The following is a 71,807-nucleotide window of genomic DNA, read 5'->3' as shown; positions in this document are numbered from 1 at the left end:
GCAAATTTTTGCAAATCTGGAATCATTTCAAAATCAAGCATTAAATTAAGAAAGAAATTTAAAGAAACAAATCTTTTTAAATTATAGTGTATCTCATACAGTAGAATTTTATGCAAATATTAAACTTAGGGTTCTCTTAAAGTAATAGGGTGCCAACGAGGAAATACTCGCACTATTTTAAATGGAGATATATATGAAAATTTTCTGTTTCGTATGATCCCAATTTTTGTATAATTATCCATACCTATATGCATAACAGAGCAGAAAAATAAAGGAAATAAGTCATCACATTCTCCTTCTACTTCAGAATGCAAGAGATGAACTCTAAGAACTATGCGGATAATTCAGTTAGGTGGTTATAAAGTGAACATACAGGATTTATGGTATTCTGTATGCCAGCAATAACAAGTTGGAAAATACATCGTTAAAAGAAAATCCCATTCACAATAAAACCTTTAGAATACTGGGAAGAAGCTTCCACTTTAGTAAAAAGGATGTGAAATCCAAATGAGTAAGGAGAGCTGGTAGAATTAGTTAAATAGGAGGCGAAAAAAGAGTGAATCAGTATATTGCACTACATGTTATTGGGGGTAGCAGAGAATGCCACCCCCAAATACGCCACTTTGGCCTAAGGGTTCTTTTGAGCTAATTATTTTAAGAAACTACAGACCCAGGAGGGACTCTGAAAATAGAGAAGTCACCCTTTTGTAAAGGAAATTTACATTAGAAAGGTGGCCTGTACCTAGAAGAGAGCTTTTCCCAGAGATCCCTTTTTCACCTGAGAGACTTATTTGCAAGACAGGGCAAATTTTGTTTACTAAGCATTTTCCCTTCTCACCTTCCTGTGAGTTGCCTCTACCCCACCCCTTTGAAGCTGCAGACCCCTATCCTCTTCTACAGCTCAGGATGGTATATTAATCTCAATAGTCTGGCCACCTTTTGGGTCTCATATCTTTGTGGGGTTCCCATACATGCATGTAATTAAAATTATTTATTTCCTTCTATGAATCTGTCTTTTAGTATAAGGGGTTCTCAGCCAAGCAATTAGAAGGATAGAGGGAAAATTGTTTTTCTTCCTCTACACCATTATAAATACTTTATAGCTGTGACTTAAACAGTTAAAAGTGAAATGTTTAACCATTGGGGTAAAATAAGCTGGGCATCATTAAGGTGAATACTTAATCTCAGGGGAAGGAATAATTCTTTAAGCATAAGTAGGTAGAAGCTGTAAAGAAAAAGACTCTGAGTTTTGACTACACAAATGTTTTAAATGTATTTATTTCAACATGACCATAAATAAGAATAAAAGAGAAATGACAAATTTGAGGGGCAAATGTAATATATGTGACAGACAAGGGTCAATACCCTTAATATGTAAAGAACTCTTACAAATAAGCGGTAAAAAAGACCCCAACAGAGGAAAAAAAATTGGCAAGAGACATGGACAGAAAAATTACAAATGGCAAAAGAAAGAGAGGGAGAGAGAGAGAGGAGAAGAGAGAGAGGGAGAGGGAGGGAGGGGGGAGAGAGAGAAAGGGAAGGAAGAATGGAGAGAAAGAATGTATGACTTCACTAGTAAACAAGGAAATGCAAACAAAATATATTTTCATCTATGAAATTGGCAAAAAGTAAAAAGAATTATGTGAGGTTGATGAGGATGCAGAGATAAGTACACTCCCATAATGTATTGTGAATGATGATACAAACTAGTACAGCTTTTCCGAAGTGCACTTGGGCAATATAACAGGGGCCTTAAATTCATTCACTTTGATCTAGAACATCCAATTATTCAGTGGATATATCAGAACTGTTCCCAAGAAAGCATGCATAATACACAGTGGTATTTATAGGAGCAAAATATTGAAAACAGTATAAATAGGCAACACTAAGGACATGGTAAAGAAATCTCGGTCCACTTACCTATAAGAAAATACCATGCAGCCATCAAAAATTATCGGACAAAAATGTGAGAATGATAAGAAAAATCCTCATGAAATACGATATATTGTTAAGTAAAATACAATATAGGGTAAAGTGAGAAAAAGCATGCTACAAAATAGTACTAAAATGTAATCTCAATTTAAATATATATATGTTTAAAATATATAAACACCTCCACCATTTGGCTTATTTCAAATGTAACAAGAAAGTCTGTTTTGAATATATTGGGAAACTTCTAAAAGCAAAAAATTCTAAAACACAGTTGGAATTGAAATGCTGTGATATTTTAATAGAAGAAAATTCAATTATATGATTTGAAGTCATATATGCGTGTATATATATATAATTCATTTATTCAATACATATTTATCAGGCACCGATTATGTGGCGAGCACTCTAGGGGACACAACTGTGAACAAGAACACAAACCTGTGCTCCTGGCATTTACGTTCTGGTGCAGCAATTGTATTCAACATCTAAATATACAAATAAATATATAACTATGGATTGCAATAAGCGCCTTGAAGAAATATTACAAGTTACTGCTACCACACGTGAAGGAGGGTGAGCCTGGTGTGCAGAGCATACCAAAAGAACTACAAGTCGTTTTCTGTAATGCTGAAGTGATTCTTATTTAAATGGGATCATTAGCAATTACTCATGACTTTTTCCTTCTTACCACTTTTGCTATATTTTCCTAAATTTCAGTGATGGACATGTATTACTTTTATCATAAAAAAATAGTAAAATACTTCGCAATACACTTAACCAAGGAGGTGAAAGTCCTGTACACTAAAAACTATAAGACACTGATGACAAAAATTAAAACAGACACAAAGAGATGGAAAGATATTCCCTGTTCATTGATTAGAAGAATTAATATTGTTATAATGGCCATGCAACCCAAAGCAATCTACAGATTCAGTGTAATCCCTATCAAGGTCCCAATGACATCTTTTATAGAAATAGGAAAAACAATCCTAAAATTTATTTGGAACTACAAAAGACTCCACATAGCCAAAACAATTTTGAGCAAGAACAAAGCTGGAGGCATCACACTTCCTGATTTCATAATATATTACACTACAGTAATCAAAACAGTATGATGCTGGCATAAAAACAGACACATAAACCAATGGAACAGAATAGAGTGCCCAGAAATAAACCCATCAATACAGTCAACTGATGTCCCACGGGGTGCCAAGAGTACGCAATGGGGAACAGATAGTGTCTTTGATAAATGGTGTTGGGAAAACTGGATATCCGTGTGCAAAAGAGTGAAGGTAGACCCTTATCTTATGCCACGCACAGAAGTAAACTGAAAATGGTTTAAAGACTTAAAACATAAGACCTGAAACTGTGAAACTCCTAGAAGAGAACTGAGGGCAAGAACTTCTTGACATTGGTTTCAGCACTGATTTCTTGGATATGATAACCAAAAGCACAGGCAACAAAAGCAAAACTAAACAAGTTGGGAGCACTTCAAACTAAAAAGCTTCTGCACGCACAGGAAACAATCAACAAAATTAAAAAAACATTTTCAACCTACAGAATGGGAGAAAATGTTTGTAATCCACATATTTGATAAAGAGTTAATACCCAAAATATATAAGGAGCCCTTAAAACTCAATAGCAAAAAAACAAATAATTAAAAACTGGGCAAAGGACTTAAATAGACATTTCTCCAGAGAAGACATACAGGTGATCAGGGGGTACATGCAAAGGTGCTCAATGTCACTGATCACAGAGAAATGCAAATCAAAATCACAGTGAGATGTGTCACTTCAGACCCGTTATGATGGCTATTATTAAAAAAAATAAAAGATAACAAGTCTTTTTGAGGATGTGGAGAAAAGGGAACCATTGTATACTGTTGGTAGGAATGTAAGTTGGCACAGCCACTCTGGAAAACAGTATGGAGGCTCCTCAGTAAGTTGAATAGAACTACCCTATGATCCAGCTATTCCGCTTCTAGGTATCTAACCAAAGGAACTGAAATCAGAATCTCAAAGAGATATCTGCACTCCCATGTTCATTGCAGCATTATTCTCAATAGCCAAAGTATGGAAACAACCTAAATGTTCATCATTGGATGAATGGATGGGTAAAGAAAACATGGTTGTCTTCGTCAACTGGGGCTGCTCTGACAAAGTACCACAGACAGGGGCTTAAACAGCAATTTATTTCTCACAGTTCTGGGGGCTGGAAGTCTGAGATCAGGGTGCCAGCACAGTTGAATTCTGGTGAGGGCCCTCTTCCAGATCACAGACAGTGAATTCCTATCCTCACATGTCAGAAAGAGAGCAAGAGAACTCTCTGGGGTCCCTTTTAAAATGGCACAGACCCCATTCATGAGGGCTCTGCCTCCGGACCTGATTAGCTCCCCAAGGTCTCACCTTCTAATACCATCACATTAGGAGTTAAGGTTTCAAAATACGAATTTTTGATAGGGACACAGACTTTCAGTCCATAACAGTGACATATACATGCAGTGGAATATTATGCAGCCCTTAAAAAGAAGAAAATCCCACCATTTGTAATAACATGGATGAACCTGGAGGACATTATGATAAGTGAAAGAAGCCAGGCACAAAAGGACAAATACTATATGATACCACTTGTAATGAGGAATCTAAAATAGTCAAACTCATCGGAGTTTGGGTAGATGGCAGTTGTCAGGGGCTGGGAGGAGGGGAAACAGGGAGTTTATTAGTCAACGGGTAAAAAGTTTCAGTTCTGCAAGACGAATAGGTCCTAGAGATCTGCTGTCAGGGCCTGTAGTTAACAATACTGGATTGCATACTTAAAAATTTGCAAAGAGGGTAGATCATATGTTAAGTGCTCATATCATAAAAAATAATAAAGAGGAGAGTGGAAAACTTTTGGAGGTAATGGATATATTCATGGCATGGGCTGTGGTGATGGTTTCACTGGTGTATACTTGTCTCCAAACTCATCAAGCTTTTTACATGAAATGTGTACAGCTTTTTTTGTATGTCAACTAGACCTCAATCAAGTGGTTTTTTTAAAGAAGTAAACAGTAAGTGTAAAAGAAAAACATACCAAAAACAGAATAAAATAGTTTAAATATTACTCCTTAGTTTGCCAGTCCTTCAAAAGTCATACTAACAAAGGCAAGCTGACTTATCTAAGAAGGGTCCCTGTAAATGCCTCATCCCTGTGTCCTGATGAACACAGAGCCTTGTCCAAACCGCCTCTCAAGTCATCTTTTAAATTTTGTCATGACGTACATACTCCTACCGTCAGCTTACCACAAATACAAAAAAGAAAGTCTACTTTGGGGGCGCCTGGGTGGCACAGCGGTTAAGCGTCTGCCTTCGGCTCAGGGCGTGATCCCGGTGTTCCGGGATCGAGCCCCGCATCAGGCTCCTCTGCTATGAGCCTGCTTCTTCCTCTCCCACTCCCCCTGCTTGTGTTCCCTCTCTCGCTGGCTGTCTCTCTCTGTCAAATAAATAAATAAAATCTTTTTTTTTTTAAGATTTTATTTATTTATTTATTCAACAGAGATAGAAGGCAGACGCTTAACCGCTGTGCCACCCAGGCGCCCCAATAAATAAAATCTTTAAAAAAAAAAAAGAAAGTCTACTTTGAATATACTGGAAACATACTAAGAGCAAAAATTTTAACAAATTGAAATTGAAATGCTGTGATACTAACAAAAGAAAGAGAAAATTCAATTGCGGTTGACCCTTGCACAACACAGGTTTGAACTTGAACTATGCCACTCACTTATATGTGGATTTTTTTTTAAAAGTACACTACTGCAAATGTATTTTCTCTTCCCTATGATTTTCTTAATAACACTTTCCTTTCTCCAGCTTGCTTTATTGTAAGACTATAATATATAATACATGTAACACAAAATACGTGTTAATCGATCATTTATGTTATTGGTAAGACTTCCAGTCAACAGTAGGCTATTAGTAGTTAAGCTTGCAGGAGTCACAAGTTATACACGGATTTTTAACTGTGCAAGAGCAGGGGTGCTGTTGGCACCTCTTACCCTTACATTGTTCAAGGGTCAGCTGTATATGATTCAAAATCATCTTTGGAGTAAACCTCAATTACACGAAAAAGATACTGGGATGATTTGTGTATAGCAGTATCTTCTGGCATTTATAGGATATAGATGCAGAAGAGAAATCCGATAGTGAATAGAAGAGAGGCTGGTTCAGACAAGATGTGATTCTAAAGAACAATTAATGACATTAGAACAACAACAAGAACAAAGCAATGGGGATATATTGTAGCCCACTCAAGGCAAAAAGGTATGTTTTAGGACCATTTATTATAATCTCAAATTGAGCAATGCTTACTGAGCAAAGGGCCAGAAATCAGAAGGCTTTCAATCAACTACTGTAAGATGCTTCCGTGGTTAACTAGAGCTAGTTCCAAATATTTCCGCGTTGCTCCTTCTGGGCACACACGTGGTAGGATTGAAATTCCTCAACCTATTTGGAAAATTTAACTTGTATCTTCCCATTTGCATTGGCCAAGTTTTTGCCTGAGCCAATGAAATGTGCAAGGAAGTAAGGCGGGGCTGGCGCCATTGTGGTCATCGAAGCCTGTGTCGGGATGGCGGCTCCAGCCGTGTGAGTGATCATAATGAGCGGAATTTCTGTGAGCTGTCAGGCATGTAGCATGGACAATAAATATGTTTCTCTGCTAAGCCACTGAGATTTGAGGGTTATTTGTAACTATATCAAAACCTAACCCAGGCTGACCCATACTGTTATTAATCCAGACCATCTGCTGTCCTGGATCAAATTTATCTAAACCTTTATTTCTAGCAATAGAAAGTTTAGTTGCTGGTATCCAGCTGGTAAAAAAACAAAAACAAAAACAGAAACACAAAAAACACACACACCACCAAAGATACTGGTCTTTCACAGGACAGTGAGAGAGAACAGCTCTTAAACAGCTATTGCACAGGCTTTGGGGTCTGAAAACAATAACAACGGTGTGTTCAACTTCTGCCTACTACGAGATCTGTGCCCTGGGCCAGTCACTGAACTCACTGAGAACCAATTCTTTTTTAAAAAATTTATTTATTTATTTGAGAGAGAGAGAGAGAAAGCGAGCGTGTGCACTTAAGTGGGGGCAGAGGCAGAGTGGGAGAATCTCCAGCAGACTCCCGGCTAAGCACAGAGCCCAACGCGGGGCCCCATCTCATGACCCTGAGATCATGACCTGAGCCAATACTGAGAGTCGGATGGAGGCTCTATCAACTGAACGACCCAGGCGCCCCAGAGCACCAACTCTTTTTAATCTGTAAATCACACAGTAACTATCTGTAAATCATACAGTAACTCAGGGTTATTGTAAGGAGAAAATAAGACAATGGATGTGAAGCACTTGGCACAGTGGCCAGAAGACAGCAAGTGTTCAGTAAATGACCAGCAACATCATCGTCATTATTATTACTTCTCAGTATGTATTTATGATCTTCCTTTTGAAATACCATAAGACCAATAACTTGTTAACCTTCTGGCTCCCCACATATCAGAAACAAGCATTATTTTGCATGCAAATATGCCATACTTATTGATTCCTCTGTCTCCGCTCAATGGAAGAAAGTACTGTTGGTAGAAATGAAATATCAGCCTTAACTTGTACATATACCCAAGATCTTGTAAGTCATTACAATGTGTTTTTGAGAGTTGCCACTTCACTGCTCTATAAAAAGCTTCCTGGAAAAAGTATTAACAGATGGCCTCTTACTCTCTGAGACTGTTAGTAGCACACCAGATGGCAACCCAAATGAGAAGATTCAACTTAAATTCTCCAAACTGAAGGAAATGTGACACTAGCTTTTTAATAGGTGTGCAGCATTAGAGGTAGCAAAGAAATGATCAGTTAAGATAAAAACTCATTTTCTCCCCTTATTTCAATGTGGAATACAGTCCCCATTGTCTCGCCAGCTTGCCAGATAGTTCATATAAAATGCTGGAAATGGTTTGCCCAACACAAACAGAAATTTTATTTGAAATGACTGACAGATTTATGAGGTGTAAGGCCAGTCTAAAGAATGAAAATACAAGGCAGCGCCCCAGGGACGAACGCTCTGTGCCACGGACACTCCTTTCTCTCCAGGACCAGTCATTAGTTTGCAACATTTTGCTCTTATTGTTAGAAATATTAGGCCTCAGCTCAACTGTCAAACTTTTGACAGGGAGGTAATAACTATTCCAAGAAGCTTATCATCTTTCCAGATGTCCAGGCATCACTACTATCCAAATTCTCCCAGGCGTCTTTGCATTCCAAAACAATCCTGTCCCATGAAGATTCAGGAAAAGCCAACGGAGTCTTCATACTGGCTTAGGGAGGTGTCCTTCTACTAGCTTAGCTTACATGAATCAATGAGGATGTCTTTACACGTCAGAGAATCCCCAAATATCAATGTTTCAAGAGGCCATGGACCCCAACCCTAAAGTTGGCGCTTAGTGATGCCATTCTGCAGGCCACTGTGGGTCTTCAAATATGGAAGCCAGTGGGGCACCTTATACAGATGGGTTTTGAGCAGAGTACCTGGAAATACGGTCTGTAGCATGAGCACAAAACATTAACATATGCATATATACTCTCTGAATCAGCCTTTTGGGGGAACTGGTAAATCACAGCCTCCCTGACTACACAAGGTCCTCAAGGGGTTAAACCTGGGGATTGTTCAGCCTTGACCGCTGCCGTCCTCTCCTGTCTCAAGTGTAGCTGTAGTGCAGGGCTGGGTAGACACAAAGGAAACATGACTTCCACAAACTGCCTCAGATTTCCAGGAGCTCCTTCCAGTTTTCTTGTGAACTCTTAGGCCTGCTGGAGGCAGTGAAACCCCAGGATTAGATCCACCCCCTGCTCTCATGGACCCTCCATGCCTGTGAGCTATAAGCTAAGACTACGGGCACCCTACAATTGGAAGAGACCCACATGGCTCCCGGGCTCCAGGGAAGAGGAACAATGTAAAGAAAGAGTGAGTCCATCAAGGGGACTGACCAGCATAGGAAACCAAGTTCAAAGAAGTACAAGTTGTCACATATACTCAGCACTATCTAAGGGAGAGAAATCCTGAATCCAGAGTCATTAAAGAGGCGATCTTTGCTGGGAGAGAGGGACAGATCACTGAGCTCCCTCAGTGCTGGAGTAAAAAACCCTACCCCAGGCCACCTACCTCTCCGAGCAATATTCGGCTCCATGATTCCGCTTCCCAGGTCTGTGGATACAGAGAAGGAGACACAAAAGCATTGTGGCTGCTGGAAAGAAAGCAGGCCAGTTATAAACCCTTTCACTTTTCGCTTTGTACGCCACTGTCTGGTGTTTCTGCTACAATGAGCGTATGCTCATTTCTGATACCCTGACACAGTGCAAGACTGACAACCAGACTGTAGACCTGGAGTTCTTCACCTGGGGGCCATGATCTTTTAGAATAGGTCTTTAGGAGTTCAATGAACTCCATGGAACCATATGTATAAATGTGTGTATATAAGCATGTGAGGCTATGACGTAAACCGTAAGTTCTTGCGGATTCCCAAAGTGGTCCTTGACACAAAAACGGCTAAAAACCACTTCGCTAGCTCCCTCGTTGGTGAACACGCAGAGGTGCTGGGAGGGTGGCATGCCTGGGAGCTCCGTCCCGCCCCCACCGCTGTAATACCGGGCCTTGTGCCTCTCCTCCGTCTGCCTGCTCCTGGGGTGTATCCTTTATAATAAACCAGTAATGAGTGCTTTAAAAACACTTCTCTAGGATGCGGGGACCCAACCAAAAAATCACTCTTGAGAAACCCTGCCCACCACTAACCATCCCCCTTAAATGGCACCCGGGTACCTAGAGGGCACCATCGTATCCCCCTAAGTTACAGCAACCCACAGCAGATTGTCAGAAAAGCTTTCGCCACCTCTCTCACTGATAATCCACACAACTGTCCTCAAAGTAAAATAACTCTTCTATTATTTGCTAACCAATTCTTTGCCCCACAGATCAGCTTGTCTTTTCTGTCCTGCTAAGTCAGTATAATTGGCTCATCTTCCAGGAATTAGAAGAGAGGGCCGGTAGAAGGCTCGTTTTTCTCGATCCTTGAAACATCTGGATTTTCTTTACCATGTGATGTGGTAGGGCTCAAAAAGAGGCTACATTAATCTCATAATAATTAAAAGAAAACACGATTGCCAATTAGTGGCAGAGGACAATGCATAAACCTGCAAACCACACAGCTATCCTCTCAAAGAAAGCATTGATATGAAGGCAAATACACTGATAATAACCTCGCATATTTATCATGGTGGTGGATACGGGCAAATCCCACAGAGAAAGCCTTCCTTTTGGCTTCGGCATTGGCCGCCATCCAAAATTCACAGACTATAAACAAAGAAAGCCTTTCCATGAAGAAAGTTCGGAGTGGAACTCACTTGGGGTCCCCAACTTTCTGAGGAAGTGCTCAAGCCATAAGTCAAAGGAACATTTTCATCAGCCTGAGGTGGCAGGCAGGATAAATGGCCTGGCCGTGAATGTGCGCGTTGAGAAGGAAGCGAAGCGGCGCTCAGGAAATGCCTGCGGGCCGCTGCCGCCGGGCTCAGCGGGCCTGCGCCGCCGAGGAAGGCCCGGCAAGGTGTTAGGCCGCAGCGGGAAGCCCAGCGCCTCCAGGCCCGGCTCGCTCAGGCGAAACACAACGGCTTCATTGTTGACTCTCTGTTGAAAAGAGTCTGCGGTTTTACTAGCAGCCTCGTTCGGGGGAACGAGCCGGCTGGGCTTTTCTGTTCTAGAAAGCTCTGAAGGTGGAAGATGGCCCCGGGTCAGGTCGTGGGCGCTCAAGCCTGCTCACGGCCTCGTCCAGTTGATTCTAAGCTGTGTGCCGCCGCCGCCGCTTCAGCTGAGCAGATGTCCACATTAGTCTGCGCTGCATTTTCCTGAGGTGTTGACGTTTTGCAGCTTTTGAAGATGTAAATTTGTGATGTGTGAAATGAAAAGTACAGTACCGGGTCCTTTGAAAACTGAAAAAAAAAAAGTCATTCAGAAAAAAATCTTTCCCTTTGAGGTCACTGGGTTGATTTCACCTCGGGCTGGCTGTTACCAAACCTCATTGTGAGGACTTACTTTATAAAATATATCGAAGTTTCTGCATCCTGAGAGAAGAGGGCAAAAGTGGTACCGAGAAGAGGCTGGGAGAAAGATGGGATGATCAGAAAGAACTCTCAGCAGCTGGGCCGACTGAGGTCCAGACCCCGAAGAAGGAGTCCCCTGTTTCTGGAAGGCCTAGGGCAATGGTCTCAAATCCACAAGGAGCTTGTGGGAACGAACACTCCTCGTGCTTTTTCCCAGTGCTGAAATAGCTACAGGGTGTTCTGGGGATACAGAGGGGGAGGAAGTCACCTCCCTCCTGCCCAGTGAATCACAGTCCAGTCCTGTACTTCCTCTGGGCGTGGGGCTCTTGCTTGGGGAGGATGGAAAGTTGGAGATGATGATGGACGCCTCTGCCTTCCAGTATACTTGCAACCAGAGACATAGGGTTCAGAGAGGACTCTCACACAGAGATTCCCCGCAAAAAGAAGTATCTTTGGGGAATTTCATGGATGCTTGGGGATCCTCAGTTAGAACTTTTCTGTGGGCAGACGCTGGGTGCTGGGCTAGACTCCTTCCCACACACCAACCTCCTAGGGCCTCTAACAGAGTTACAAACGGCTCCGTGTCGTGGAACGGTCTCCACAGAACAAACACACGTGCAAAGGCCAAATACATACTCTACGCATACTGAGTACGTGAAGTGTCTGGCACAGCTGAGAGGGGTCAACACATCAGAGATACTGATTGTGGGCATCACATGATCCAAACTGTGACCACGTTCTACCACTCGACTGAACTCCCTGAGGATAGACACCTCTTGGGATCCCTGCACAGTGCCTGGAAGAGGGCGTCAATACACTCAGGATTCAATGTTTTTCCAATGAATGGATGAATAAAAGAAAGAAAGGATGAGTGAATGAATGAAAGGAAAAGCACGACATAGACATTGCAGGAAAAAAAAGAACTTTCTCTCATCCTCCGCATCCAATGAATACTGCTGATCTTACCTCCTAACATCTTTTTTAAAATTTTTATTTATTTATTTATTTATTTATTAATGTTTTTTTATTATATTATGTTAGTCACCATACAGTACATCCCTGGTTTCTGATGTAAAGTTCGATGATTCATTAGTTGCGTATAACACCCAGTGCACCATGCAATACGTGCCCTCCTTACTACCCATCACCAGCCTATCCCATTCCCCCACCCCCTGAAGCCCTCAGTTTGTTTCCCAGAGTCCATAGTCTCTCATGCTTCATTCCCCCTTCTGATTACCCCCCTTTCTTTATCCCTTTCATCTTTATTCCTAACATCTTTAAAGCCACCCCTTCACTTCTCTCATCACTGCCCCCACCCTGTCATTAATTCCAGCTTGACCTCTTCACAAGTCTCCCAGCTGGTCGCTCCTCCACGTATCTCAATGCCCTTCCCAACGTATGCTCTGCTCTGCAGTCACTGGGATCGATGTAAAATTCGTAGCTGATCATCATGTCACCCTCTTTCTTACAACATTGCGATGGATCCTTTGCACTTGGGATAAAGACCGAACTCCCTACCTTGGCAGGTGTAGGCTGAGGCTGAGCTGTGCGAGGGCGGAGGTCTGTGTGGCCACAGTCATGGGACTCACAAGAGAGACGAATTCAACTTCCAGGTAAGAATACCCACACCTGGGGAGGGCAGCCCAGGCGGCAGCTGCAGAGGAAAGCCCCACCCCACCCAGATAACCGGAGCACCTGTGGCTGAGGCGGAGCGCAATAAGAAATTCGAGAGAATCGGTTTTGGATTTTAATTTCTTTGGAGTTAAGAATTCTGAGCTGTGGGGGCACCTGAGTGGCACAGCGGTTAAGCGTCTGCCTTCGGCTCAGGGCGTGATCCTGGCGTTATGGGATCGAGCCCCACATCAGGCTCCTCTGCTATGAGCCTGCTTCTTCCTCTCCCACTCCCCTTGCTTGTGTTCCCTCTCTCGCTGGCTGTCTCTATCTCTGTCGAAAAATAAATAAAATCTTTAAAAAAAAAAAAAAGAATTCTGAGCTGTGGACTTCACTTACAAGGAGAAGGGCTTTCAATTTGGGATCTTAACTTCTTTGGACCTTAGCTTATAAAAACAAGAGGATTTCATTTATTTTTGTTTTCCAACATTTTAATATTATATACAAATGTGACCTAATGCAGTGTCTATTCTAATTGGAACTAAGTTTTCAAATATAGATACGTATATATTTTGCAACTCATCTTATGTTTCCTATCCTTGGTTCCATTTTCATAATAAAAGGAGTATAATGTTTTCTTTTTTTCAATTTTAAAGTAAACATTTTCCCTGGGAAATCTTCTAATTTATTTTTTTCTGATGTTTTATTGTGCTAAAATACATAGAACATAAAACTATCTTGACCATTGTTAAATTTTTGAATTTATTTTTATTTTAATTCCAGTAGAGCTAACATACAGTATTATATTAGTTTCAGGTGTAGGATATTCCATACATCACCCAGTGCTCATCACAAGTGCGCTCCTTAATCCCCATCACCCATTTCACCCATCTCCCCAACCTCCAATCTGGTAACCATCATCTTGTCTATAGTTTAAGAATCTGATTCTTGGGGCGCCTGGGTGGCACAGCGGTTAAGCGTCTGCCTTCGGCTCAGGGCGTGATCCTGGCGTTATAGGATCGAGCCCCACATCAGGCTCTTCCACTATGAGCCTGCTTCTTCCTCTCCCACTCCCCCTGCTTGTGTTCCCTCTCTCGCTGGCTGTCTATCTCTGTCTAATAAATAAATAAAATCTTTAAAAAAAAAAAAAGAATCTGATTCTTGGCTTGTCTCTCTGTTTTTTCCTTTGCTCATTTGTTTTGTTTCTTAAATTCTACATATGAATGAAATCATGTGATATTATGTCTTTCTCTGACTTATTTCGCTTAGCGTAATGCACTCCAGCTCCATCCATGTGGTTGCAAATGGTGAGATTTCGTTCTTTCTGATGGCTGAGTAGTTTTCCATGGTAGATATGTACCACATCTTTATCCAGTCATCTATTGATGGACTGCTTACATAATCTGGCTATCACAGATAATGCTGCTATAAACCTCAGGGCGCATGTGTCCCTTTGAATTAGCGTTTTTGTATTTTGGGGTAAATACCCAGTAGTGGGATTACTGGGTCTTTGGGTAGTTCTATTTTTAACTTTTTGATGACCCTCCATACTGTTTTCCACAAGGCTTGCACCAGTTTGCGCTCCCACCAACAATGCAAAAGGGTTCCTTTTCCCCCACATCCTCACCAACACTTGTTTCTTGTGTTTTTGATTCTAGCCATTCTGACAGGTGTGAGATGATATCTCATTGTGGTTTTGATTTGCATTTCCCCTGATGATGAGCGATGTTGAGCATCTTTTCATGTGTCTGTGGCCATCACGTTGTCTTCTTTGGAGAAATGTCTGCTCATGTCGTCTGCCCATTAAATTGGATTATTTGTTTTTTGGGTGTTGAGTTGTTATCTTGACCATTTTTAAGGACACAGTTCAGTGATATTCAGTACATTCATACTGTTGTGCAATCTTCACCACCATGTATCTCCAGAACACTTTCATCTTTAAAACTGAAAGGCTGTACTCATCATCTTTTTTTGGGGGGGGGCGTACTCATTATCTAACTAACTCCCCATCACCCCCTCCCCTCAGCTCCTAGAAAAGACCATTCTACTTTCTTTTTCATTTTTTTAGTCTCCACTTTTCCCTCTTGCCCTAACCTCTGGTAATCAGCATCCTACTCTCTGTTACTGTGAGTTTGGCTTTTTTTTTAATTCCACATTTCAGTGATATCATGCAATATTTGTCTTTCTGTGTCTGGCCTATTTCACTCAGCATAATGTCCTACAGCTTCATCTGTGCTGGTGCAAATGGCGGGATTTCCTTCTTTCGTAAGGCTGAATAATAGTGTGTGTGTGTGTGTGTGTGTGTGTGTGTGTGTGTGTATTCTTCATCCATTCATTCATTTTCTTTATCCATTCATTCACTGATGAACATTTAGGTTGTTTCCATATCTTGGCTATTGTGAATAATACTGCAATGAACATGGGGGTGCAGATACCAATAGTGATTTCACTTCCTTCAGATATACCCTCAGAAGCAGGATTGCTGAATCATATGATAGATCCATTTTTAATTTCTTGAAGAATCTCCATACTGCTTTCCATAACGGCTCTACCAATTTATGTGCCCACCAACAGTTTAAAAGGGTTCCCTTTGTCACCACATCCTTGCTAACACTTGTTATCTTTTGACTTTTTGGTAATGGCCGTTCTAACGGGTGTGCCGTATAAGCTCATTGAGGTCCTGATGCGCACTGCCTGATGATTAGCGGTGTTGAGCTCCTTCTCATAGACCTATTGGCCACTTGCATGTCTTTGGGGAAATGTCTTTCAGGTCCTTTGCCCATTCTTAATTGGGTTCTTTGTTTCTTGGCTGTGTAGTTGTATGAATTGTTTACAACTTTTAGCTATTAACCCCTTAGCAGATGTATAACCACGTCACTTTTTGGTGGATGCTGGAAGAGCCAGTGCATAATGCTCAATGTTCATGGCCACCACCATGGTGACAATGAAAGCGGGGGTGGACAAGAGAGCCTCCACCAGCCTGCATTCCAGCAACTATGAAGAACAAAGCTCCTGGCTGATCTACACTGGAAAAATCATATGAATGAGAAACTGAACTGAGTTGTGTTACCCAGTGAGGTGTGTGGGGTTGTTTGTTACCACAGCATAACCCAGCCCACAGGGACCTACACAGACTATCTTTGATGAATTTCCAAGGAAATTAGTAGTGTAAACATAATTTCAAGGTAAGGATTTAACTTCCTTCCAGTACTTGCAGAGTGCTTATTTACTTGACATGGTGATAAAAGTCATTATTGCCTCCTCATGAAAGCAAGTTCCCAAACATCCTTTCTGATCCCGGTGTGAGTTATATGGATTTATTTTATAGCATTCGTCAATTGGTAATGAATTCCAGTAAAGGTTTTCTGCCAAACCTCCTTCATCTTTTTGGTCAAATGTTTACTGAGCACCTAGGTATTGGGGCATCAAGAGTAAACAAGAAAGACATGGTCCCTTCCTTCAGGGAGCAGGGAACTGTTCTAAAGGAAAAGAATAGGGTGCTTGGAGACCTACCTGGCCAGAGGGGACAGAAAAGTCCTCCTGGAAAATATCGCATTCTCACTGAGACTGGAAAGATGAACAGGACTTAGCCTGAGATGGCACCCGTCAGTACAATCTGGATCAAATGGAATATTCAAGAAATAGGGTATTTAGGTTAATTTAAAGTTCTAAATTTTTAATTAAATAATTAATTATACCCCTTTATAAAGATAAAAGTTCCAGTACTTTCCTAGCTATTTTCTCAACTTACTGTTACAAACTCTCAATGAGGTGGGGGATTGAGAACATACTGTTTGTTCTCTCCGTTTCTGTAGACATTTTCGGGGCCCTGCCCATGTCCCTCAGCCCTGACCATTTGCATGCCTACCGGCCCAACCTCCCACCGCCAGTGCCCGAGTCTCTGCCTGAGTGCTGTGTCTGCTCACTAGTGTCCGTGCCACCTGCCCACGTGGCAGCCCAGGGCCGCGGCTCTGAGCAAATGACCGATGGGGCTCAGTGTTTGAATGACCCAGCTCCTTCACCCCTTGGGCAGGGTCAGAGGCAATGGGTTCTACTCTGGTACCTGGAGATCTCCAGGATTAAGCCCCTCTTGCCCTCAGTGGTGGCTGTCTTGGTAACACGTCCTTTATTGGCTACTTTCCTGTATCATTTCTTCACTCCTCTGCAGGTGTTTCCTGAGAGCACCGCTGTGATGATTAATTTTGTGTCTCAACCTGACTAGGGCATGGTGCCCAGTTGTTTGGTCAAACACCGGTCTACATGTTTTGTGAAGGCATTTCTTTTAACGTGATTAACATTCAAGTCAGTAGACTTTGAGTAACGTGGATTACAAAGCAGATGAGCCTCCATCTATGGGAGGGCCTCACCCACTCAGTTGCAGGCCCGACGAGAAAAAGACTGAGGCCTCCCAGGGAAGAAGGACTTCCGCTCCAGACGGCCTTCAGTCTTGAGCTGCAATGGCAGCTCTTCGCGGGTCTCCAGCCTACAGGCCTGCCCTGCAGATTTCAGACTTGCGGCCCTTGAGTCCTTAAAATAAATTACAAATCTCTTTCTCTCTTTGTTTCTTGCTCTCTCTTTCCCTCCCTCTCTATGTATATGCGAGTATATATTCATACAAATACACGTACATGCTGACGTATAAAATATATATACACATACACACAAATGTACAGCCAAGTGACTTGCCGCGGTCACAAAACTCCTGTGCTGTAGCGCTCAGCCCGGAGGCCCTAGCTCCCCGAGGCACCACCTCCACCCACGAAGACTGGGCAAACACTGCCCTCGAACGCCCTGCCATGCCCATGGCAGACATCATGAGTCGATCTTCCTTTTCCTCAGACACTTTCTCAAGACGCATCCCAGGCAGCCTTCCGCGGCCAACAGGGCTTGCTGGGCCGGAAGGCCCCTGTTGGCCAGCCCTCTCTGAAGCGCGTCACCATGCTTTCTGAATTTGGTAGCAGCTGACGGTGTCCACCTCTTTCTCCCACCTCTGCTGTCTTACCAGCCCCCTGAAGCTGGAGCTGACTGTGCCTTCTGGCCCCACCGGCCCCTGCCCGCCCCCCCTACTACCACTCGGGTGCTGATTCAAGCCTGCTCCGTCTCCCGCCGGGCTGCAGAGACCAGCCCTCCCTGCAAAACCTCACACCCGGGGACTGGAGCTGGAAATGAAGCGTCACTCCTAGAGCCCAGATCTGCCGGGCCACCCACAGCTGCGTCTAGCATGGGCCTGGCCAGGAGCGGGCCGGACCCTGTGTTGATGGGTTGAGAAAGGGGCCACGTGAGTGGACACCCCTAGGCACAGTGAGTTATTGCAAAGTCTCTCATTCCAGGGGCCTTTAGAAGAGCTGGCTGAGAAAAGGACAGGAAGAGTCACAGAGCTCGTCCTGTTATTCTCGAAGTTCCACATGCGAGCCTAGAGCTCATTCGCATGTTCGCCAAAGTGCTTGCAGAACCGACCAGCTCCGGAGACCACGCTCTGTCGACACTGGGCCGGCAGCCTCCGGAAGATGGAGCCCCCACGAGCCCTGCTCTGGCCATGGGAAGGCGGGCCCTCCCGTGGCCCATCGGCAAGGCCGCGGCACGCACGGCCGCAGCCCGGCAAGAGAAGGGACGGAATGAAAAGGCTCAAAGCTGCAGGCGAGTAGGACACGGTGACGGAGACCGAGACGGACACAGTCGGAGCCTTCCACGAGGAAATGTAGCAACAGAGGCTGGGCCCCTGTGCCCTTACCCCGCCTTGGAGCAGCCGTCCTGTCAGATCAGCGCAGGCCAGCTGGGCAGGCCGGGGTGCTGGCGACTCCAAAGCCGAGGCTCCCAACTCCCCGTGAGAAAACAGTACGTAGTTTGCCAAGGTCACTTTGATGAGGCCATCCACATGAACCAGAAGCCACGTGACCCGTACAAGGGCTGAAGAGACCGGGCACTAGTGTCGTCGGCATCACCACCAACCCCCAAGATGGCGCACCTGAGGTCAAGGGCTATCCACATGCAGGGTGATATTGCAGTAGTTCGCGTGGTCTGATGAAGTCCTAAAATCAACCCAGTGATAGAGGCAGTGTGTATCATCCTCTTTTACACACGAGGAGAGTGATGAAGGCTCAGAGAGGTTAATGCACTTATCTAAGGCCACACAGCTAGTCAGAGGTGGAGGCAGAATTCACACTCCAAAATCAGGGCCCGTTCACACCTGCCGCAGTTTCTCTCCCAAGCTCTCAGTGATCACAAAGTGAGGCAAGAGATAGTTTTCAGACGTTTGTGAGGCCCTGTGCTGAGTGCTGAAAAAGTAGTGGTAAATAGGATACCACAAAGTCCCTGTTCTCTGGATCCCATGTGCTAGTGGGGGAAATGGACAATGACCCACAAACAAGAACATAATTCAAGGTCACAAAATGGCGGACACAGGTTACCCTGCGGGTCATCCCCGCCACAGGCCAGACCCTGTGTCCGCACCCCCTCCACTGAAAAGCCTCCCCCAGGCCTGGTCCCCCACCCTGGAAGTGGCCCACAAGCTACAGACTGGCCCAGTAGCATGCGAGTCTTGGCACACTCGTGTGTTGTGAGAGTTTAGTTTGAGACGAAACTCAACCAAGTCCAGTTTATAAAGAAGGAAGGAAAATAAATCCATGAAAAGTGTACTGTCAGTCACAATGGACACAGCTCCCGTGCAGAGAAGAGTTGGCCTTTCACAGGACTCAAGAGTATGACAGCTGGAAAGGATAGCCCCTGGTTGGGGAGACCCAGATCCAGGAAGGAGATTTGTCCCAGGTCACCCCATGGGTCCCTGTCAGGGTCAGGGTCAGGGCTCAAATTTCAGTACTGGGAGGGCAGAGATGGAAACACAATCCCTAACCTCCAGGTCCTCACAGCCTTGGCAAACAATGAAGAAATGTTCCAAATAATTGCCCCAGACTTTGACACTTGCCAAGTAATAATTCTATTAACTGGCTGCTATTTTTCAGAAGTATCCCCTAACTAGAGACCCTCTTCCCTCTTGTTTCCACTCTGGCACTGGTGGCCTGGGATGTGCAGAGTAATCGCTTCCAAGAGGGTCCCACCTTCTCCTCCACCTCATGGAGTTTGGGAAAAGAGGAGAAGATACCAGATGCAGCCCGGGTGTGGTATGGTCTCAGCTCACTGAGGGCTCCCAACACCCAGCACAAGGAGTTCTGCCTCTCCCCTCTCCCCCCATGGAAATGGGCCCAGAGAGGGTAAGTGGCTTGCACAAGGTCATCCAGCTGTCACATGGCAGAATGGGGTCAACTGATGTTCCAAGAAGACCCAAAAGAGAGGACCAGAGGACCAGAGATTGAGGGCTCCTCAGGAAATCTGGTTTGTTTGCCAAACCAGAAAATAGAAATTCGGAGACTGCATGTCTCCACTGAGTCCTGGAGACCCCCAATCAGATGGGAGAGCCTTGTGAGAGTCAGAGGAGGGAAACATGATGCGTTGGGACCTCAGAAGCCCCACATTCAAAAGGCCTGATGTGTCACCTATGCCTTTGCCGGTGTCACCTTCTCTGGCCCCCCAGAGTTAAATCTACTGCTGGTCTTCCCTGCAGCCCCAGGCCCACCGTGGGGCCTGGCCTGACCATACCAGGGCCAGGGCTTGCATCAGCACAGTCCATGTGCACAGGGCCTCCCCAAGCCAGGACATGGTGACCACTGGACGCACTCAGTAGGGCTTGGAATAAAGTCCCCCAAAGCCGGTGTGCCTGTGCAGGTGTTAGGGCGAGGGCGATAACCAGAAAGAGAAAAGGAGAACCTTCCTTTCAGTTGCTACTCCTAAGTGAGCAAATCCCTTCCTCTGAGACCTCCAACCACCAGGTAGGTCTAAGAGCCTATTTATTCTCTGTCTGAACATGTGGCATTTATTACCGCCCACCTTGGATCAGGACTTTTTGTGCCCAGCTTCAGCCCTGGCCACTCCGAGTTTCCGAGTTCCCTCAGCGCCGCTCGTTGCTACCCAACCTGAGTCACCCTTCCTGTGTAGGGAGGCCAGTCGGCAAATCAAAACCCAAGACGCCCAGTTAAGTTGGGATTTCCGATAAACAACAAATCTTTGTTTCAGTATGCCCCATGCGATATCTGGGACATACTTATAGAAAGCAATTATTCATTGTGCATCTGAAAGTCATATTTAACTGCGCGTCCTGGATTTTATCAGGCAGCCCTATTCCTGCAGCCCCGTTGGTGGCGGGCACCTGCTGCCAATACTGGTTGATGGAGAAAACAGTGTAATATCCTGTTTTGCAAAAGTATTTGGGGATAAATACTGCAGGCTGCCACCGCGACATTTCTTCCTCTTGTGTCATTTTTGGAGGACGTTTTCACCATATAGAAAGCCTGCCTCTTGTGGGATGCAAATGAGACCCAGTCCCAGAGGGGGAAAAATGAGTTAGAAAGCAGTTAGAAAACAACCCCAGGGGATCCGAGGCCCGCGCTTCATCTGCCGAGTCTTTTATTCTCGTTAATTCATAACAGTGTCTTTTAAATCCTGGACTAGAATTCGAGAACAGTCGGCGTGTGTGACAGTCATTACTCCTAGGAGACGCCCCCTCCGCCAGCTGGGCGCCCTCCGCGCGTTCCTGGTGCCACAGCGACCTCCAATGGTCACGCGGGGGACTGCACGCTGTCTGCAGCACCGGGCGAGGGACCAGAGCCCGGCCCCTGGACTGCGGAAGACGCGGCGTCCCTTGGCCACTCAGGGTCCCGGGCTGGGTGGGAGGACCTCCGCCCAAAGACACAAACCCAAGTGCGCCACGTGGAGACAAAGCTGTGCCCTGCTGCTGTGAAGCTCCGACCAGTCCAGGGTTATATTTTATCCGGCATGCCAGTGTACCATCGCTGACCCAATTTCACAGATGTTCTCTTCAAACCGGACTGGGCTTTGTGAATAGTTTTAACTATCAAGCTGCGGTGATGGAAACGTCAAAAAAATAATCCATTAAATGGGTGAGGGGCAGTTGGGCTCTGAATTGATTCTTACTCTGCCAGTTGGTTATACTTAAATAGAGAGCTGGGGGATGTGGGCGAGGTAAAAGGACTGGAATTAAGACCCCCCACTCACACCCGTTGCTTCTTACCTCCAACTAGCAACAGTCTCGCTTCATTTCCAAGAAAGGGCGGCACTACCGATCGGTTATTGTAAACACACACGACTCCCATAACCTTGTTCATTTTCATATATGTAGCTCGGAGCAAGAGGTTCTCTGCCTTTGATTTGAAAGGAATACAAAGAATAAAGGGAAATGAAAAATATGGCCCCAGAGAGGCCGGTGCTTGATCCTTCCACGCACACATACACACACACCTTGGTGCCTTGCAGGTACGCACAAAGGCAATTTTCCAAACGGGTGGGCACCAGCCTTTCCTCTTTCACAAGTTGGTCTTCTGGCAGCTTCACAGCTTTCGGTTGGCTCATTTGCACAAATCATCTCAGCTGAAATCTCCCTCCTCGGTGGGGACACCTACGGAGAGGAATGCTGCCCGGGGAAGCAGCTCTTGCAGGGGGGCCGTGGAGAACCGGACAGGGAGGCAGCCACAGAATAGACTTCGTACATCGCGTCTGAGGTCTGCTCCACTGGGCTACTGTGAATTCTTGGCTGAGTGGCTTCCCTCCTCTGGGCTTCAGCTCCCCTCCTGGAATGAGGAGCTGCATGGTGAGCCTCTGGACTGTGAGTCTGATTCTAGCTACGAGGCCTCTGGTCAAACACTTCAAAAGAATTCTTTTCATTCATTTATTCACTCAGTCATTCAGCAAACACATGAGTACCTAAAACGTACCACACACTGGGTTAGAGGCTTAGCATAGAGAAATTAATAAGGAATGCCCGCTTCTAGGATGAGGTCATTGCAAAGCGATAGAAGTATTAGAGGAGAGGTATAAACCCAGTGCGGGATGCCTTTGACCAAGGTAATGTAAATCTGTGCAACCGTTTGGCCCCAGCTGCCGGATTGCCAGATGCACACACCACATGAGTTAGGAAGCCCAGTTGCCTGACTGACTCTAGTTATCTTAAGCAGAAAATGCTCCATTTTTTGTTTTTTTAAGAAAAAGCTATTGAGTCCCAGGGAACCCAAGGGAAGGCTGAAGGCCTCAGTCTTAGGTCCAGGTAGGGACACAGGTGACCAGGCAGCCGCCGTGACCACAGTTGAAATCACACCGTAAAAACTGGCGACACCAGTACCAGTGCCATGGCCACTGCCGGACCCTGGCAAGCCACCACTCACCTGCCATTAACTGCAGAGCCTGGGCGCTGTGCCATGCCACCACCGCTTCCTACCACAAAGATGGAGTCGCCGCCGTTCCCGCTTTCCAGAGTCGAGGAGGAAGGGGTCTGCTTAGCTGGGTCAAGGTCACATGCCCACGTTCTAGCCACGAGGGAGCCACAGGGAAAGCAGACATCCAGCATTTTGTGCCTCTATGGTAGCGAGTGGACTCTACCTCCCACCCAAAGTAATAGCACGGGCAATGCCCCATGCAGACGAAGACAGGTATGAGGCCGGTGGCCGAAATCGTGACGAGTGTCCTCTGCACACACCTTTGACCTGGAAATTCCAGTTCTGCAATTCCCACGCCTGCAGAGATACGGTAATGCTCACACAAGTGCCCACAGATGATTGCACAGTGGTGTTCTCTGCTGAGAAACGAAACTTGAAACACCCAAAGAGCGTTAGAGGCTTAGGGGAGTTCTGGACAACAATGCTGCCATTGTAAAGATTGCGCTCACTCATTCCGCGAGCATTTGTTGCGGATGCCTTTGGGAAGGCAGGGGAGGAGTTGGGACAAGGAGTTGTGGCTGGTCGGCAGGGGCCAGACCCTGGAGGGACTACATATACAGAGGCCAGGTGAAAGCATTTTCTGCTTGTCCTCATTTCAGTGGGAAGCCATTGAAATATTTGAGGGTGGGGGAGGTGCAAGCTGTGGGCGGTAAAGCCATCAAATCTGTGTTTTTCCAAGATCATCTTTTCAAAGAACCCCGTGAACTGGATTGTAGCACAGTGGGAGTGGAGACCACTCAGGAAGCGGTCGCATGTCCAAGTAACAGGGGATGGGGGCACAGAATGGTGCCGGTAGAGATAGAGACCTGGGCGGGTCCGGGATCTACTCACAGGGGTAAAATCCACATGGTCTGCGGGTGGATGTCTATGCCCCGTGGTGTTGTGAAGGACAAGGCTGGGCAAAGCAGCAGTCTCGGTCTTAACCTTGGTAGAAATACTCGCGTTTACTAGCTGTCGGGGAAGAGGAAGGAAACTCTGTGGATTCTGCTTTTGTCCTCCAGGAAACTGTCATATGCTCACAAGGAAATGCTTCAGATTTGGGTGTCGTAGAAAGTTGGAGTTGAGAAAGCCCTTAGAAATTATGCAGCATGAAAAACAGGTTGTAAAATAGAAAAACAAACAGGATGTAGAATAGGGTCCAATTGTTTAATATATTCTGCTTAGGAAGGGCTACGCCAAGTAACAGTGCTGGTGGAGTATTGCCTTTGCTTTTGTACATTTTTCTAATTTTTCTGTGATGAATATGTAAAACACTTTTGCAATAACAGAGAATCCAATATAATTTTTGAAAAGAAATTATCTAGTACATAGAACTCCTCTTCTCTAGGGGGAGCAAACTGAGACGGGAGAGTCTCTCTGGACAGGGAGAAAGAAGAAGTCCGACATTACTAGAGAAGTGTTTTGTTGTTGTTGTTGTAAATTCCTCATCTTGATTTGAAAGCTCCTTGCCCTCTTTAAAGATTTTCAAAGGGCGCCTGGGTGGCTCAGTCAGGGAAGTGTCTGACTCTTGGTTTTGGCTCAGGTTGTGCTCTCTGGGTCGTGGGATCATGTCAGGCTCCGTGCTCAATGCAGAGTCTGCTTGGGATTCTCTCTCCCTCTGCCCCTCCCCCTGCTCACTTACTCACACGTGCTCTCTCTCTCCTTCTGAAATGAATGAATAAAACCCTTTAAAAAAAGATGTTCAAGTCTAAATGCAAAGGGCCACTCACCTTGTGCAGTCGGCAAGTTATTCTAATAATTGAGTGCATGCTCTCCAAATCATCAATGGCTCAGAGACAGAAGGGGTCTTCGTGGTTAGCTCTGCTCTGGCAAATGGGTGCCTGTGTCTGGATCAGGGTTTCTGAGCCTTGGTACCAGGGCCACTTGGGGCCAGACGGCTCTCTGTCGTGGGGGCTGCCCTGAGCATGCCTGCTGTCATTTCTGGCCTCTCCCCTACTTGACTCCAGTAGCCGCCCCCTCCCAGTCACAACAACCCAAGATGAGTCTGGACATCGCCAAATGTGCCCTGAGGGCAGAATGGCCCCCCGCCCCCACGGAGAACCAGCGGCCTAGGCGATGCTTACGTACCTCAGGTGACAGAGCTCACCCTGCGTGGGAGCGGCCCTTCCCACCACAAGCTCCTGTTCAAAAGCGCACCCTTCCACCGAGTGGCTGCCCGCCTCCCTGCAGCACCCGCTGCCCTGCTGCTTCTCCCCTGCGGGCCGTGCCAGCTTATCCGATGGCTCTGGCCTAGGATGGTTCTGCAGAGATCTCAAGGCTGTGCCCTGCTTATTGCCCCCAGCCCTACTCCCAAGTCTTCTCTCTTCCAAGTCGAACATGCCTCTTTCAGCTATTCCTCATCTGTTCCTCATCTGACACAGGCAGAGCAGCCGGCAATCTCCCTCCTCCTGGATTCCCGGGTGTAGCCAGACATCGCTTTCACGCCTGGCACCTACATCACACAAAGTCCCACACTGAGCTGCTGACCAAAATGTGGAAGGTTCGCGCACATGACACGGCTCCCTTGGGTCACCCCTCCTTAGCACTTTGGTCCTGGGGCTCAGTTGTTAGGCCTACGTGCTTGCCTTTGAGGACAGAGAGCTGGCTGGGGATGGGATGGAATAGAAAATGACTTGTCGTTGCATACCTGTGCATGCCTGCTAAACTCCATACCAAGGAACTTGGGGTATTGCCTCGTCGCAGTAAGTCGACAAATGAACCCACTGGACATAATTCACCCGCTTAGATTCGCCCAATCCTCCCCACCTGTCCTGATCCATTTGGAAATTTATGATGTCTTCCAGTGTTCTCACTTTCTTCCCCAAATACGATAAGCACGCCTTCCAAATCTTCACTCAAAGCCATTGATGAGGAAAGGTGGAAAGGACAAGCCGGGGTTTGTTAAGGCACTTTTTTTTTTTTAAAGATTTTTATTTACTTATTTATTTGACAGAGATAGAGACAGCCAGCGAGAGAGGGAACACAGCAGGGGGAGTGGGAGAGGAAGAAGCAGGCTCACAGCGGAGGAGCCTGATGTGGGGCTCGATCCCATAACGCCGGGATCACGCCCTGAGCCAAAGGCAGACGCTTAACTGCTGTGCCACCCAGGCGCCCCTGTTAAGGCACTTTTAAGTCAAAGGCACTAAGTGGGCACTTTTCCAGTTGGCACCCCACGAACCCACCCATTTCCCTCAAGAAGACAAGTCTGCCTTCCTTTAAGTGGTTTCCCTAAATAGGGGTCCACCTGACTGGTCACCCCACTTCCTCCTCCTTTCTGGGGAGTCTCTAACTGCAGGGCAAGCTGAGGGAAATAGCAGTGTCCGGAAAGGTGCTTCTACACTCAAGGGCAACTTACTGCCTGCCGCCAGTAATTCAGCTCCTTTGGAACAAGCCCCCCACCATGCCTGGCCTGGCCTCACACTGGTGGGAGCAGGTCGGGGACTGCGAGGGGGCAAAACTGCACATCGGTAGGGAGGTATGCTAACCGGCTTCACTTACTTTCAGGCAGCATCAAGCAGTCCCAAAACAGCAGCAAGAATTGTACACACAATGATAATGGCAAATTTAATATGATTTATTCATACAATAACTCATGCTGCACTTAACACAAATACAAGGATACCTTTTTCAATAGTGTGGAAGAGATGAATTCATAAAACCTGTTAAGTAAATAATGAGTTTTGAATATAAATCACCTGCAAAGGTTCTTTCCAAAGCACACCCGAAACGACGATAAATTAGGGCAAGGGTTTTGTAAATGTCAGCCTCAGTCCTGCTCTAAACCGTCTTACTCACATAAATCACAGTCCCTGACTTTTACAGACAGGAAAACACAAAAGCGGTTAACCCCTGGCCTTTACTCCTCTTTCTGCCCACCTCCTAAGTCTGGCTTCCTAGCAGGTGCCAAATACACTGGACATCAAGCCTTTGTTCCCCACCGCCGGCGGGACCCCGCTCCTTCTGCCTGGGCTGTGCCACATCACCCTCTGTGTGCACCTGCAGCTGGCCTCCCAGACACCTCCCCCAGAGCCAACCCAAGAAACGTTTGTTTTCTCCAGCCTGGAATCACCCCCATCAGAGGCCTAGGACCATTGTCCGGAATCCAGAGATCACCACCAGTGGTGGCCAGTAATCCTGGGGGGGACAACAGCCCCCAAGCAAAGCCCTTGAGGACTCTCCACATCAGACTGCCTGAATTTCAGCTGACACTCGAGAGGAAAGCAGCATCTGCCCCGCCGGGGCAGTGAGTGGACGGGACACCAGCAGGAGCTTCAGAAGCACGTGGGAGGGAAGTGCCAAGAGCAGTGAAGGCTCTTACCCATCACGGCAACATTGTAGGTGATCCAAGGGCACCGAGTAGTGACAACCCTCTCGGCTTCAAGTTCTCGTGTGTAGGGGAGACTGCCCGGGAGAGGTAAGGGGACATGGAGTGCACTGGAACGGGAGGGGGCTGGGCTGATAGCAGGCTCAAACACGATGGGTTATACCACCAGCCAAAAGATATACTGGGCGGAGCTAAAGGGGGCAGCTGGGTTCTAGTTCAACGCCCGATCCCGGGCCAGAAATCATGAGACCCTTCAAAGGAGCTGTAGTGTGCAGGCTGGACTTGGGCAAGGAGAAGGTGCTGAGCTTCATCTGGGAATTGATACCCAAACCCCCTAACATGGTGAGGCCTGACACTGTCCCCATTAACCATTAACTCCCCAGGCCCCCCCCCCCCCGGCCCCTGGTAACCACCATTCTACTTTCTGTTCCTATGAATTTGACCACTCTAGGAACCTCACAGAAGTGGAGTCTTACAGTATTCATCAGTTTCTGTCTGGTTTCTTTTACTTAAGGGTAGTGTCTTCAAGGGCCATTCACGTTGTAGCATATGTCTGAGTTTCCTTCCTTTTGAAGACTGAATAATGCTCCATTGTACGAATAGACTACATGTTGTCTCTCCATTCAGCCCCTGATGGACACCTGGGTTGTTTCTGCCTTTTGGCTATTGTGAATAATGCTGCTGTGAACATGGGTGCACAGTTATCTGTTCCAATCTCTGCTTTTAATTATTTTTGAGTATATACCTAGTCTTAATCAGTTAAAAATACTGGGGTGTGTGCGGCAAGATGAGCAAGGTGGCTGGAGGAGCCTCACCCTGGCTACAGAGGGCAAGATTTCTCTGAGTGATGGCAAGGGGCCAACCTCACTGATGCCTCCCGGGCAGGGGGGAGGAGGGAGGAGCAGAGGGAGAGGGACAAGCAGACTCTGTGCTGAGCACAGAGCCCAACCCGGGCTCCATTTCACCACCCCGAGATGATGGCCTGAGCCGAAATCAAGAGTCGGACGCTCTACCGAGTGGGCCACCCAGGTGCCTCGCTAATGTTATTTTAGATCACAGAAGGAGGATACAGGATTGGATGTGACAGATTTCATCTATGCAAAGACAGAAATGTCCTTACGTGTGTATACGTATGTGGGCAGGAAAAAGAGCAGGGAGAAATGCAAGAATGTCACAATGCCTGGATTCTGGAGGGCGCTCTTCTTTTCATCCCTACCATTTTCCACATCTTCCACATTTTATACAATGAGCATATAGGACTCTGATAATGGGTAAGAGATGAGGTAGATGAAGTATAAAACTGAACCAAAAAACTGGAAAGGGAAAATGAGTATTTATTCAATTCCCAGATTGGGAAGGGTCTCCATGTTTAACAGGAAAAAAAAAATCAGACAGGAAAAGAGCCATTTGTTTATTTTAAGAAGTGAAACCCATAACCAAAATTTAAAGGGAAATTCACACAACTGGAAATACAAACACCCAACAATTTTACAAAGAGAACAATGATCAAGGTCACTGAAAAGCAGAGAGTTACAGGGTCAAACGGATACCACTTTCACCTATTGTCATTAGGGGTGGGGGCTTTTTGGTTTTATGGTTTTTATTATTTGTATGCTTGTTTGCTTTATTTTTAGTTTTACTACCCTAAAGTAGCAGGAGAGTGGGGAGAGGGGCCAAATAGAGAAGGTTCTGACAATTTGGCACTGAGACACAAGCCTAAGAGAGTAACTTGAAATACATAAAAACATTGTATTCACAAAGTTGTTCATCACAGCATTACTTACAATACCGAAAATTTGGAAATAAGCTGAATTTTCAATCATTGAAAGAAGGTTAAGTTAATTATGAAAAGCTACAAAATAAAATATATTACTGCCAGTATAAAGTATCTTTGCAGAAATCTGTAGTAACCACATATAATATTTAGTGAGAAAAAGAAGAATATAAAACTATAAGATAAAACACATAGGATGATCACAGCAATGTAAAAAATTCATAGCCCAAAGAAGGCAAGATATTAAGTGACCACCGTGGGGCAAAACACTGATGCATTTTCTTGCCTTTTACTACATTTCTGTTTTCCAGTTTTTCTATAATTAAACACTTTAACTTTGTGCTCAGAAAAAGATACCTTTTTTCAAAGTGGCCACAAGACTCTTTAGCAATGTTCCTGTTCATTTCACACCACGACACAGTCTAAAGTCACAGACTGCCAGCCTCTTGGAGATGGAGGGGGCGGGGGAGTGAATGTGAGGCATGGTCATGAATGGAAGGGGAAGGGGACAAGCTAGGGTGGGCTGGGAGGCAGGGATCGGCAAGGGAGAGTCAGGGACCAGTGTGCACACTGGTCGGCCAAGGAAAGGGGCTTTGTGGAGCCAGGGAAGACTCTGACTGCTCAGCGAAGGTCTGTGTGGACCCCGTAGTAGGCACTGGCGGTGTTCGCAGAGGGCGGGGTCAAAGAGGGAGTTCAGGAAGACACGTGGATTCTTCTGGAGCAAGGGAGGAAAGAGGAGGGGGGGTAAGCTACGTGGGAAGGAAGTGAGAGGGCTGGTGATGGTGATGGCACTAGTCGTGGGGGAGGAGAGCACCAAGGGCCAGAGGGCGCTCCCGGTGCCGCGCTTCAACCGAACAGCCTTGGCGTGCCTCCAGAAAAGCCTCTGTATGCAAACACGGGGTGGACAATCGAGGGATCTGCCAACCGCTGGGTGGACCCGGCTCACGTTCAGAGTTAGGGCCACTCCGTTCCACTTTCCACCACGATGGAAAGGTTCTAGATCTGTGCTCTCCAATATGGCAGCCGCCAGCCACATCGGGCTGATGAGCACTTGAAATACGGCAAGCCTGAGATTCTGCTTTGGAAATGTCTGTTTCATTTCAATTCATTCAAATAGTCACGTGTGCCCAGTGACCACCGGACGCACACACCTAGGGGCGGTGATTCTCAGGGGAGCAGCGTCATTTGTAGGAAACGCATTCTGAGGCCCCACCGCGGCCGCGATGACGCAGCAGCTCTGGGCGCCGGGCCCGCTCGGGGAGTTTTAGCAAGCCCTCAGGTGGTTCTGATGCACTCTCCTGTTTGTGAGCCACTGAAACGGCCACTCAAACTTTCTGGGCTCGCTCGTCCTGGTTTCATCTGAGCTGTATGCAAGAACCCTGCTCAAGCGAAATGGGGCTTTCTACAAACGAAGTGATTGCAGGGCCATGAAGAAAACGCGTCCAGCTCAGCAGGACGAGAAAGGCTGTGCGGAGCCACAGAGATGTGCTCACTCTAGGCAGAGTCAGGATAAGGAATGTGGTCAGCTTTGCCGTCTGAAAACCAGAAAGTGGCTGCTCATCCCAACGTGTGTGGGAGACGTGCAAAAGGAAAGAAAATGTGGCTCTACGCTGGGTTCAGTGTCAAAAACAGTAAACACCCATAACCTGTGAGACGATGTGGAAGAATGTGCCACTGAGCGTGAAATGCAACCTCTGCTTCTAACAGGAGAGAGACTGTAAAGGGAGGCCGAGAGAAACCAAAAGCGACGGAGAGCTGAAGCACTCTGACACTGTGTCCTCGCATAGAAGAGATGAGACGGAAGCACTTCCAGGACAGACAGATTGATGCACAAAAGCACCCCATGCAGACCCAGCCCCGGATGTGGCTTTGGTCACATGGGTGAATTACTGCCAAAATGACGGCTGCACCCCTGATGTATCTGTCACTTCACTCTTCTCTCTGGTGCAGGTCACCTTTCAACTTCAGCAAGAGCAGAAGTGGGAGATTTTTGATACTACAACTGTGCTTCAAGAAATAAAGCAAGAAAAAATGATGAAGTGTGCACACCGTGGCCAACGAGAGCAACAAATGGATGTGAAGTAAAAGCCCGTGTTAAAACTTATCATTATAACTGGGGAGTAGGAGATAAAGCTAAATACACAGAAAATATGTCACAAGGAATTTACAGACTAGATTGTAAAAATCTTAGTGGAAGTGATGAGAGTGATAACGAGGATGAGGAAGGAGAAATAAAAGGCCCAGGGAACCCATCTACTAGTAAAGCTGAGGCTTCTAGAAGAAAGATGAGCCTCAGGATCCGGAGAGATGAATAGGGCCCTTCGCTCTTCAGCTAGAAACTGCTGTTGCCAGGACACTAAGTCACTTAATCACTTCGAAGATCATTGTGTTACCATATACGCGTCTGTTGTAGGCTAATTAATAAAATAAACTGTCTGAAATTACTAATTTGAAGTCATCTTTTACTATAATATCTTGCCTTTTTTGTTACAATTTAATACACTTAAGTAACAACCTAATTTGCGGAAGAATTTTCTTTCACGAGCATTTACCTTTAACCACTGAAGCACTTGTAAAGAGAATTACTAGAAATTACCCACTTTGATACAGGACTATGTAAGATGTTTATTTAGAATGTGGTTACTCCTCTGATGACTACTGATAACTGATCGCTTCCACATGTTATACATATGAGTTTTGACCATCCCATCCTTTTTAAGATGATGTAGGCTAAAGCTTATTATAACTACCACCTGCCTTTCTGGTTGCTTTCATATTTAGGGAATACAGAACTATATTCTGGGCGATTAGAAATTACCTAATATTATCCTAAATGAAGTTTCCACAATTCACAAAATAATTCAGAATCTAATAAAATCAGAGTTGTTTCTTTAATTGGCAATTAAAGGTAGAATATTTCCTGCCTCCTGGATAAGTGGATACCTGCAACCAACCATTCCTGAAGAAGGAGAACACTAAGAGTTTTGAGTGACTCAATTCATGGATACAGTCATGCCTTTAAATGTTTTCCACTGTGAATAACAGTGCCTTTCAATAGGTGATCTTTGAGGTCAAGGGTCATATTACTTGCTAACAAATCATTATTTGGGCCAGAAGTTCCTGAACATTTCTAACTGAATTTCCCAAATATCTCCTGCCTCTCGTTGACTGACAATTATTTATTATTTGATGTAGAAATTCCACATTAATCACTTCATGCGTATTTTGTCTTTGGATTTTAAAAATTTGCAATCTTATTAACAAAAGTTAAAGATAAGACTTTAAGGCCTTAGCATCTAGCATTATTATTTAACTTCACATTTTACAAACCTGAAACCTGAAATATTCACATAATATTTTGAATATATTGGACTAAATACATTATTAAATTATAAACAAAAGAACCAGGGACTTCGTGTGAAACCTAATATAACATATGGTTACTTTTTGAAATGTACTAAATTCCAGAGATAATTACAGTATTTCTTAAGTATAGTGTTATGTTTGGTTATTCCGGTCTTGATGGCTAAAAGCATGACAATTTTCAGTTGCTCCCTTTACACTTATTCACTCAATAAAGAAGCTGTGATTATCCAAAAAAATAAAGAATGGTTCAGTCCGATTACCACATAGAAATTAATAAAGACTCAAATTAATAAAGAATCAAAAGGCTGGGCTATTACATAACCTTAAGTCAAACTGTTGATGCATGCTTTGACTGCCTACCCCTCGGGTTGCTTCCAATATTATGGGTGATCACCAAATAAGCAGCCCTAACTCCTCCCCAGCTGGAAGGGAGTATGTGATACCTGCCCTCCTCGCTAGCTGGAAGGAGTCATGGCATCAGTGATCGGAGGAGGTCTCTGCCCTGGGAGTCATTATACATGTTGTGGTCCTGCAAAGGGTCAGAATCAACAAAATACAGTTCCCCTGCATGGACATCAGAAAAGTTAGCCAGAAATTCATGGGGATTGAAGTCAACCCATACAGTGTACCGATAGTCTATTGTGCGTATGGAATAGCCCATGATCTTTATATCTTTTAAGCTTGGCTTGTCAGAATTCCACTGGGGAGAATCTGCAGGCCGGGGGTACTGGCTATAGGCAATAGATTCACGGGGATTACCACGAAGGGACGGGTCATCTTCCAGGTCCTGGAATCGGAAATGCTTCACAAGGCTCTGGCCTTCTCGGCACAGCTCGACATGAAATGAGGGAACAGGACAGCGAGGTGGCACGTGCAGTCCCGCAAGTCCCACGAGCGTCGGGGAGAGAGAGAGAAGTTCCACGAGGTCCATGACTTGCCGGCCTGAAACGGGAAGTGATCCAGCTGAATGGATGACTTTACAGAAGTCTGCACAGCAAACAAGATGAAGAAGGGCACACGTATGGGCTCCACAGGTTGTCTTTTGTCCTTTTGCATTTATTTTGGGCCCACGAGTTTAGGAACGACACCAACTTGGCACCTCACCCCACTGGAGGATGCAAAATGAAGGTGCCCACAGCCAGTTGGCACTTGTCAAAACCATGTGAATTTTGGAACCACCAGTGTAATCTGATTCAGGCAAGGATCACCAACAGAAGCCCAAACCATTGGGTAAAAATCTGTTAGGAGACAGGCTATTCAGAGCCTCAGTAGCACCACCCTGCAGATCACTCCCTCCTGGATGTCAGCACATCCCCGTTAGACTGTGGCAGACTATAAACAGCATCACATCTGCCATCCTAACCACTCTGTAGTACCCCGTTCAGTAGCATTAAAAACATCCACACTGTTGTGCAGCCGTCCCCACCGTCCATGTCCAGAACGTGTCTCATCTTCCTGAACTGTAATCTGTCCTCACTGAACACTCCCTTCCCATCTCCTCCTCCCCCCAGCCCCTGGCACCCACTATGCTACTTCCTGTCTCTATGAACTGGACTCCTTGTGGGACCTTGTGTAAGTGCAATTACACGGTATTTGTCCCTTTAGGACTGCTTCTTTCACTGAGCACAATGGCCTCAAGGTTCCCCCATGTTGTAGCAGGTGTCAGAATGTGCTGCCTTTTTTAAGGCTGAGTAATCTGCCACTACGCAGAGAGACAACATGTGGCTTCTCCATTCATCCGGCAACGGACACAGGTTGCTTCCATCTTCTGGCTATTGTGAAGGATGCTCTGAACATTCATGTACAAGTCTTTGCTTGAATGCCTACATTTAATTCTGTGGGATACCTACCTAGGAGTGGAACTACGGAGTCACACAGTAACTCTACAGGTAACTTTGTGAGGAACTGCTAGGCCATTTTACCTCCCCACCAGCAATGTGAGGGCTCCACTTTCTCCACGCCATGCCAGTGCTGCAGGTTTCTATTTATTTTGAGAATGGGTATGAAAAGACATCTCACGGTGGTTGATCCATCTTCAAAGTCTCAATCCTATACTTTACATTGATTCCTGTTAAAACTGATGTGGGCTTTGTGCCATCATTCTGGCCTTTCTGGATCTTTAAGAGTTTGCTTTATACAGCCCAACTGTATTTCCTACACGTTTGATAAGTAAAAGAAAAAGAAAAAAAGTAAAGCTTAAAAAAGATACTTTCTACAATGGCAAGACCTGGTTGACATGAGCACCTTCAGCAGGTGATCGAATCTGGCACCACTAACAATGGTGAAGGCCACCATAAAGTGCCCACACTGTGACACGATGGGAGCACACAACCTCACGTATAGTGCACGTGTCAAAAATGTTTACCCTGAATCTAGTCATGAGGAAGCCATGAGACAAATCCAGACTATGGGGTGCTGCCCAAGACAGCTACCTGGAATGCTTATAAAAAGATGAGGTCAGGGAGAAATGGGGGGCCAGATCACATCAGGCCTTGCTGGCCATTGAAAGGGCTTTCCCTCAGTGAGACAGGAGCATAGGAGGCTCCAGAGCAGGGCTGTGACACCACCTGACTTGGGTTTTAATGGGATCATTTTTGGCTACTGTTAGGAGGAGGAACTCCAGGGGACTCAGGGCACAAGCAGGAGGACTTCAGGAAACTTGCAGGGACACAGCAGGACATATGGCGGTGTGATCCAAGGTGGCAGCATGAGGCAGTGACAAGCAGTGTGGCCACACTGAATGGAGAGCGACAGGCTTGTGGACAGACTACGTATCACATATGGAGGACGGGAGACAGGCAGGGTCGGGAGGATGTCACAATTTTTTGGCCTGAGTGAACACGGCCATTCCCTGAGAGGGGAAAGAGGGTCAAAAGAAAGGCTCACAGTGAAAGGCCAGAAGCCCAACTCAGACATGTTAGACTGGCCAAGTGGAACAGGCTGTCGGAAATCCCAATCCAAAGTTCAGGGAAGAGACAGAGGCTAAAGATGAAAGTGGAGAATAAACTGGGAACAGTGAAGTTACCTGAATTCATGACTTGCTGAACACCTCCCCAAAAGTTTCAAAAACATTCTCAACCCGTCAGACTTCTCCAAGCAAGCAGAGGGCTATAATCATGCCCTGATGGTTTAAGCTTTTTATCAGTGACTTGAAAGAAGACTTGAAAAAATGAATTGAAAGAGCAAGCATGCAGCACACAAAAATCAAATAGAGAAAATAAAATTGGGCTATATGCAGCAAATTTGGAAAGACCCAGAAAGGCCAGAATGATGGGCCAGAACGACAACAACAACAAAAAACCAGAAATCAATATAAAGGGCAAGATTTAGATGTTAAATAGATTTAGATGGATTGAATGCAGAAGTCCAGAAAGAGGGCAACCTGGTTTCACAGAGTTCATGTTTTCAAAAGTATTCTAACTCTAACTCGTACACAACTCATCTCTGTGCTGAGCAGATCAACTAAGGAAAGAACTGACCAAGAACCTACACAGGTCGCCCCATGTGGCAGCAAGGGGTATCTTGTTCCAGGGACATTTCTGGAAATGTTTTCTCAAAGTGGAGCTTTGGGGAAGGCAGAGACCGGGAAGGCAGAGACCAGAGTCTACCACTGTGAAGGAACTGCAGACCTGGGGGATTCAGCCTAGAGAAGAGAGGTATCGGTGTCGTTTTCAAGGCTGGGATGGACTGGCACGTGGAAGTCAAAGTAAACTTGCCCTTCACTGCTGGGGAGAGCAGGAGCAGAGTCGCCTGGCAGACTTTATAGAGCCAGTGGCTCACTAGACTACTGAGCCGCCAGGGTGGCAAATGCCTCCCTCACGAAGGGCTGCTTCCCTGCCAGAAGGACACAGGTAATGGAGTTCCGCTCATCAGTCCGGGTGCAGCCCCTGCCCTGCCAGAGTCTGCTGCCCCCTTCCTCCGAGCTTTGGAGCACGTGGTTGCCAGCGCCACGACAGTCCCCCTCATCCTGGGGATGCCACCTACTCCTTTGTTCCCTCCCATCTTCCAGGCTCCTGGCGGACCGGGGCCATACTTGTTGGCGCTGGCCCTGCAACTCCTCCCTGACCCATAGGTACTCAGGAATGCCAACCCTGGACAGGAAGACTGACCAGATAAGCCCTGGGCTATGAATCAGTGAGGTCCTTTGCATATGAAGTAGAGGGAGTTTACCATCAAGCAATACCACTTCAGCATATTTTATACCTGGCTCCATCCGTTCCAAGACAGAATCAAAAGGGTCGATGTAAGGGAAAAGCTTCTCGCCTGCCTCTGGAAGCGGAGCTGTCCTCCCGGGAACATAGAACATCAAGGGCACACGAGTAGTGACATCAAAATTGCTGTATTTGGCCCATTCTCCATGTTCACCTAGAGCCCACCCTGGTTCATAAAAAGCACAGAATAACAGAAAACAAATAATGACATCACAGCTTGTTCATTTTAGATACCATTTCATTCCCTGTTGTAAAAACCAGAGGAAGCGAAAACTCATCACATAGAAGAAATTCCTCTGTAATTACCACAAAAAAAGGTGATTTTCCCTAAATACTACTTTATTATGAAGTCAGACATTTGTCTTGAATGAGGAAACCTCTAAAAGGAAAAGGACATACTAAATTCCCAAATAAAACTATCTTCTTTTAGCAAGCAACTAACACACCCAGCTTGGGCCCTGAGCGCCCCCTCCACACGCCTCCCCTCCTGAGAGGGGCTCCTCCTGCCTGGGCAGGGATGCTGCTCGATCCTGCACTGCTTTCTCTGGACACAAGGCCCACCGGTTCCGCTTTCCACTTGATGGTGTGCACCACCAAACCATGAGCTGTGACGCAGCCACAATCACTCACAGTTTAAAAAGGCAAGGATATCTTGTTCAATTTTTAAAATACACCACAGACAAAAAAAACCCAAAAAACAAAACAAAACAAAACAAAACAAAAAAACAAGAACTTGATTCCAGACCCTTAACCTTCCTGAAAAACACAACCCTCTTAACCCTGACTGAAAACCTTCCTTGCAAAAGATAGCTTGAACACTCGAGCTGGAAATTTCCAACGTTGCATTTGAGTACCCTTGTTGATATAAAAAATATAAAAGACCAAGATTGAACATTGAGATTTCATGTTACAAAATAACCAAAGCCATATAAAGCGGCCATGTATGGATTCGAGAGGCTTTTGTGGTTCGGAGGTAGGCAGTCTCAGGAGGGTCATTTGAGAAGAGCCATTTGTAATCACTGCAGCTGCCTCAGAGCAAAGAGAGCTTCTGAGTGGGCCTTGCCTTCTCCATGGGCGCAGCGGATTGTGTTAGCACTGGAAGAGGAAACTGTGCACTGACAAGAGGGGTCAGAAGTGGATGGCAAACCATTAGGGAGACAGAGAAACGTTATGATAGCTCCGTATATAACAAAATAATGTGGGTCTTTACAAGGCTTAAGGTAGGCCCATGAGAAATCACAAGAACTGTCCATGACATTAAGTGGAAAAAGAAACTAGGGGACAAAACAGTTTATAAGCACAATCGATCCTGCCTTGTTCCGTGACTATATATTACGCATGCACACACGCACATGCACCAGAGCCACCTATATGTGCACAACCAAAGGCTGGCAAATGGACCCCAGGTCTGTCAGCACCAGTTCGGCCCAGGCAGGTGGGATAACGGGGCAGGGTGCTCTGGCCTTACATTATATGCTCTATATGCTTTTTTCTTTTTACAATGACTATATGTTGATATCGTCCCGTTGCATAGTTCATGATACCAAAGAACTGTTTTCCTGTTTCTAAGTATGATAATGGTAGTATGGTTATACTTTAAAAGAGCTAAATTTTTCAGAAACCTGAACAACCTGGGATTTGCTTCAAAAGTATCTGGGGGTAGGGGAGGGGTGAGGATGAGACAAACAAGTTGTTCGGAGTGGGTAACTGGGGAGCAGGGTGATGGGGACTGGGGGTTTTTGTTTATCCTCTATTTTTGGACCTGTTAAAAATTTTCAAATTAAGAAGAATCTTTTTAAATAAATTGTTTCCATTTTTGGAAAAAGTGGGAAACTGCCTTAAAAGAGATAAAGCATTGCAAGCCCCAGGCTCTTGGCAGAGAGAATATGGGGACTGGGGGTGGAGGAGTGAAGTCAGGTCTGGGGGCCTTGTTGGGCCATGCCAGGATTGTTCTGGATCCTCCTAAGAAAAATTAAAAGTTCTCCAACCCTCTAGATTGGAAGCATGGGTTAGAAGAGCTCCCCACACAAATGGAGGGTACATGCTGAGTTCATCAAGAAAAAAAGGTTGCTACAATGTCCCCACCCAAGCATCCAAGATGTTCCTCGGACCCAAAAGAGGCCCCGCCTCTACGGAGAGAGGTCCTAGGACTAACAGGCCATCATAAAAGCACCCCAAGACCCCAGACTTGAGGCTCTGCTGATTCCCAAAAGAGAACATGTCTGTGCTTAATGCAGTCTAGAAAAGCACATTTCCCAGAGAAGTCCAGATGCTCTGAGTGACTCCCCAGGGCACTGGAAAATGCTTACCATGATCTGAGACAAATGCGATGATGGTGCTGTTGGCCAGCTGGAGATCATCCAAAGCACTCAAAAGGTGGCCAACCTGCGTATCCAAATACGAAATGGAGGCAAAGTAGCTCTGGCGGATTTTCCGCTGCACGTGAAAGGAGGAGGAGAGTGAGTGCGACTTGAACCATAGTGTTGCACACACAGACTGCTGTCACCTGAGTGCTCCTCCACGGATGCCCCTGACTCCCTCAGCCAAAACATAAACCACATTTCCCCAACATCTGTGTTCCTGGGCCCACACACTCCTGGCGAAATCCGGGGTTCACAGCAGATCCAAAAGGAATATTCTTTTCTAAGCAAATCAGATTTCACTTTAGGCCATGGGTCATAGTGGACGGATGTGCCACTTACGGTCCCTTTCTGTGTCCTTCACCTATTCTTATGGGTCACAGGAGGTGACCATGTAAACCAAAACGCATCCCCCAGTCACTCCAAACTCTGCTGAGGGTGGTGCCAAAGACCCCATGAAGCTCAATTCCTTACCCAAGGACTAGAAACCGGGGGCTTATAACAAGAGAAATGTACTGTCTCCAGATTCTAGAGGCCAGAGGCTGAGATGCAGGGGTCGGCACAGCCACGCTCTCTCCTAGGGCTCTGACGGAGGGGCTTGTCTCATGCAGCCGCTGACGGTGGCCAGCAGCCTTGGTGTTCCTGGGCTTGTGGCCATGTCACCCCAATCTCTCCCTCCATCCCCACATGGCCTTCTTCCTGGGTGTGTCTGTCTCCTCTTCGTACAGGGACACCCATCATACGACTCTAGTATGACCTCATCTTTACTAATGACATCTGCAATGACCCTAGTTCCAAACGAGGCCCTATTCTCAGGTACTGGGGGTCAGGACTTTAGGTTTTCGAGGAACACAACTGAGCCCATAACAATGGCCATGGGTGGGTCTTTCCTCTGACTATTTTTTAACCCAGCAGGACAACAACTGCTTGTCCTCACAGACTGTGGCTGTCATGTGAGGCTCACACCTAATGACCTCCAAGCAGGCAGGCAGAAGAGGAATGCAGGCACCCAGGCTGGAGGCCAAGGGAGGCACTAAGGCGATTCCAGGCAAGCCGATGCAGAACTGTGCTGCACACGAGTGACAATCTGACAACAGCCCAGAGCTCCTGCCGGGGGCTCGAGATGAATGGCGCTAGATCAGGGCTGGGCACATAGGAGGAACTCGACAGACACTTGTTGAGTGAACAAATCGAACCCAGAATCACTGCTGTGGTCCTGAAAGACATGCCGATGGAGCAAGAGGGGAGTGCGGGTCTGGGAGGAATGCAGGGAGATCCAGTAGCAGTGCGGGCAGTAGAGGGGGCGGGAGGGGAAGGACACGAGGACTCCCAGGCTGACTCCAGGTTTCTTGTTCAGATGGCGGCACCATTCGATGGCATGGGGAGCACAAAAAGAAGAGGAGGGGGAGGAAGGAGAAGAGAAAGAGTGGGAGTGGCAGCATGGCCCCATGGGGCCTAGGAAGCAGAGGTCTCCACGGGCACTGGCATGGCAATGACCCTCACAGGCAAGTGGACAGACATGTCTGAAACAGGAGCAAGACTGGGACAGGAGGGGAGAAGGGGCAGAAAGGTTCCAGTGGGGGCCCTGGGGCTGACCCAGTGGAGCGCAGACACAGAAAGAGGGGTCTCCTGTGTGGAGGGGGGCAGAGGCCCAGGCGGACCAGCAAGGGGGCCTAGGTGGAGGACGTGTCCAGGAGGAGTGGCGCCGGCCCACAGTGAGAAAGCAGCAGGGACTTTGGGAAGGTTAGAACCCACAAGGATGAATTTTATTTGCCAAGGAGGTCAGTGCTGACCTAGGTGAGAGTGCTGAGTGGGCTGGGGAGGCAGGAGGCTGGGCAGAAATGAATGAAGAAGGGACGCGAAGGCCACATTTCACTCCTTCTCCCTTGAAGGGCAAGTGAAGGCATGGTATCATCTGCTGAGAGATGGTGAGGAGGCGTGTAAAGGACAGGAGGACAGCAGCAGGGGTTCAGAGCAGCCGCACGGGGCAAGAGAGTCCTGAGCAGAGAGTCCTCGTGGATGGCACTGGGGCTGGAGGCTGGGCCTCTGTGTCTCCACCTCAAGGCTGCACGGACTCAGTCCAGCAGCCTCAGGACTTGGGCTTGAGAGTGGTGGCTGGACCGTCTCGTGATCGGGGCACAAGTGTACCGAGGGGCTGGCAAGAACAGTAAGCCATCTGCCCAGGAGTGAAGCCTAGGGGGAGAGAAGTCCCCATTCACAATCCCCAGGATGCATGTGGGGAATGAACATGTGGAGTGAAGGAGCTGTGAGAAGAGGAGACTGTGGTCAGGGTGGTGACAGAGGAGGAACCAGCCTGGGAGGTGACACACCCCCGAGGGTGGGCCCTGAGGTCACTGGCTCTCATGGAGCAGAGCGAGAGAGCTGGAGGCTGAAGAGGGCAGAACTGGGAGGCTCAAGAGTGCAGGGAGATGCGGTCTGGGCGCAGATGCTCAAAGCTGCCAGAGAGCAGTGAGCAGGGCCCAAGTTCAAGGTGAATATGGGGCAGGGAGCAGCACACAAGCATACCAGGGAGGTCCTCCGGGCAGCGACAGCACCAGTAGGCAGGGATGTAGTGGGGAGGATGGCATCTGAAGGAGCCCTCACATGTGGCCGGCACTGTCCTAGATGCTTTTGCAGGCTCGCTGTGCTCCCTGCTGGAAACCTTTCTCCACCTCGTCTCCGTTTTACAGATAAGGTAACTGAGGCTCAGAGAGGTAAAGGGACTTGCCAGGGGCTGTGCAGCTGGGATGGGGGAGAACGGGAATTCGAACCTGGGCTGTTTAGAATTGACGAGACAAACCACAAGGCTCTGGCATTCTGTGTCTCCGGGGCGGGGGCTGGAGAAGGAATTCGGGCTCCTCTTGGCACCGACTGTGTGATCTGCGGCAAGTCACACCTCCCTGCCTGTAGTTTCCCACCCTGGATGACAGGGAGGGCACATACCTCACTCAGTTGCCATGGGGACCAGGGCAGATGGCACACAGGAAACACTGAGCACCCTTCCTGGGACACAGTCCACTTTAAAGGGACATTTTAAGTGGCCGTCACGAACAAGGCATGCGGTTGCAGCCTCAGAGATGCCATTCGAGCAACGTTGCTCTCAGAACCCCTGTGACGGGAAGTCAGGGATGGAGCCACGTGACGAAGCCGCTCCTTTCCAAACTCCCACCACCACCAGGTGAACCTCGGGAGTCTGATGGACACAAGGGGCGCACACCCCTCACCACCCGAACCCTCACTGTCCAAACAGCTTTGAATAGCAAGAGATGCCTGGATATTTTGTTTTGTTTTGAACTATACCCTATGGTAGTATTTTCAGGCTTCTGTGTGCATCGGAATTGCCGGGGGTGCTTTTGCAAATGCCAGTTCTCAGGCCCACCTCCAGATCCCAATTCCCTAAGTCTGAGTGGGGCCAGGACTCTGTGATTCCAACAAGCCCTCATGGGGATTCTGACGCAGGTGGTCCAGGAAGCACCCTTTAAAACCACTGCCCTCTACCTTCCACTGCACGCTACCTATTGGAGTATTCACACAGTGACGGAAGGGCAAGGCTGCATGTGGAATATTCCAGAAGGAGCACCAGTCGGCATGTTTTCTGCACTCCAGGGAGAGGGTGACTGATGAGTCAGCTGAGGAGTCTAACTCTGTGGCTACTCCACCACCACAAGATGGCAAAGGGACATCAGATGTTGCAGCTGGATGGCGCTGGCCATGTTGGCACCCCAGCTCCCTCTGTATCAAGAGTGACGGGTGCCTCTGCAGGCTTTCCCACAGAGGGGCCGTGCAAGTGCCAGCAAACCAAACATTCAGGGCTGCAGAGGAGCTGCCCACCATCCTACAGCTGATGAACTGTCACGTGGATTAAACGGTAGCCCCCATGAGTTCGTGATGGGTTGTCCAGGCCTCCTCTCTACCCCGGTGCCCACATCCAGTCAATCACCAAATCTCCAGATGCCCCCCTTCTTTGCAAGTGGAGACACGGCTTGGGAGATGATATCCACCCAGTACTTCCCGTATCCTAAATTCCTCCAGACCACCCCCCAGCCCCAGCACCTCGCAAGATATCTACCACAGAGAAGATTCTGAGTAAGACATGATGGGTGGGGTGGTGTCTATTGAGAAAAGTAGACATCATGCCATAAGTGCCCAGTAATTTCCCCAAATATGTCCTTGGTACCTGAAAATCCACAGGAATTGGGCCATAGGGCACACTGAGGTTTAAGGCCTGGACGTCCTCCCGCTGCCTGATGTCCATCCAGGGGTTGTAGGCCACGGGAGGGAGGCCAGCAGGGACCTGGGGGTCAGGAGCCAGGGTGATGTTCTCCAAGGGATACAGCTTCTGAAACTCCTTGGGGGAAAAGCACACAAAGACACCAGGTTGTCATTCTTCTGGCAAAGGCACAAGGCTGGAACTCTCCAGGTCTTTCTATTGCCTTTTCTCTCAGCCTGGGATGCGTTCACACGGTGGCTCACTGACACTCCCCAGGTACTTCCCCCTACCTGAAGGTCAGGCCTAAGGTCACTCTCACAAGATGCCCGTGGTAATGAAATCATGCCACTTGTTTTCTATAAACTGAGCAGCAACAGCTTTTTTTCATACAAATCAACGTATTCCTATTCCTCCTATTCCCCCAACTTCCTACCTCCCCTTCAGCTGGAAAAGGGGTGCAGGAGTGTTTCCAGTTCCCAAAACCTCCCTCAGGTTTGGCAACTCCCCGGGAGTGCTCACAGAACTTGGCACAGTCCTACCTGCGGCTACCAAACACAATTAGCAAAGGGCAAAGCCACATGGGCAAAGTAGGGAAAATCAGGCACAAGCTTCCAGAATCCTCTCCCAGTGAAGTCACACAGGATGTGCTTAATTCTCCCAGCAATGAGTTGTGTGACAGCGTGTGTGAAATGCTGTTGCCATGGAAGCTCATTAGAGCCTCAGCACCAGGGCTGTTTACTGGGGCTGCCAGCCCAGGCCCCCTCTGCCTGCACATACCAGTGCTACAGACTCCAGGCAGGAGAGCAGGGGTGTGCATAAACAGTGCGAGCACAGTGAGCCACTCCTCACTCGGCGAGCGGTGCAAACTCTCCCAAGATCCAGGTTCCCAGAGGCCAGCCAAAGGCCAACCTTGCAAGCAGGCCTTGCTCAGGAGAGCAGCTAGGCCTACTAGGTGAGCTCCTGCCCGCGTAAGAGGCAGAAGTGAGTCTCACTCCATCAAAGGGGACAGATCCAGCTAGGAAGGAGAGATCTCCTGGGCCAATCAAAGCATCAAAGAGCACGCCTTTGACTCTCTACTCCCATCACAAATGAGGGTCATTCTTTACAAAGTCAAAAGAATGGGCTGCTCAGGCCCAGGGAAGACGCAACACGGAAAAACTGGAAAAGATTTTTAAAAAGAAGAGACTATAAGGGGCGCCTGGGTGGCACAGTCGTTAAGCATCTGCCTTCGGCTCAGGGCGTGATCCTGGCGTTATGGGATCAAGCCCCACATCGGGCTTCTCTGCTAGGAGCCTGCTTCTTCCACTCCCACTCCCCCTGCTTGTGTTCCCTCTCTCGCTGGCTGTCTCTCTCTCTCTCTCTCTCTCTCAAATAAATAAATAAAATCTTTAAAAAAAAAAAAAAGAAGAAACTATAAGCTCTAAATGATGGACAGGTGAGCACAGCATTCAAGGTTGCAACAAGCAACGCAGTGTCCTGTGTGGAAGGGGTCTGACGTGCCAGGCTCAGGGGGAATGCCAATCACTGAAGAGGGTTTCACAGTCCTTGGAATTCTGCCCCAAGGACTGTCCCTTACTGCAGGCATTGGCGGCCAGCTCTGACTGACTTCTCTATGTTGATATTACCGTCCAACTCAACACGTGCTCCCTGAGTTCAAGGAAAAGAAACAAAACCCTCCAGTGGGGAGGGAGGAAGCCAAGCATCTCCAACAAGATTCTTACATGCCCTTAAGTCTACTTCTTAGCCTTGACCTCTGAATCCCATCTTCACACCAAGTACAGTAGCGCCACTGGGCATCCCCGGTGACCAGGGATGGCAGGACATGGCCCCACTACACCAACCCCTCCTTCAACAAATGACAGAACTGTCACAGAGGTGTGGGGTCAGCCCCTGGGCAGCTCTTCACCTTGGGGTATCTGAAGGGGATGTGCGGCTTATGATACCCAACAGCCAGGAAGAAAGGGTGGGCCGATGTTTTCGTCTTTTCCAACAAGCGTATGGCTTGCTCAGTGCTCTGTTTGTCAGGCAAGGTGCCCTCTGGCACATCCGCCACATCCACGGGGCAAAGCAGGTTGGCATGGAGTTCTCCATCTGGCCCCCTACATGTCTTTCAAGACAAAACATATCAAGTCAGCTCTTTAAATGCAAGAAAGAGAAGTCAGGAAGGTTCCATTTGGATCAGATTTAACATTCACAGTAGCAGCCCCCTAAGTCCACTTCACGTGCACTGGCCGGGCACACACAAAGGAGAACTAAGACAGGGAAGCACCTCCTCTTCTCCAGGCAGGGGCCAGAAATCCACCGGCACTTAGCTTCTTGCTGTTAATCTTCCATCTCCAGGTCGTAATTAATTAAAGGAAACCCATGGAAACTAATGATCAAAACAAATCTGTCTCCAGCTCAATAATTAAAAAAAATAAGCCAATTAAAAAATGGGCAAAGGACTTGAATAGATCTCTCTCCAGACAAGACAGATAAATGGCCAACAAGCACATGTAAAGATGCTTCGTGTCATTATTCATCATAGAAATGCCAATCAAAACCACAATGAGATACTGCCCCACACGTGCTAGGATGGCTAGAAGTTTTAGAACTGGACAATGAAAAGTGCTGCCGAGGATGGGAAGAAACTGGAACCCTCATACATGGCCACTGGGGGTGTGAAATGGTGCAGTTGCCGTGGAAAACACTCTGGTGGTTCCTCAAACAGTTTACATAACCCAGCAATTCCACATCTAGGGAGACACCAAGGAAGTTGAAAACCTAAGTCCACACTAATACTTGACCTACCAATTCTACCCAAGAGAACAGAAAACTTAAGCCACACAAAAATCTGTATGTGAATGTTTGTAGCAGTACTGTTGGTAGTAGCCACAGACTGGAAACAACCCAAGTGTCCATCAACTGATGAAAGGATAAATAAAATGTGTTATACCCATACAATAGAATACTATTTGGCTATAAAATGTAACGAAGTTTGGGGGCGCCTGGGTGGCACAGCGGTTAAGCGTCTGCCTTCGGCTCAGGGCGTGATCCCAGCATTCTGGGATCGAGCCCCACATCAGGCTCTTCCGCTATGAGCCTGCTTCTTCCTCTCCCACTCCCCCTGCTTGTGTTCCCTCTCTCGCTGGCTGTCTCTCTCTCTGTCGAATAAATAAATAAAATCTTTAAAAACAAGAAAAAAAAATGTAATGAAGTTTGGGGCACCTGGCTGGCTCAGTCGGTAGAGCATGCGACTCTTCATCTCAAGGTTGGGGGTTTGAGCCCCACATTGGGTGTAGAGATTACTTAATAAAATCTTTAAAAAGAAGGTAATGAAATTCTGGGGTGCCTGGGTGGCTCAATCGGTGAAGCGTCTGCCTTTGGCTCAGGGCATGATTCCAGGCTCCTGGGATTGAGCCCCACATCAGGCTCCCTGCTGAGCAGGAAGCCTGCTTCTCCCTCTCCCTCTGCCTGCCACTCCCCCTGCTTGTATTCTCTCTCTGTGTCAAATAAATAAAATCTTTAAAAAAAGATCCCCACACCTGTCTCTGTCAAGTCATGATCACAGACAAAACCCACAAACTTCACTGTATGACCAGCTTGAAAGAACGTGCGGTATACCAACAGTTACCCTTAATCCTGCTAGACAGGAAAAAAGTAGTTCCTCTTCAGAACAGTACCCTTTTCACATCCTTACCTTGGTGTTTTCATACTTTTCAGAGGAGGGATGGTAAGGTGGAATAGACCAGCTATATGGAGAATCATCGCTATAATTGGAAGATATTCCTTAGGGGGGAAAAAAGAAAGTCATTAAATAAAACCCGAAGGGTCCTTCAATACCCTCCCCACTCCAAATTAAAACTTTGTAGACAACTACAGAAGCATCATCTCCCTTCTTTGGGACTTGTTTCCTCATCTATAAAATCAAGAGCTCAGGCAGATGGTAAGAAGTCCCCATTAAAGCCAACTTTCTAGGTTTCTATTTGAGTACTAAGCATGTGACCTCCCGTGCTTTAAGCCCTGGCAATTCATGCTAGGCTCTGAGGAAGAAACCCAAAAGGGTAGGATCGGCCAGCCAGCTACCGCAATGCAACCCTGCAGAGCCCTTGCTGGAGCCTCTCCTCCACCCTACAAAGAGAAGCAGGGGCAGCAGCACCACCATGGGCTGGGTGTGGAAGGGGAGGCTCAGGGAAGGTCAGTGCCTTGTCTGATACCAACCACATATTAGATGAATGAGCTGGGACTCAAACCCAGGCCTTAGGACCCCAGGTTCAGTGCTCATGCATGAAGCAGAAACCCACCCCAAGCTCAACAATCTACTTGGGAAGAGAAAAGAACAGTGAAACTATGGAAAGATGGCCAGCCGTCTAGAGAGTAGAAGGGCTGTGTGAGTCGGGGAGCCACAGAGGTGATGGGTCAAGTGAGGGTGGGCAGTAAGGGCTGTGAGGAGTCAGTGAAGCTTGTGTGGGATCCGAAGGGAAGTGTCGCCTCAGGGGATGAGACAGGAGGAGCGGAGAGGGTAGTGTGGGTAGAACCACAGGAGAAAGAGCGTCACCAGTATCATGACTGTCGGGGCAAGACCAGGCGAGGTGGGACTGGAGGGAAAGGGGGCAGTGGGTGGAGGGCTTATCATAAACACAGAAAGCACAGTGGAAAGAGCAGAAGAGGCCAACAGACCCAGGCTCACATGTCAGCACCACCCCTTACTACCCACACAACCTTGGGCAAGCTACTTGACTTCTGTAAGCCTCGAGTTCCTCCTCATGAAATGACGATGACCATAAAAGCCACCCCGCCTGCTGCTGAGGAGAGGACTGCGAGAGCGGCCAGCACAGGAACTGGCACAGACCTGGCAGTTGATCGATGGTAGCTGCTGTTTTCCTTGAACAGGTCCCTGCCTCACAGACAAGGCCGTGAGAACAGAGGCCCAGCTGAAAAACGTGTTTCCACAAGGACTGCAAGCAAAGCTCTCGTTCTCTGGCTAAGACATGCTGCTTATTATTGCATGTACCCTCCCGTAGGAATTGAAGTCATACAGGCGGGTGGTGTCTGGTCTCCTCCCAGTGAGGAAGGACACATGGCTCGGGGTGCATACTGCTTGCTGTTAAGGAGCAGAAGCTTCTGCTTCATGATTCCAGGCTAATCTAATAATCAGCACCACTCGGGCCCTCCTTCGCCTCCCTTCCTGAAGCGCAACCTTCCCTCTGCTCTACTTCCTCTTCTCCCCCAACTTGTCTCTCCCCTCCTTGCTGTGCTCAGGCAAGGGCCATCAGGATGTTAAGCGCCAACTGTGGAAAAGTTCTGATGGTGGGCTTTGGGCAACACATGATTCCTACAGATTCACTTCCCAAAACTGGGCCCGACTTAGCCCAGCCAAATGTTATCCTCAACCTGGACTGGCCAGCTGGGTTCCAGAAGGCTGCTGAGCCTGCCAGTGTCACCAGCGAGCAAAGGGAAAGCTACTGAAAATGTGCAAGTCATCATCCTCAGCAATAAGCACTACTGTCTTATAAAGTGGGCTTTCAACCCACTTTCACACCCTTGAACTACTGGAACTAGGACACTACCCTGGGAGGTAATCAAAGCAGCTATGACTCATTTGCCAGAGAAGGAATCTGAGGCTCAGAGAGGAAGAACGGTTTGCCCAGGGTCAACTGCACAGCTAAGAAGTGGCAGAGCTGGGACTGGGACTGGAACCCGGGAGCCTGGATCCTTGGTGCCATTGCCCATCGGTTCCCTCTGCAGAGACGTTCATCCCAGCAGTACGTGTGACAATAGAGACCTGAAATCAACTTGAGACTAAAGTACAGTGGATTTGTATGTGAGATGACTGTGCTGTTGTTAAAAATGACATGCATGAAGGGCAGCCATATGGGGAAAATCTTGTTTAAAACATTCACAACATAAAACTGAATACACGGGAAAACCTCAAATCAGAAAAAGAATATGCCTGGAATAAGGGAACATCAAACTTCAGCCCTCCTCAGTGTGGTGCAATTACAAGTAATTCTTACCCTTTAGTTTATACTTTCCTTCCCTCCCTCCCCCGCCAACTTTTTGTCAAATAATCATGCGTTACTTCAATAAGTTTTAAAAGTTTTAAAGTTTGTGTTTCGGCATTCTCATTCTGGCATTAAAAAGGGCCAGTTTATCAAGCCATGTTGGAAGTCAGCACTGGTGGCCCCTGGCACCCTTCAGGCCTTGAGCCCCAGCTTACACTCTTCTTGCTGACCTAACTCACAGACAATGGGCAGCCCCGCCAAAGTGCTGCCTCTTCACTGGCAAATTCTCATAGCCACCCTGGTCTCCCTTTACTGACAGGGATCCCGGGGCACAGAGGGTCAGTCAGGTGCGGAGCTGGGCTCATACCCAACACTGCCACCTCCCCAGCCAGTGCCCTTCCTTCTGGCTAAGAAGCCGTAGGAACCAAAGGGCACCATGACTAGTAGCTGAAAGAAAAAAAGCCCTACTACCCTTTTTCACTTCGGGTAAGAATATAAAGCTAAAGTGAGAAGTAGCATTTTGTACAAAGACAGCAGTGACTAAGGAGGTGTCCACCCAGCCCAAACAGGTCTCTGCAAAGACAGCCCCAGCCCCCAGAGGGGGATTCCAGCTCTTGGGCACAAAACACAAAAGAACCCAGATTTCGGACAGCAAACAGTACCAGGGTGAAAGACTTTTCCAACCGACATGGTCACGTAGCCATTCTCCTTGAAGTACTGGGGGATGGTAGAGAAGTTTCCAGCATGTACCCTCCAGTAGGAATTGAAGTCATACAGGCGGGTGGTGTCTGGTCTCCTCCCAGTGAGGAAGGACACACGGCTCGGGGCGCATACTGCTTGCTGTTAGGGAGCAGAAGCAGAGGGAAATGTCCTCAGAGGCAACAGAGTCTGGATGCTAAAAGGTAACCAGGCAACCTCAAGAGTCCTCAGCAAAACAGCTTGGCAGCTGAGTCATGCAGATCAAAGCCAACCAGTGGGATAAGGGCCTCACGCAGACACTAGGAATAAGACTTCCCACAAAGAGGCAGGAAAGGACTCAGACTCTCAAACGAGCAGATGCTTGTGTCCTGTGTGATGGCGTCTCACAGGTGCACAGAGCAGGCAAGGGTCTTAAGGGCAACCCCATGAGTGCCACCATGGCAAGCTGCATAGTGCCTGCCCAAGGTCGGTTAGCAGACCTGAGAGTGGCATTCTGAAACACCCCTTCCTTCTTAGCACCAGGCAATCCCCTTTGGGGAAGAAAGCTGGGCAGGACCATCCTGAGCACGTTAGGGTCAAGGGACAACCTCTGCCCAAGCTTGAAGGCACAAGCTTCCTTGCCAGTACACAACCAGGTTTTCTCTGCCGTCATTTTCCAGACTGTGTTTCCCTCTAATAAAGAGATGCCAGGCACAATCAGTGCCATCGAACCACAGCTGAAAGGACCCCATCCCCCAACCCACTGCACAAAGCACACATCCACACCTAGAGGTCCCGAGACATACCTGGGCAAAGGCATTCTGGAAGAGGAGGCTGTGGGAAGCCAGTTGGTCAATGTTTGGGGACCTTATGAGCTTGTCCCCGTAACAGCCCAGGGAAGGGCGTAGGTCATCCACGATGATTAGAAGGACATTCAGAGGTGCTGTTCAGGAGGGAGGTGCTTCAGTGAGATCACCTGCACTGACAACGAACCCCCTACCCATGGTTGGTGCTAGGGTACTGAGTGGCCCTAGGCTGGCCCCTGCAACCTGGACACCCCAGCCAACCAAGCCAGGGAGGGTGGGAGTGGGTGCACAGAAGCCCCAGTCCTGGGTGGCAGAATTAGGCTCTGGGCATGGCCTCGAGGCTGGATGAGGGAGGGAGGGAAGGACAGAGGAAAGGAAAAAAGAATTTAGGGAGGGGGAAAGGATGGATGAGGGGGGAAGAAAGGGTAGTGGGAGGGAAGAAAGAAAGGATGGATGTTAGAAGGAATAGTAGGCGGGACAGAGACAGAAAGTTAAGAATGGATGTAGGCGCTGAAGGAGGTAAGAGCCCGCAATAGCGAGGACCAGGGCTGTACCTGTGGTCGAGTTGCTGGGCGCTGCAGACTCAAGAGAGGCGCAGACCGAGGCCAGGACCAAGCCAAGCCAAAGTAGACACCAGCCTGCCGGCGGCATTTCTGCCCCGGCGCAGCCACTCCGGGGCGATGGTGACAGGCTGCGGAGGACGGGCCGGCCGCACGCCCCGCGTCGCCGCCGCCGCCGTCTGTGCGAAGCGGCCGCGGCCGGCCCCACAGGCCCGGGCACGGGGGCCCCCGAATGCTAGTGCGCCTGCGTGCCTCGTACCCGCCCCGCCCCCTCGGGGGCGGGGCCTGGTAGCTCGCGAGGCCCCTGCGTGTGATCCCGGCCACAGGGGGCGGGGCCGGGGTTCGAGCGCAGAGCCGGCGGGCGTTGCCCAGCTGACCCGCCAGCCCGCGGGCAACTACCTCGTTGGGGAGCTACCGAGAATCTTTCCAGGTTGTTGCCAAAGATTTGCGATGCAACCACTGTCCTTAACCAGCAGTTTTCTGCCTCTTTGCCTTTGCTCGTGTTCTGCCTTCCACCTGGAAGCCCTTCCCTTCACCATAGAAGTCACACTTCCTCGCAGACCAGCCCAAATGCCATTCTCCGATGCAGCCCTTCCTCCATCTTAAAGGCCCCCCCCTTTTTATGCATTTCAATAAGTACTTGTTAAGTACCGCAGATATGTATAGCAGGTACTGTTGGTGGCTTGGGAATTCTAAGTCCCTGCCCTGGTGGAACTTGGAGACAACAAATAACCAAATAAAGAATGGCAGTGGGCATGCCCCGTCTGGACAAAAATAAGGCAAGATGGAGTTGCCGTTACCGTCTGTAGGGTGGCCAGGCAAAGCCTCACTAGTAAAGTGACATTTGAACAAAAACTTGAAGGAGGTGAGGGAGCAAGCCACACGAATGTCTGCAAGAAGGGTGCTCTAGGCAGAGCAAGCAGCCATTGTGGAGAGCCTGCGTGATGGTGTTAGGGGACAGCACAGAGGCTGGCGTGGTTGGCAGAGTACTGGAGATGGGGAAGGCATCCTAACTCCTTCCATGGCAAGAATCGTTCACTGTCTGCCTGGGGCCGAAGGTTGAGAAGGACATCACAGTCCCTCTCTACCCCGGTCTCTGACTCACCCCCCCCACCTCCCAGGGAAATTACCTAACACAATGCCAGGCAGATTGCAGATCAATCTCTCTCTCTCTCTCACTCTCTCTCTCTCTTTTTTTTTTTTTTTTTTGCATGCAGGAATACATAAATACTAGTATTGTTATCGGGGGCTTCCTATAACCCAGGCAACATTCTCATTTTCTCCTCGCAGTAACACCGTGAGCAAGATGCTACTACTATCATTCCTATTTTGTAGATCCAGAAATTAAAACTGAAAGAGGCTAAATCACATAACCAAGGACACACAGCCAGGAAGTGGAGGAGCAGGGTGGTTCCTTCCTCAGGAGGGAGCCAGAGCCTGCTCAGCGAGTGCAGCCTGCTGCCAGTTGCTGCCCCACCTGCTTTGCTGTTTCCTCGGGCGCCAGCGTGGGTGGCTGTTCACAGTGGAGCCTGGGAAGCCACACTGCAGCGTCTGCCTGTGCTCCCCAGACCAGAGCATGCCGAGTTCCTCAGGGTGGGCCAGGGCCAGCTCCAGCCAAGGACCCAAGCTATCAGGCCTCAGCGGGCACCTCAGCTGTCCTTCCTCATCCTGACACTTTCCTTGTGTTAGTGGCTGCTCAGGGTCCTGCACTTTCCCTCCAAAGTATGGCCTTAATGTTTCAGGAAACTCTGAGCCTGGTGTCACCAAAGACTCCAGTGCATGTTTAGAAAATTTCTCTTACCCTTATTTCCTCTTTACTCGGCATCTGTAATACTTTCTCATAGCAACAGATGTCTCCTGTGAGCTTGTGATCTGAGGACCTCATTGTACTAGACTTGTCTTTATCAAAAAGCCATTAATAAAAAATTATTCAATAAACCCCAGGGTTAACCAAAGAAGGGAATGAGGCAAGTCACACACAGTTCCTGCCTCCAAAAATGTCTGTTCTTTTGTGGACCTCTTTCAAGCTGGGAAACATTTCCTGAGCCACCCCATCTAGGCCTGTGGGTGTGGGGTGGGGATATATGAGGAATAAGGAGGCAGACTGGTCCTTGCCGGCTCCCCACCCTCCACCCCAAGGACTGCACAATCTGTGGGGAGGAGGACAGCAGCATAACCAGATCACTGTCACACAGGTGGACTTCTGATTTGTCAGAAAGAAAAGTTTCTCCAGAGGAAGCAGAAGATAAGTTCATCCACCCCAACGTCGATTCAAGCACCCTCCAAAGTACTGCTGAGGTGTTGGAGTACATCAAGAAGGGGCAGCTGGAAAGCCTGTTCCGTTGAACAGCTGGGCCTCTAGTGGCAGATATGAGGGGCCAGATATGGGGTGTATGATGCATTTGAGATGGAGGCTCATCTGTATCTCTCTGGGAGAGTTTAGATTTGAATAAGGGTGAACAGCTAGCATTCACGGACAGCTGTGGTGGACACACCGAAGGTGACCGCCAAGGAGTCACGCCCTTGTATAATCCCCTCCCTTTGGGTGTGGGCAGAACCTGAGCTTCTAACCAATAGAATATGGAGAAGGTGAGAGAGTATTTCACATCCGTGACTACATTCTGATGTATGTATGAGTCCATCTTGCTAGCACACACAAGAGACTTCTCCTGCTGGTCTTGGAAAAGCCATACCGTAACTGCCCCTGGAGAGGGCCACATGGCAGGGAACTTTGGAGGGCCTTTGTGACCCGAGGGGGGCCTTCAGCCACAGCCAGTAGGAAGCTGAGAACGTGGTCCTAGAACCACAAAGAAATGGATTCGGCCAACAACCACATGAGCCTGACAGAAGACTCTGAACTCCAGAAGGGAATGTAGCCAGGGCATGCGATGGCAACACAGTTGTGGGCAGAAAGGATGGCCTCGCTGTCCTCAATCTAGCTATGGCCATAATCAAAGACAAGATGGAGGGAAAAGGGGATGTCTTTCATGTTCCAACAAAGCCCAGGAGGCCACAGACACAGCTGAGATTGAACTTACAGGGCAACCGGAGAGGCTTGGAGGAGGAAATGCAGAAGTAGAGGGAAACACGATGCAGAAGACATGAAAGCAAAAGCTGAAGACTCACTCACAAAGTCCCATGTAAGGAAAACACAGCAGATATTTTTTTCCCAAGTACTTACTTAACATACCCCAACAGACCAAAATGTGAAACACGCTCCTAAATAGCAAGGCCGTTCACACAGTGGCTTCAGCTCACTGAGAAGCTCTTAAGGGAGTAACCTGGTTTCCCTAAAAGTGAAAATATTTAGCTGAGAGCATCATAAAACCAGGCCTCCCATGTCTCCAGATTGGCATTACTGTAGCTCAGTGCCTACATGAGATTTAATAGGGGCATCCAAAGAAAACAGCCCCAATCTTTCTACATACAATATGTATAAGCAAGTATTAAATACTCTCCTGGTATAGTGAAGAAATAACTATTGGTTCCACCTCCAGTTTGAGTTAGTGAACCAGACATAGGCATTTATTGTCTTGTATGGGTTGCATTCCTCAGAAAGCTGAATCTAAGACAGATTTAAGTGTGCAGGATGTCTGTTGGCGAGTGCCTTTGGGAGAAATACATGTAGAAAGGATGAGAAGGGAGAGTGGGAAGAAGCGGCAGTTGAGCTATGATACAGGCCCTGGCCAACCCCATGGGCTAGTCTAGAACTAGAACATCCCTTCAGAGTTGTCTCAAGTTAGACCAAGATGGCCAGATATTTATACAACACCTTTGTAAGTCACTGAACACAGCCACCCTGGGAGGGGTCCGAGCTTGGGCAGGGTGGCTCTCTGCAGCTGCAGCAAGCCCCGAAGGGGTGGACAGCTCTGAAGGAGGTGCCCTCTCAGCCACTGGGGCGAGAAGGCCTTCACCAGAAGGGAGTTTAGGTGGCACATCCCTCTGCTCACCACGCATTTTCCTCCCTTTAAAATAATCATGAAGGAACAAAAACAGTATAACTCGACAGAAAGAATGGGAAAAGATGCTCAAGTTCATCAGTTCTTAGGGAAGTGTAAGTCAAAGCCACAAAGAAGTAGCACTTTACCCCCACTAAGATGACTATTATCAAAAACTGTTATAATTACAAGTGCTGGTGAGATGTAGAGAAAAACCGGAACTCTTATGCATTGCTGGTGGAAACATAGAAGGACTCAACTGCGGTGGCGACAGTTTTGCAGTTCCATAGAAAGTTAAACATAGAATTACCATAGGACTCAGCAGGTCTGCACTTAGATATATACCCAAAAGGCTGGAAAACTGGTACTCAAACAAAGTTGTGTACATGCATGTTCATAACAGCACTATTCACAACAGCCAAAGCTAGAACCAGCTGAAATGTCCATCACCAGATAAATGAATTGTGGCCTAGCCACACAGTGGAATATGATGCAGCCATGAAGAAGACATGGAGCCCTGGTGCGTGCTGCAATACGGAGGACTCTTGAAGGCATCATGCTAATGGAAAGAAGCCAGACACAAAATGTCACATATTGTATAATTCCATTTATATAAAATATTCTGAGTAGGTAAATCTATAGAGAGAACACACATAGACAGTTGCCAGGTGTTGGAAAAGGGGATGGGGAGCAACTGCTGAACATATATGGGGTCTGCTTTGGGGCTGATGGAAATGTTCTGGAACTAGATAGAGGCACTGATCGTACAACATTGTGAATGCATTAAATGCCACTGAATTGTTCACTTTAAAATGGGTAATTTTGTCTTACGTGAATTTTATCTCAATTTAAAGAAAAGAAAAGATGGGAGGGAGTCTGCAACGGCTTAAGAATTCCACCAAATTTCTTGAAGCTGCCACAGTGGAGATCAATGAAGTCATAGCCTAGAATACCTAGCCAGTCCCCCAACTCACAGAGAGTAGGTATCAGAGGGTAGAAGGAAGGAATGGGATTTAAACCAGAGAGATTAATTGAAGGTTTCTATGTGGATGTTAATCTCCCCAAAGAAGGCCCAAAAGCCTTTAACCCAAGAATGGAAAATGAAGGGTTCTTCTCTAAATAAATTGAATAAAGTGGGAAAGACTAGGAAAGCCGGAGTGGGTATTGAAACCACCAGAAAAAAACCCCAACTCTCCATATTATGACATTTTGGTGGGCCCCCACAAAACTGTCGGCTTACTGCAAATCAGTAAGTCCCATGGCCACAGAGCTGCCAGTCAGTCTCATTCATAAGCATAATCAGACAACAAAGAAAGGCTAAATATTTGAGGATGGCGTACAAGATGACAGAGAAATAACAAGAAATAGAAATAGCAAAGCTCGCCCTAGAGGAAACAGATGATTAAGGGAAGAAAAGAACAATTTAAAAAGAACAAACAAAAATACCTGTTATTGGGGCACCTGGCAGGCTCACTATCCAAAATCTATAAAGAACTTCTCAAACTCAACACCCAAAAAACAAATAATCCAGTCAGGAAGTGGGCAGAAGACATGAACAGCCATTTCTCCAGAGAAGACATGCAAATGGCCAACAGACACATGAAAAAATGCTCCACATCACTCGGCATCAGGGAAATACAAATCAAAACCACAATATATACTGCCTCACACCGGTCAGAATGGCTAAAATCAACAAGTCAGGAAACGACAGATGTTGGCAAGGATGCAGAGAAAGGGGAACACTCTTACACTGTTGGTGGGAATGCAAACTGGTACAGCCACTGTGGAAAACAGTGTGGAGGTTCCTCAAAAAGTTGAAAATAGAGCCACCCTACGACCCAGCAATTGCAATACTGGGTTTTTACCCCAAAGCTACAAATATAGTGATCCAAAGGGGCACCTGCACCCCAACGTTTATAGCAGCAATGTCCACAATAGCCACACTATGGAAAGAGCCCAGATGTTTGTCGATGGATGAACGGATAAAGAAAATGTGATATAGAATATATCTTTCACACACTCACACACACACACACACACACACACACACACACACACACACACACACAACGGAATATTACTCAGCCATCAAAAAGAATGAAACCTTGCCATTTGCAACAACATGGATGGAACTAGAGTGTATCATGCTAAGTGAAATAAGTCAAATACCATATGATTTCACTCATATGGGGAATTTAAGAAACAAAACAGATGAACATAGAGGAAGGGAAGGAAAAATTAAACAAGATGAAATCAGAGAGGGAGGTAAACCATAAGAGACTCTTAACTAGGGGTGCCTGGGTGGCTCAGTCAGTTAAGTCAGTTAAGGTCGTGGGATCAAGCCCTGCGTCACGCTCCTTGCTCAGGGGAGGAATCTGCTTCTCCTTCTCCCTCTACTCTTGTGCTCTCTCTCTTGCTCACTCTCTCTCTCTCAAATAAATAAATAAAATATTTTAAAAAGAGAGAGAGAGAGACACTTAACTATAAGGAACAAACTGAGGGTTGCTGGAGGGGAGGTGGGTGGGGGGATGGGGTAATTGGGTGACAAGCATTAAGGAGAGCACTTGATGGAAAGAGCACTGGGTATTATATGCAACTGATGAATCACTAAATTCTACCCCCGAAACTAATAATACACTACATGTTAACCAACTTGAATTTAAATAAAATCTTTTAAAAAATACTTTTTTCTTTTATTAATATCCTCAGAAAGATCTGAGAAGATATGGAATATATAAAACAAAAACAGATTGCTATGAAAAAACATTATCGAACACGAAAGATCACTTGAAATTAAAACTATAATGGCAAAATTAAAAATTTAATAGAAGAATCGAAAAACCAAGTTGAAAGGAACTTTAAAAACGTAGAACAGAAATCCAGGAAAGGACAACACCACCAAGTGCTGACAAGAACGTGGAGCACTTCAAACTCCCCTACTTGCTTGCAGCAGCGTGAACGGATACAACCTCTCAGGAAAACTTTGTGGCAGTATTTACCAAAGCTAGAGCTGAACACGTGCCTACCCTATGAACCAACAATGATACTCCAATGCATATACCCAAAACACATGAGTACATGGCCACCAAAAGACACATACAATTCAGAGGAGCATTGTTCATAATAGCCCCAAACTGGAAGCAACTCAAAGGTCCCTCAACGGTGTCCAATAATTTGGATAGACCAACTGTGGTATAATCACAAAATGGAATATGATGCAGCAATAAAACAGAACAAACTACCCATACATGCAACAAATATGTTGAATTCCACAAATATGCTGATTGAAAGTAGCTAGACACAAAAAAATAAAAGTACCTAGTGTGCAGTTACATATACATGAAGTTCTAGAACAGCAAAACTGATCTATGGTGATAAGGTCAGAATAGTGGTTACTTTTGGGGAAGGTACTGACGAGGAGTGGGGCATGAGGACATCCATAGGGGTGCTGGAAATGTTCTAATATTTTATCTGATTAGTGATTACATGAAAAAAAATATGCTCTACACCTAAGATGTGTACACTTTACTGTACGTTGTGCTTCAATACAATAAGGTAAAATGCAGTCTAGGAAATATGAAACAAAATATGAGTCAATTAGGAAGACCAACATCTTCTATAGTTATAGAAATGGAAAAGAGAAAAATGGACAGGAGGAAATTATTAAGGACCTATTAGAAAGACAACTTCAGAGCTAAAGAAAAAACTGAATTCAGACTGTAATGACTTCTTTGAGTTCCCAGTACAATGAATGAAAGCATACCCAAGGTATGCATAGTTTTGTGAAAGTTCAGAGCCCCAAGGATAAGAAAAGATTCTAAAAGCTTTCAGAGATTAAAAAATTATACAGAATTTCAGCGTGAGGTTTTAGACATAGCCAAACTGTCAAACAGGGAAGAGAATGAAGACTTCTCCAGACGTGCAAGAATTCAAAAACTTATCCCCTACTTGACCCTTTCTTCCAAGGCTTCTTGAAGACACACTCTAGCAAGTGAAGGAAGTATGGAAGAACACCACCATTACTGCTACTACCATAGCTAATATGTATGTATATACAATTAGGAAATTATAGATATTAATTACATTAAATATAATTATGTTGTTATTAATCATACATTATTTGTTTAGGCAATTCTCCAGTGTGACAACTGTGCGGCAGACCTAGAGGGTAACCAATCCAGATTGAAACAGAAGGTTAGAGACTGGGAGGAAGATGTCCAGAAAATAAAGGAATTGCATCCAATAGATAATATAACTGAGACACTGGAAGAAAAATACATGCTAAAAGCATAGAGTGCCTAAAGCAATACAAAACACCAAAAGTCTCCAAAAGTTTCTGTCCAAATATTAAGCAACCAGTTCAAATTGAAACAGAAGTCAGTGACCTTCAAAAAGAAGAATAGGAGGCATTTCAGGACATACATAGAAAAAGAAGCTTAAAGATATTAGGGCTATGGCTAGAAGAAGGCTTTTGTTCTTTCTCCCTTCTACAAATAAAAATTCAGTCAGAAATTCCAGGAAAAACAAAACTATAAAAGAAAGTCACAGTTTAATATAACACAAAGGAGAATGTGGTAAGATTTGGAACCAAAGTAAAAGGTACAAAAGAGGAGATTCCATTTGAACACTGTCACTTGAGCAGCAAGGGGGTCATGACTAACTATAGAAATGGAATCGGAAACAAAAATCAATGAACAAACAAACAAAATAAAAACAGAAGCAGACTCAAATACAGAAGAACAAACTGGTGGTCACTAGAGGGGAGGGATGGGGGGATGGTGAAGGGGATGAAGAGGTACAAACTTCTGGTTATAAAATAAGTAAGTCATGGAGATGAAAAGTACAGTATACGGAATAGAGTCAATAATACTGTAATAACCTTGCATGGTGACAGGTGAGGACTGCACTTCTCGTGGTGAGCACTGAGTAATGGACAGAATTGTCCGATCCCTATGTTATACACCTGAAACTAATATAACACTGCATGTCAACTGTCCTTCAATTAAAAAAAGAAATGGGAATGGCATCCTAACCCTACATTGAACTGTAAGGAATAATATGACCACTGTCACAATACTGCACAGTTGTTTGCATTTCAACTTTGAGAATCAATGTGCAACAAAGCCCAGAAAACTTAATTACAGGTAAAGAGCAATGAACAATGGAAAAGTACACACACATCTGTGGCGGTGCTGTGATGCGCTGCTCAGAACTCCTTTAAGACCGAGATTCTTATTTCCCTAGCTGGCTCGAGTGCTGTCAGCTGCTGTCAGCCCTCCTCGGGAAGCACGTTGGATGAAAACAGCCATCTTGACTAAGTCACACCAGTCCTCAGGAAGCCCACAGCCTCATCGTCGCAAGGCCATGCCAGCTTCAGAGCTCCCCAGGAGATGGACCAGAGCATGTTTTGAGACTGCATCACAGCCCACCTTCTCCATCCATCCAGTCTCTTCCCTTCCCTTCAACAGGTGTTAATCCTGAGACAACTCCCTAAGAAACTCCTGCACATTCGCCCCTGGGGACCTGACCTGCAGCAACTGTCAGACAGTTGGGAGGAGGAAGGGAAGAAGAGCAGTGGAGGAAAGAGTTGGCTCATTAATATCATCATTGCAAAGTAGAAGACCGATAGTTATGGTCCCCAGTTGATGCGAAGAAACATCGAGGCATAGGAATATTATTTAAAGATACAAAGGAACCAATAGAAAACCTGGAAATAGTGATCTATATATTAAGAGAAGGGAGAATGGTAGGGAGAGACGAAATTGGTCGGGAGTCAATAACTGATAAATTTCAGTGATGAGCACTGGGCTTTAGTATACTACTTTATGTACTTTGGTATTGGTTGGATCGATTACTGCAGTCAAAAGTTTAAAATATAAGAGGAAACAATGAGTGAACTATAATCTCCTCTGTCACCACAGGAAGTCAGCTGAGAATGTCTAAAGTTAACATAAAAAGTTGATATAAATATAAGCATAGTGTTTTACCCAGACAGAGGCAAACAACCAGAAGAACTGAAACTAGAAATACTCAAAATGAGAATAGAGATGCTGAGGGGTATGGCACGGGCCCTTTGCTTTGCATTATACACTTTTTGTTCTCTTTGACTTGTTATGGGTTGAATTGTGTACCCCTACTCCCACCCCCACACCAAAAAAAAAAAAAAGATTTGTCAGAGTCCTAACCCCTGAAACCTCAGCATCTGACCTTATTTGGAAATAGGATCTTGACTAGGTAATCGAGTTAAAATGAGGTCATTAAGATGGGACGCAGTCTGACTGAAATCCCTATAAAAAGGGGGAATTTGAACACAAACATAAGCGCCCACAGAAGGCAGATATTCACGTGAATTTGGAGGATTGGAGTGGTGCATCTCCAAGCCAAGCAATGGTGAAACTTGGCAGTAAGCCACCAGAAGCTGGAAGAGGCAAGAAAGGATGCTTCCGCTAGCAGTTTCAGAGGAAGCATGGCTCTGCCAACACCTTAAGGTCAGACTTCTCGCTTCCGGAATTGTAAGACAACACATTTCCGTTGTTCTAAGCCACTTAAGTTTGTGGTACTCAATCACAGCAGCCCAAAAAACTAATACAACTTAAAAACATTTTGAACATGATGAGATGAATGGGCTGTGCAGAAGGTGGGCGGAGATAGAAAATTACATGCACCAGTTGGCACAACGCGGGCTACGCGTGCGTGTGTTTTGTTGGGCAGGAAGGAACAGCAGCAGGACAAGAGTGACAACAAGTGGAGAAGGCCAGTGAGAAAGCAGTTTGGGTGACAAGGGTTAACACTGAGGGTGTAAGAGAACCGGTTTTGGTCCAAGTGGGCTCCTGAAGTTTAAGACATGTGAGGTGGAACAGATCCCAATGACAAAAAGGTCTAGGGTATGGCCTTGAATGGGTGGCGCGGGGGGGGGGGGCGGTGAGGTGGAGAGGAAGAGAGGTTGTCAGAGGTGAGGAAGAAATCAAGGGGCTTTGCATAGCACAGGCTGCCCAGGTAGACACCGAAGTTGCCCAGGATAATGGCAGGACTCAGGGTGCCAAGCCAGCCTGTGAGCCAGCTGCTAGAGCCCCCAGTGAGGGAAAGACAGGGATCTGTAAGTGCTGTGCAACAAATGACCCCAATCTTAGTGGCTGGAAACAACACCCATTTCGTACCTCATAGTTTCCATAGGTTAGAAGTCTGGGTGCAGCTTAGCTGGGCCTTTTGTCCCGCTCAGGTTCACAAGGCTGTAATCAATATACCCCCGGGGCTGTGTTCTCATCGGAAGCTCTGGGTTCTCTTCCAGGCTTATGCTTTTGGCAGAATTCAGGTCCTTGTGGATGGAAGGTGGAGGTCCCCTTTGCCAGGTGGCCATTGGCCCAGGGCCACTCTCAGGTCCTAGAGACTACTCACAGCTCCTTGCCAGACGACCCTCTCATTGGTGCTCTCACAACCTGGTGGTTTGCTTCTTCATGCCAGCCCAGGGACTGCTGTAACTTCAGCCTCTTTTGAAAGGCTCATCTGATTAGGTCAGACCCACCCAGGATAATCTCCCTTCTGATTAACTCACAGTCAACTGATTAGGGGCTTTAATTATATCTGCAAAATCCCTTCACCTTTGCTATGTTCTATTCCTTATAAGCAATAAGGGAGGGTATTATACAAGGACATGTACACTATGGGGGTAGGAAGCTTGAGGGCTACATAGACTTCTGCCTACCACAGAGGAGCCCCGTCTTCAGCCTTAATTCCATCAGATGACAGACAATTTAATCTAGTCAAGCCCATATTTTTCCAGTTACTTCAAGGTTTTCTTTTTAATTACCAATTATCGTTATCAAGCAATTCAGGATTTTCTCCTTCTTGGCCCCAGGCTATCACCTAAATTCTGTGAGGCAGAGTTTCATGGCATTTGAAGAGAGCGAGCAAGCACACTTGCTCCTTGTCCTTGGTAACTGTCCATGCCAGCGGCCACCACAGCAATATTACCCGGCCTGAGGTAGCACCCCTTCGTGCTGGCTTCCAATGCGGGGTCAGCCTAATCTGATATGCAGTCCACACTACTTTCCACTGTGACATTCTTTGGAGGGTCTCTCTCTCTCTCTCTCTCTCTCTCTCTCACACACACACACATACATGATTTCCATATCCTTCTTGGGGGAACAGGTAAATCCAGCTGCTTTCTCGTGCCACTTTGGTGCCACAGGAAGTTCGGGAGGCTGCCTCAGGCACATCTGCAGCTGAGCCCTGCTGATTCAGTGTAAGGAGAATTCTAGGACTCTGTGCATTTTCCAGGGGACAGTCCAGCAAGGGAGCACAAGTCCCTTGCCCTTGGACTTCCACTGCACTCCCACTTTTGGCCCTAACTCCAGGGGCTGAGGGCAGCACACATCAGTACCTTGGTCAATACTACACAATACCTTACCATAGCAGAAGCCTGAGGATTCAGGGGAGATTTCAAGGCTTCTCTCTCATTCCAGATCCAGAGTCTTCAGGTGGGCACTCCTTGAGGGCAGGCTCTGCACCTTTGACTCACTGCTGTATCCCCAGGGCTAGTACTGCTTATTGGGTTCCAAAGGATCACTGGAATGAGAAGCATGATCAGAATTACCTAGATGAGAAGGCAGAGTGGCCCAGGCTGGACTCAGCCAAGAGGCAGGCAGGGCCCTGGTCTCTGTGGGCGTGTGAAATGGTTCTGAGGAGCCTGATGTGGGCTTTGACTGCCACCAAACATGCCGGGCACCAAGGGCCCTGTTCCTGGAAGTGGCTGTCTAAAGGTGTGTGTCTCTGGGAGTCTGTTCTCCAACTGCCTGAGGAGGGCCAGATGGACAGGCCTGGGTCTGGGCTGGCCCCAGGGTTGTGATGCAGCAGCAACAGCCTGGCCCCTAGCTGGGGGCCCAAGGGGGTGAAAGTGAATCGGACCACAACCAGCATCTGATTCTGTTGAAGTAGAAGCCCCGTGGAGCATGAGAGGTAGAGGAGGGGCTGGGCATCACTGCAGCCTTAACAGTTGCTGAGCTCCTACCCTGGGTCACATACTGAGCCAAGGACTTTACAAGGCGAGACTAAGTTCTCACACGGAAGGGATTAGTCACAGTCCCATTTGCCTCCGGACATCTTGCATTATCCTGTAAGCAATATTTCCCTTCCCCCCCCTTTTTCTTTTCGAGCCCAGACTTTTCCATCTTGCTATCCATGGATTCTGCCAGCGCAGCCCAGGTTGGGTGGACAGGCAAGGCTTGGAGCGAGCAACCCTCCCGATGTTGGAGCCAGGAAGCAAAGCATTTCTAAAAGGCTTCCACCAGGGGTCGCCCAAGTGCCACTGTTTGCTAGTACTGTTTCCTAGGTGATTCATTTCCTCAAAAATACATATTTTGTGTAAAGCATAAGCTTAAAACAAAATGAGTAAAACGTTAATGCCTAATCAGATATTTGTAAGCATCGTTCTGTCGCTGAGTGAGGTATGACTGGCTCTTTTTCATTTGTGTTGCATTCATCTGGATGAGGCGTTTACATTTGGTCACTCCCTCTTCTGGCTTGGATTTAGGGAGAATTTCTGCGTATTCCCCCAGATACAGCTTTACAAAGAACCTCAGGGAAGGGAAACAATGACAGCTCTCTGGGAATAAAAAAGGACTCCCATCTCTCATCGCGGAAGGCTTTCTGTGCGAGGGGAGGGGCTTCTGGTCTCTGGGTCTGCAGGCAGAGCCCAGAAGGCCACCAGGCATTGCCAGCCTGCACTCTCAGGCTCTGACAAGCAGATGCTTCTTGCAAAGGGGAGCCCACAGATGGATGGCCAAAGCAACCCCCACTCCTTCCAGCACTTCTGAAGTAAAAGCCAGAAGACCAATCAGACTTCAGAAACACTGCAAGGCTTTGGTGGTGTTCCTCCGGGGGCCCTTCTCCTGGTGTCCTCTGAAACACACTTCAGGCGTGAATCCATGCATTGATAGAAGGGACAGCTAAAGACAGCCTGAAATATGACACCGCCAAGGGATAAAACACAGAAGCACAGAAGACATCTTCAGAGGTGCACCAAATTACCATGTGCCTTGTGCAACAGATGCCCTCATGAAGTTAATAGTTTATACCAAAAAGGGTAGTAGGAGAGCAACTTTACTGGCTCGATGAGGAAAATCAGCCCTTGTTTGCTATGACACGAGGTTAATTACTGAGAGAGATGACAGGTTTTGCCAAGAATTTCAATTCTGTCTTTACTAAGACATGACATCTGTGTATAGCACACGCAGTCATCTGCTTTTTACTTGAAGGGTAGCATTGGGGAAGCTGTGGGCGTTAACGCTTTGTGGAACTGGTGGGATGTGATTTTTCTGGACATCATTAAAAAGTCTGTCAATATGGGAGACTTCTCTAAGGGTCTCTATGGGACCAATGAAAATACTCAGGGGTGGCAGGCATACCAAAGGGGGTTCTTGCTGAAGGGCATATGTTGCTCACATTTAAAGTTTTCAAAAGTCCTCAAAGTGGGGATTTCTCTTCATTGAATCTTGGGACCCAAGTGCTGCCTTTGAATCCTGGGCAGGAGCAAAGCCTTGGAACTTCTGGTCAGAGCCTTGAGTGGCAGGGGATTGAGTGGCCACATGATGGGGCAGTTGAAAGAGCATGGGCTCTGCCATCAGACTGAGCTATTTCAACCCTAGCTCCTGCAGTGTGGACTTCGCCCACTGCTAAACTTCTCTGGGCCTCACCTGGAAACGTGAATCCCACAAAGAGATCACCTAGGGGCCCCTTCCCAGCCTCCAGCAGGCACTTAATAAACAGGAGCTGTGTGTCGCAGGTTATGCTTGCCTGGCTGGCCTCTGGCCCATGGAGTCCCGGATCCCAGCCTACCCAGCCAGCCCAACTCCAGCCCCACGGGGGAACGGCTGCAGTGATTGCTGGCTCATCTGAGCCCCACACCATGGCTTGTGAACTTCAGAGAGATGCCGGCTGGGCCAGCAAAACGTTGCCAGTTATAAAGCCATAGTCTGTGGCATAGCCCAGATGCCAGATGGGCTCCAGGGAGCACAGGTGGCATGTTCCCGGCACCGCTTTCATGGTACTAAGATCAGGGGAATTCTGGTTTTCCTTTTCCTGCGTAACTTGTCTTCTACATCAACAACAAGCTGTTTAAAGACTAAGTTCCCAGAGGCACCAGCTGGCCGGCTGGCAGTGGGGTGGCTTTCAGCACTTCTGTGCCATTGTCAGCTGGGGGGGGGGGCACCAAGTGAGACAAAAGACCCCAACACCACTGTCTTGCTTCTCTTTCCCACAACATCTTTGTGCACCAAATCCATTCCAGCATTTTCAGCTCAGTGAGTCCTCATGGCTGCCCCAGGGACTGGGCACGGCTATTGGCTCCAGCACACAGATGCTCAGACTGAGGCTTGGACAAGGGGCATCACTGGCTCAAGGTCGCACAGCCAACAGAGCCAGAACCTAAACCCTGGCTTCCTAGCCACAGTGTCGCTCACGCTGCCACAGGCTGGGGCACTGGTCTGGGCTGCTCAGCCTTGTGCCGTGATGATGATCACTGTATGTCTTCACAGGCAACCAGGGTACGTGGAGGGTCGCTGAGGCACAGAAGCAAGGTGGGCAAGCAAAAGAGGGCTTCCAGATCTCGGCTGGCAGAAAACCCTAATTTTGCTCAGGGACACATGCACTTGGCAATTCAGGGTCCACATTAATTCTAATGAGAATATTATTAGCCACCAAGGATGCAGTGGGTGAGAACTGGATGCCGCTGCCCGAAGTTTACGTCCCAACAGCTGTGGCTGAGGGTCCTACTATCCTCCTTTCACATGAGGAGAAAAGGGAGGCAAGCTAAGGTCTCACAGCTTGCCAGTGACAAAGACTGACTGTGCTAGGACTCCAGGCCCGCTCCCTCACTTAGGCTCTCTGCTCAGTACTGCTTTGGTGAAGAGGGAGACAACAAACAAAGCCAAGTGTGACCTCGAAGCGCTACCCTGCGGTGGGCACTCACCATGTGCCAGGTCCCGTGTTGCCTGCATCGGCCTCCGGGCTGCCAGGCCTCGCCTGGCCTTGCCACCCCGCCTCCTAAATGTTCACCCATGTTGGCTGCAAGACATGAGCTCTCCAGTCAAGATACCTCGAGGGGAGGGGGAAAAATCCCTCAAGAAAACAAATAGACACGATGAATGAAAGCAAGACCCGTGAAGACTGGCCCAGGCAAGCTGCTTTCTGGCATCTTATCATCCTGTCCAGAGAGGACCACAGGTTTGTCGGGCAGAGGCCCGTGTAAGAGTCACCGGCACAGGCTGAGTGGTGCCCTCTCTGCCGCTGTCCTCCAGCCATGCCTCCCCATCGACACTGGCAAAGAGCTGCTACAAAAGCAGCAGCCGGCCATCTGAGGCCACCCAGCTGCCTGCATCATTACCTTCATCTCGAAATCCGACTCTGAATCATACGGTACCCCAAAATCATGGTAGTGGGCCCAGACTCAGTGTGACAGCACTGGGAGACAGCACGGGGCTCAGGACTGCCTAAAGCAAGGCTGTGGGCAGACTGTCAGTAATAAAAACGACTAGTGGACACACGTGCTTGCCCAGGGGCCTCCCTACTTTGGGCTCTGTGTTCGTCCACCATGGGGAACTGTGGTTGGTACCAAATGAGATTTCCCATCATGGCACAGGTTGGCAGGTGAGGTATCTGGCCATCCAGGTTGACCAGGGAGGCCCTCAGTCCTGCCTGGCCCAGGAAGGGTATCCCTGCTGGCTGAAGGCTGGAGGAAGGACATACACCCAGGAAGCCTGGCCCTCCATAAATCCTCATCAAATGTTGGCTCTTACTGGTGTTAGCATCACATGTGCACACCATCTCATCCAGAACCTCAGGGCCTGATGAATTTCAGAATTCAGAAAGGTGACGTGGACAGACCATAAATCCATGACACCCTTGCAGGGTCTAGCAAACACATGGACAGCACTGCAGGGAAACATGTGACTATTAACACCAAGTGTTAATAATAAGACAAATAAAGAAATAAAGAAAATTCAGGATTCTCTAAGTAGCTTCATGTTGTCCACTTTTGCTTTTACCACCAAAAGAGTTTAGGTCAAGCTTACGAAAACACTTTCAGTTACCAAAGCTTTATGGATGATGGAATTGTGGGTAGCAGATCGCCCGAGGCAACAGGCTGGCATCAACTCCCACACAGGTCTGGGAAGAGGTTCCAAGCTTTATGCATTCCAGGCACAGATATAGCTCCCAATTCTCAAACCCTGTCAGTTCAAGTAGGTTCACAATGTCTCCCAATTGGCTCCAGGGGCCATTATACATCTTCGGTCAAAATCCATGCATAGCACCTGAGACCCCAATCAGGCCACATCCTGTAGGAGCTTTGTGACTGGGGGCCAATGGTGTCACTGCTCTTCCTTCTCTTTTACCAGCTAGAGAGTTTTCGGCATCTGCCCATCTCCCATCAGCAGGCTACAAGGCCCAGGGCAGCACCCCCATATCTTTTCTTACTTAGCAAAGCCTTCATGGGCAGAGACGCCTCTTCAACGTCTATTACTAGTAGAATGCTTTACTCTCACAGGAACTACCTTGTGTCATCCTCACCCCCGTGAGGTAAACTGGAAAGTAGTATTACTCCTTAGGAGGAGATTGTTACATTATGCCCATCTTTCAGATGAAGGAAATTGAGGCTCAGAGGTAGTGATTTGCTTGGACTCAAACTGTAGTGGTGTGGGTGCCACAGATCAATCCCAGGCTTTTAACCACAGAACGCACACTGTACTTCCTGCCATGCTCCCCCTGTGAAGGACAGGAGCCTGACCAGCCCCATCGAGGTAGCTTTGCGTATGCGCGCACACACTGCCCTCTGTGGGCAACGAATGCAACTTCACGGCGTATCAAAATCTCCCAAGAAAAAACACACAGAGAAAGAACTAGGGAATCATGCCCAAATGGAGAAACTTCTTGCCTCCAGGTAATGCTGAAGAGCTCAGGAGCAATGGAAACACGGAAGGGAGCATCTCCCTGCCCCAGTGAAAGATGATGTAGGAAGTTGTAATAGAAATGCAAGGGTGGGGGATGCCAGAAGCCCACAGAAACTCCCAAGGTCCCAACTCTGTTGTGCCACATTCTGTTAGGCGCCAGACCTAACTAGTGGCATCCAAGGAGCCCACCCATGTCTGCAGGTTCCCCATGGTTCAGTTTCTTCCCATGCACTTGCAGTGTCAAAACCAGAAATGAGTATAGTTCTTCGGTTGGACCACTTGATCTGGGCCATGTGGAGAGGGACACAACCAACCAGAGTTGCCCAGGGGACAGAGAGAGGAAGGCAGGGCTATGGGAGTGTGCATCTTGGAAACAGGCCGGATGAGGATCTGGAGGTGAAATGGGAGTGCTGGAGCAGAAGGAACAAGGCTCTCCATCTTTCCACAGCCACACAGCTGCCCCAGGGCTTCTCCTGTGTAAATCCAGGGCACAGAACTAAAGCTAAGCAGTAACCAAGTGTATTACAGGGACAAGAAGAAACCCTTTCTTATGGGCAGAGTGCTGGATGCCGGGGCACCTCCTCTTGGGGACTGTTGGTGGCAGGGCTGGGGGTGGATGGCAGCCTCCGGTGGGAAGGGCCCGGGGGCACTCCCTGACCTTTGGGGTCACTTATAATTTGGAGTCTGTGCAAATACTGAGCCGAAAGCAGGCCTGCAAAGAGAAGAGGAAACCAGTTTGAGGGGTAGGAGGAGGAATCTGAGACACAAACAACCAAGGTGGAATTAGGATGCACACTTCAAAAAGAGCTCCCGCTGCTACTCTTGGTCATGAGTTCAAGCGCCACATTGGGTGTGGAGCCTGCTTTAAAAAAAAATTTTTTTTAAAGAAAAGTAAAAAAAAGGAGCTCCCACAAGTTGGTACAAAAACCACAAGCAACCCAATAGAAAGATGGGCAAAAGGTACTTCAGAGAGGAAACCAGACCTACCAAGAAGTGAGGGAAACCAGGGATTTGGGTCAAGCTGGTCCCAGACCAGTGGTGCTGCAAAACATGTGGCAGGAACAAACTGGAAGCCTCTCTGGGCCTCAATGTCAAAGAAGCACATGGGGTGGGGAGGCGGTGGCATCCTCCACCACGCACTCTGCACCTCCTGGCAAGTGAAAGAATGGGTGACAGGCTCAGGGAAGGAGAGAAGGGAAGGGGGTGCATAGGGATCGCACTGAGCAGAGGATCGGCTAGGCAGGAGAACATCTGGGCCAAAGAGAATGGCAGAGCCAGAGTGGTGAGCACCGAGAGGAATGCTGATGGCCAGTTACAAAGCGTCAGCTTTAGCCAGGGGCCTGGTGGACAGAGGACACTAGAGAGAAAGATGAGAAACTGCAAAGGCAAATGCTCAGCCCGGCCTTCGGGGACAGGGAGCTCTGCACCGAGCAGTTGCCAGGAGCTCAGAAGAGGCGATGTCCTGGGGACAAGCAAGGGTGAAAATGGCAAGAACTTTCTAAAAGGAACACATGGTGTCTTATGGGGACAGAATCATGGCCTGAAGAAGACAGTCTCTGCAGCCCTGAGGCCTAAACTCCATGAAGATACCCTCTGGCCCTCACCTCACAGCCAGCACTCCTGTTTCTTACAGATTCCACAAAGAAAATGTGCAGCTCACTGGAAGACGAAGCAGTCCTCTCTGTGCAACTACCGTGTCCCAGGACCTGGCTTACAGAAGTGATGAAAACACAGTCCTTGCCTGTGAGAAACTCGGTGCCCCTGTAGAGGCCACAGACTGCTGGAGAACAGTTACAACCCTAGGAGATGAGAGCCCAGTGAAGGGAGGTAGGAAGGAATGTACAGAGTGCTACCAGAACTGGCGGAGAAGAGTGCCTGATGCGTGGGTGTGGCAGTACAGGGGACGCTAAAGTCATGCCTGGAAGGAGGACAGGAGTTGGCCAGGGGAAGAGGAGGTGGACATCCCAGGTGGCAGGGAGTCGTGGTAGAGTATGTGCACTCAGGGCACAGGGACTCCGCAGCACAGTGACCCAGAGTGTTGGCCTATAAGGACAGAGAGAGCTGGTGCCACTGCAAGGCCGTCCCAGGGCCCCGAGGTGATGGGGTGTAAATAGGAAAGGGCTCACCAGTGTTTTCAGTACGGGGTTGATGAGGACAGATGTGCAGCGAAGAAACCGCACTGAACTGCTGGCATGTGGAGGACCCACTGGCAGAGGAAAGACTGGAGGCATCCAGGCCGGTGGGGAGGCTCAGGTAAAAGCCACCTGCCCCGGCCCGCAAGCCTGAACTCGCGAGGTAGCAGTGCGGACAGGAAGAGGAGAATTTATTCTGATCAGGCATGTGCGAGGCAGGGACACAGGAATTGGTCACCAAGCAAATGCGGAAGGAGGGTGAGGGTAAGGGGACCCCAGGAGCAAAGCACAGCGACACTGACTGTGTTGAGCCCCTGACTGAGAGGTAGAGGACAAGAAACAGCTCTGACAGGGAAGTTGGCTTTGTCTGGCACACGTCAGGTCTGACGGGCAGCAGGGAACAGAGGAGGAATTTCTCTTCTCACCTGCGAAACATGTTCCTATGAAGACCGTCCCTCGGGACCCCGCTGGCCATCCCAGGGTGGCTTGGAAGGAGAGCCCGCGCGGGCAGTTCAGCGCCCAGGTGCACGACTCAACCTACAGGTCCCGCCCTCACCCCGCCTTCGCGTTCTCTGGGGTCCATTCTGAGGGTCACCTGA

The 71,807-nt window shown here is 47.6% G+C and overlaps 1 protein-coding gene across 3 annotated transcripts; it reads right to left on the bottom strand.

Annotated features, from left to right (window-relative positions):
- Nucleotides 1–28,643: 28,643 nt before the first annotated feature.
- On the bottom strand, nt 28,644–51,436 carry IDS (iduronate 2-sulfatase). Of its 3 annotated transcripts, XM_045788808.2 has the most exons (9): nt 51,190–51,435; nt 50,636–50,772; nt 49,814–49,991; nt 46,847–46,935; nt 45,074–45,274; nt 43,135–43,305; nt 38,907–39,033; nt 36,590–36,763; nt 28,644–33,328 (listed from the first exon to the last, which is right to left on the bottom strand). In XM_045788808.2, exons 1-9 carry the CDS (start codon nt 51,284–51,286, stop codon nt 32,856–32,858), a joined length of 1,647 nt encoding a protein of 548 aa, XP_045644764.1. In that variant the 5' UTR covers nt 51,287–51,435; the 3' UTR covers nt 28,644–32,855. The 3 variants fall into 3 exon arrangements, with proteins under 3 accessions (XP_045644764.1, XP_045644772.1, XP_045644780.1); XM_045788816.2 differs by lacking the exon at nt 45,074–45,274 and having other exon boundaries at nt 51,190–51,436; XM_045788824.2 differs by lacking the exons at nt 49,814–49,991; nt 50,636–50,772 and having other exon boundaries at nt 51,190–51,436.
- Nucleotides 51,437–71,807: the final 20,371 nt, after the last annotated feature.

The sequence above is a fragment of the Ursus americanus genome, chromosome X (assembly GCF_024610735.1).
Source record: "Ursus americanus isolate L20-20 chromosome X, mUrsAme1.1.p, whole genome shotgun sequence".
Lineage (NCBI taxonomy): Eukaryota > Metazoa > Chordata > Mammalia > Carnivora > Ursidae > Ursus > Ursus americanus.
The sequence above is the reverse complement of the archived record's forward strand: the minus strand, read 5'-3'. Positions and strand labels throughout refer to the sequence as shown.

What these genes read in the sequence shown, in the direction of transcription:
- IDS (XM_045788808.2), bottom strand. Translation starts at nt 51,286, where the DNA reads ATGCCGCCGGCAGGCTGGTGTCTACTTTGGCTTGGCTTGGTCCTGGCC. An exon ending in GCCCAGCAACTCGACCACAG is followed by an intron (nt 50,773 to 51,189) that starts GTACAGCCCTGG and finishes CCTCCTGAACAG; the next exon opens with CACCTCTGAATGTCCTTCTA. An exon ending in TCCAGAATGCCTTTGCCCAG is followed by an intron (nt 49,992 to 50,635) that starts GTATGTCTCGGG and finishes GCTCCCTAACAG; the next exon opens with CAAGCAGTATGCGCCCCGAG.